The sequence below is a fragment of the Apodemus sylvaticus genome, chromosome 6 (genome assembly GCF_947179515.1).
Source record: "Apodemus sylvaticus chromosome 6, mApoSyl1.1, whole genome shotgun sequence".
In the NCBI taxonomy this organism is placed as follows: Eukaryota; Metazoa; Chordata; class Mammalia; order Rodentia; family Muridae; genus Apodemus; species Apodemus sylvaticus.
Window position 1 is genome coordinate 132696417 of NC_067477.1, and position 70368 is coordinate 132766784.

At 46.8% G+C, this 70368-nt stretch overlaps 3 protein-coding genes across 5 annotated transcripts in view; 1 reads left to right on the plus strand and 2 right to left on the minus strand.

The window, feature by feature from the left end:
- Positions 1 to 292: 292 nt before the first annotated feature.
- Abcg5 (ATP binding cassette subfamily G member 5) lies at positions 293 to 26208 on the minus strand. The gene is made up of 13 exons (XM_052184800.1): positions 26063 to 26208; positions 25410 to 25531; positions 17780 to 17916; positions 17602 to 17700; positions 15204 to 15336; positions 13697 to 13836; positions 12470 to 12599; positions 11569 to 11782; positions 11265 to 11470; positions 9425 to 9563; positions 6275 to 6460; positions 2008 to 2124; positions 293 to 544 (listed from the first exon to the last, which is right to left on the minus strand). Exons 1-13 carry the CDS (start codon positions 26206 to 26208, stop codon positions 355 to 357), a joined length of 1959 nt encoding a protein of 652 aa, XP_052040760.1. The 3' UTR covers positions 293 to 354.
- Positions 26209 to 26571: 363 nt separating this feature from the next.
- Positions 26572 to 43445, plus strand: Abcg8 (ATP binding cassette subfamily G member 8). Of its 3 annotated transcripts, none has more exons than XM_052184802.1 (13): positions 26572 to 26634; positions 30127 to 30231; positions 31135 to 31291; positions 34449 to 34687; positions 35121 to 35253; positions 35342 to 35611; positions 37586 to 37748; positions 37832 to 37912; positions 38862 to 39061; positions 39569 to 39645; positions 40178 to 40445; positions 41520 to 41647; positions 41735 to 43445. In XM_052184802.1, exons 1-13 carry the CDS (start codon positions 26572 to 26574, stop codon positions 41870 to 41872), a joined length of 2022 nt encoding a protein of 673 aa, XP_052040762.1. In that variant the 3' UTR covers positions 41873 to 43445. The 3 variants fall into 3 exon arrangements, with proteins under 3 accessions (XP_052040762.1, XP_052040761.1, XP_052040763.1); XM_052184801.1 differs by having other exon boundaries at positions 30130 to 30282; XM_052184803.1 differs by having other exon boundaries at positions 30130 to 30231.
- Positions 43446 to 48370: 4925 nt separating this feature from the next.
- Positions 48371 to 70368, minus strand: part of Lrpprc (leucine rich pentatricopeptide repeat containing) — an 83863-nt gene continuing 61865 nt past the window's right edge. Inside the window, exons 28-38 of the mRNA XM_052186495.1 lie at positions 68986 to 69128; positions 68762 to 68870; positions 65014 to 65140; positions 59848 to 59936; positions 55763 to 55964; positions 53598 to 53737; positions 53359 to 53474; positions 51131 to 51205; positions 50256 to 50340; positions 48970 to 49112; positions 48371 to 48551 (exon numbers count right to left, since the gene is read on the minus strand). Of these exons, the coding sequence (XP_052042455.1) occupies positions 48495 to 48551; positions 48970 to 49112; positions 50256 to 50340; positions 51131 to 51205; positions 53359 to 53474; positions 53598 to 53737; positions 55763 to 55964; positions 59848 to 59936; positions 65014 to 65140; positions 68762 to 68870; positions 68986 to 69128 (1286 nt within the window). The 3' untranslated portion in view covers positions 48371 to 48494. The remainder of the gene's footprint in view (positions 48552 to 48969; positions 49113 to 50255; positions 50341 to 51130; positions 51206 to 53358; positions 53475 to 53597; positions 53738 to 55762; positions 55965 to 59847; positions 59937 to 65013; positions 65141 to 68761; positions 68871 to 68985; positions 69129 to 70368) is intronic.

The window sequence follows — 70368 nt, forward strand, 5'->3', positions numbered from 1 at the left end:
ACCCTCTTCTGTAGGAGGCTTTCTCAGTCAAACCCAGAATTCCCCCCTCCCCGTATTGCTCAGTCAGTAATCATACGCATTTTTTATTTTTATCAAATTCTTTATCAAATGTAAACATAATTTTTAAACGAGTTTATTTTTCTGTGCCTAGAAAAAACACATAGTCAAGCTAATGTCCTGTAGGTTTATGAATTCTTATTATTTACATTATTAGACCAGTTCAGTCACAATGTCCAAGCACCGCATTGCCCCACCAGCTGGAATAGCAAAGGGCTGTGAGTTCTCATTGTCCTTGGGACTCTGGATAGCTACAAGGGTCACAGATGGAATCCTGATGATTAGAGGCCAGTCATACTATCTGCTAATCAGGTAGTCCCGGACTTTAAAAACCACTATCCCTAGGATGACCAGAGTTGGGATGAATGCGTATAAGATGAGGAAGTTTGCTGTGAATCTGGATGTGGCACCCGGACAGGTTTTGTCGATGAACTGGATCCCTTGGGTCATGGAGCACAATGGGTGATTTGGCATAGTGGTGTTGGATCTATCTGCCAAGGAAAAGACAGACAATGTCAGCTCTCGCACGTTTTGGGTTATTTTCCTGATGTTGAGAAAGTGTCCAGAACTCTTAAGTAGCCCTCTTCATGAAAGACACAATGTTTTGGAGAACCCAGAATTAATAGTGAAATGAAGGGAAAGTGAGCCTGGCAGGGAAGGGATCCTGGCTTGTTTGAAGACAGAAAAGTATTTGCTTGTACTCTGAGAACAGATTCATTATCCTATTCCTGATCTTCACCTACCACCAAATATCCTGAAGCTACTACCTGCGTTGTTAATTGAAGATTTTTTGTTTTTGTTTTTGTTTTTTAATTTCTGGTTTTTTCGAGACAGGGTTTCTCTGTATAGCCCTGGCTGTCCTGGAACTCACTCTGTAGACCAGGCTGGCCTCGAACTCAGAAATCCGCCTGCCTCTGCCTCCCAGAGTGCTGGGATTACAGGCGTGTGCCACCACCCCCCGGCTTAATTGAAGATTTTTAACCACTGAACTCTGCCAGGCACTGGGATTTCCAGTGGCCAAGGGACTTGTGTTCTCAGTGCCTGGTCATGGGATCGGAGGTTGACTTTTGTCATAAAAATGGTTTGCTCGTCTGTAAGCTATGCACTGTAAGCTATGCACATCTCGGGGGACAGAGGCCACGTTAGCTTGCTTCAGTGTGTTCAGCAGACAAGAACCGAGCCTGTCTAGAGCACACTAGCAATTACATAGGCCTGCCACTTTATAAGAATAGCAAAGTGCCCCTAAGCTACTGACTACTGACAGGAGACTAACTTGACCCTTGAATATTTTCCTTTGAAAATCAGAGAAAACGGGGCATGGCTGGAGAGATGGCTCTCAGTAATAACATTTGTCTGCTCTTCTAGAGGACATGGGTTTGCTTCCCGGAATCCACTCAGCGGCTTACAACTGTCTGGAGCTCCAGTTCCAAAGGATCTGACAGCCTCCCAGCCGCTGGGTACACACACAGCGTGCATACACACGGACACAGAGGCAAAGCATTCCCAGACAAAATAAACATCTTTTAAAATGCCTTAAATCAGAGAAATGATGGATTTTATTTCAAATCAAGGCTTAAAATACTTTTATTATGAAAATACAACATTTCAGGAGTTTGGGATGATATAGCTTAGAAGTTTGGTTTGCTCACATAAAACGCTGGGGACGGTGACCCGTGTAATCCCAGCACTGGGGAGTCAGACATTCCTGGCCCTTCGTGTCCAGCCCAGCCTAGTCAGAGAGCCCAGATCTCAGTAAGAGACTGTTTCAAACAATGAACTATGAAGGAAGAAAACCCAAGAAAATCCAAGGTTGTGTTCTGGACTACACACACACACACACACACACACACCACACACACACACACACACAGCATTTCTTCCAAAAATACATTTCCCTAGAAAATTGCTTAGTTAGAGTAGCATGCAAAAAAATATTGTAAAATAGAATACTTACCACAAGTGAAATTCAGGCCATAGAACTCATTGACTACAAGAATCTCGCAACAGTATTTTTGGAATGTAAAATAACCCAGGATTTTTAAAGGAAGGGGCATTTCTTCTATGTTTCTTAAGAAAAAGAAAAAAGAGAAAGAAAATTCAATAGGTTCTAGGAAATAGTCTTACTAAATGAGAAAAAGAAGTCTTTATGTTTTCTAATCTAAATATAATCTTCCATTTCTATTGTAAAATGATCCTTACTGTGAAATCTTCAAATATGGAAAACTGTAAGTAAATACTATTACCCAGAAACAACTGCTGACATTATGGTGCGTGGTATAACGTGTTTATGAAGCTCACACCATGGAGAACTAGACTGTTCACATTCTTGATGATCTTTACTCTCAAATGGGTCCTAGTCACCCCTCCATGCAGTACGTGTGCTGTCATTTTAATCTTAATAATTTTAATCCTGGCAGCCCATTTCAGTAGAGGCTTAAAAGCCTCTCATGGCTGTTGGCTGGGTCTCTGTCTCTCTGTCTCTCTGTCTCTGTCTGTCTCTCTGTCTCTCTTTCTCTGTCTCTGTCTCTCTCTCTCCATTACTTAAATAAACATGCAAGAAATCCTACACCTAGCACACACAGCATCAGGGGAGAGATTGTGATTAGAATATAAGGAGTCTGGCAGGCGTGGAGCACACCTTTAATCCCAGCACTCAAGAGGCAGAGACAGGTGGATCTCTGTGAGTTCAAGGTCAGCCTGGTCTACAGTGTTAAGTTCAGGATGGCCAGGCTACACACACACACACACACACTGTCTCAAAAAACAAAACAAACCACCACCACCAAAATACAAGGAGAAAGGCTGAGCCTGCAAGCAGAAGTTGTTGGGTTTGGGTTGGTGGCCCCACCCCACCCCTTGTTCCTTTCTTGTGAAACACTCTCCTTCCCAGTCTGTCTCAGGAGGGACTTCCTGCCAACCCATTCCCTCTTGCAGCACTATATGGTTTCATCAGTAACAATCTGTTATGGGACCGGCGAGGTGGCTCAATGGTTTGGAGCCAGTTTTGCTCTTATAGAGGACCTGGGTTCAAATCCTGCACCTACATGGTGGCCCACAGCCACCTGTAACTCCAGTTGCAGAGGGCACAACAGACTCTTCTGACTTCCTTATATCAGATACACATGTGGTACACAGACATTCACACAAGTAAAACATTCATAAGTCAAATATATATTAAATGATTTCTCTTTATGAGACTCTAATCCTAGGTGCTTAGGGATTGTTGTTGCTGTTGTTGTTATTGTTGTTGTTGTTGTTTTAGTTTTTGAGGGATGGTATCTCTGTGTAGCCCTGGATGTCCTGGAACTCACTCTGTAGACCAGTCTGGCCTCTAAGGCACTGAGATGGACCTGCCTCTGCCTCCCAAGTACTGGGGTTATAGGCGTGCTCCACTGCCCTGCACTTTGGGATATTTTTAAGTATCCTATCCCTAAAGAACTCACAATGCAGTTGGGTAGATGGACTGCACATCCTCAATGGCACAGTAAGATGCAAGAGCACACCAACAAGCAATGCCACGTGTCCATCACACCTTACAGCTCATGTGTGTTGGCTCTCGTGTACCCAGGTGACCCCAGCCCCACTGGGTGGCCCCAGCCCCACTTTGAGCTACTGGCAGTTTTCCAAGATGAGGAACTGTGGACTGGAAAGGGTAGTTGGGGAAGAAATTACAGAGGAGAAAGAACACTTAAGGAGGCAGATGGCCTAGGCACAGGCCTGCCAGCCCCATGGTGCCGCTGGACGCTGGACGCTGGACACTGGACGGAGGATGGGCAGTGGGGGCCCAGGGAGATGAGCGCAGAATTGACCTTGGATCCAGTAGGTGGGGCCTTGAAATGAGTTGACACCAAATAACCATGGAAGCAATAAGGTGTTTTAGGGAAGTGGATGCAGCACCAACAGGCAGAATGGAGGAGGGTGTGACTAAGACAGCAAAGAAGGGGCAACAGGCTGTGACAAAAGGCCAAGTATGAGATGACAAAGACCTGGACGGGGTGGTGGCCCCAGAGGGGAGACCCTGCTGTGTGCTGCTGCTTTGCTGTCAGAAATGTGCCCTCAGCTCTCCTCATGCACCGAGCTAAATACAAGACATGTGCAGCACCTCCACCCCGTGCACACACAAGACATGTGCATCCCCACCCTGTGCACACACAAGACATGTGCACCCCCACCCCGTGCACGTATACTTGATACCAGAAAGGAAACCCGCATGGCCAGTGCCTGACGCCTGTGTAGCAGCCCAAGGAAAGTCATTCATTTATCCGTTCAGTCTAACCAGTGACTTTTTGAAAACTTAATAGGCTCCAGGTCATGGGCTGGTCACTAAGGAAGACTGCACATACTGCTGCTCTCAAGACTGACAATCTTAAATATTAAAGAGAGGATGCAGTGTGAGATGGCCTTAATGGTGTGTGTGTGTGTGGGTGTTTATATTTGTGTGTGTTTGTATTTGTGTGTATGTTTGTATTTGTGTGTGTTTGTATGTGTGTATGTGTGTGTTTATATTTGTGTGTGTTTATATTTTTTATGTATTTGTGTATGTGTGTTTATATTTATGTGTGAGTGTTTATATTTGTAAGTGTATTTGTTTGTATATGTGTGATTGTATTTGTGTGTGTGTGCGTGTATGTTTGTATTTGTGTGTGTTTGTGAGTATGTGTGTATGTGTGTTTATATTTGTGTGTGTTTATATTTGTTATGTATTTGTGTATGTGTGTTTATATTTATGTGTGAGTGTTTATATTTGTATGTGTATTTGTTTGTATATGTGTGATTGTATTTGTGTGTGTGTATGCATGTATGTGTGTGCTCATGTGTGCATGTGCATGCTTCTGTGTGTGTGTGTGTTTGCTTGTGTGTGTGCATGCTCGTGTGTGTGTGTGTGTGTGTGTGTGTGTGTGTGTGTGTGTGTGTGTGTGTATGCGTGCATGTGCATGTTCATGTGTGCGTGTGCTCACACATGGGAAGCCAGAGGTGGATACCAAGTATTCTTCTGTCTGTCTGCATCCTAGTCCGGTGAGACAGGGTCTCCTACTGAACCTGAAGGTTGTGATTTGGGGGCCAGGCTGGTTCCAGCAATCCCCCTGTCTCCGCTGGGGCTACAGGATAGGTCTGAGTTTTGTGTGGGTGTAGGGAGCCCACGCCCGGGTCCTGGTGCTTGCAGAGAGGCTGTTTTCCCTCTGAGCTGCACCGGCCCTTTAAGCTAAGTAAACAAAGCCATCACACTCCCTCAGGGTTACCTACCGGATCCCACATGAAGCATTGCCTGGACAGATTTAACTCTTTATGCTGTTAGACCCTTTCTAACTGGAAAGCATACGTGCCTTGCATGTGTGTGTTCTTGGTTATAAAATGATATATGTATGATAGGAAAATTATAAAGTAAAATGTGATGAGAAATTAAATGTCATCCAGAGATTCTCCGTGTTGACAATTGGCACATGTCCACTAATCTTTCTCCTCTCTTGAATAGCACTTTATCCTCTTGCCTCCTTCCTTACCTTAGCTTGTTGGTTTTAATTCCATTGCACCCATGCTTACCTCCTTGCTGACTAGTGAGAGGAGGGGGATTAGCCGGGCAAACCACATGCCCCTCTACGGGGTCCTAAAGAGCCGGCTCAGCAGTATCTAAGCGCACTGGCTGCTCTTGCAAAGGTCCTGGGTTCAGTTCCTTCCACTCATATGGTAGCTATGACCATCTGTAACTCCAGTTTCAGGGGATCTTCTGCCTTCTTGCCGCCTTTATCGGCACAAACATATACATGGTGCACATGCATACATGCAGGCCCTCACACATACACAGGAAGTAAAAATAATATGTTTAAAATGGGAATTGAGAGCTGGAATTGAGCATCAACTGTACGAGTTAGATGTGAACTAAAGTGCACAGTCTGGCTGTAAATTGGGCTGCGAGTCTCCTAGAGAATCCAGATGGCTTCCTGTCACTTGTTTTACTAGCTGGTTACACGTGAGTCACATCAGTAATGTGCTTACATTGTTGTGTCCTGATTTCTACTGAGAAGACATCTTACTAACACACCGAACAGTTCAAAGTCTGAGGCAATAATGGTTGGCAGGCGGTAGAACCGTCCCAGACTAGAAAGTGATAAATCAAGCCAGTGCCACCCAGCTCTCTGCGTTTGCTCTATGACAGTCATTAGGTGATCCTTGACCACAAATCCTGCCAGACTAAGTCTTTCCAATCATTTCTTCTTACCTGATAAATCCAGATCCAATAAGCAGCCCAGAAATGCTCAGTAGAGCCACTATACTGTTGACAATATTGGGGTTTTGGACCATACCAAGCAGCACGAGTGTTAGAAATTCTCCAATTAAATGAGGGGCCAAAAGAGCGGCGGTGAAGTATCCAAATCTGGCAACTTCAGGATACAAGCCCAGAGTCCTAGAAAAACATGAGGTCTTTAGTTTTCTCCCCACACACTATCATTTAAGAAAAAGAGCACATTTGCCTCCCGTGACTAAGCCTTGCTGGCTGGTGGGAGGCGGAATGAGCAGGGAACCACAATCCCCTTTGCTTCCCTCGTAGGAACAAAGCCGACATTTTGCCTACTTATTACCACAGTTGTTTCTATTGCCTTCAGCTCAGCGTGTATCGCTCGTTACAACTCCTTTAGCTCTTGTGGTAAAATATTACATTGCTTAGACAACAGCCTCCCAGGTTGGCGTGTGCAGGGCTGTTGAACTCTCCTGGTCTCTTCATAAATAACCGTGGTCTTCCTGCTATTCCCACCCCAATGCCCAGCCGTGCTGCCCTGACCCCATCCCTGTTCTGTAGGATTATTACCAGCATGCAGTCACTCACCATCCACACATTACCCTCCCACTCCATCCCTCTAGTGTCATTTAGTCGAAGATCCTTGATTTGACCTTCCTGTCCTTGGAAACAAGCTAACCTGCATCTGTGGACTTTCCTGGTACATTTCCTCTTTCATCAACTCTTTCTCGACGCTGACAGCGTGCCTTTATATGGATTCTATCCAAGAAAGTTGAGCTTTCGGATTGTTGTGGCTGCCAATTTTTATGCTGTGTTGGGACTTGAACCCAAGGCTTTGTGCAGCTTTGGCAAATGCTCTACCCACTGAGCCACACCCCCAGCCCTGATCGTGTATCTTAAACTCTCATTAGACGCGGGGGCTCATCAGTCCATTTGTTGAGCAAAGGAAACAAAACAAAAAACAAAGCCATGTTTCATCTGCAATGTGCACCCTCCCTGCCCGCCTTCACGGTTCTCCTTCCCTTGCCCAAATCACTGTGGTGTTTGTTACGTTAGTTTTCTTCTCTGTCATAGTCCTGTGGCTTTTAAAATATTCTGTCGCCTTTGACATTTTTATAGCACGAGGGCAAGGCTCATTCTCTGCTCCAATCTGATCCCTCAAAGTCTTTTAACTTTCTTGACAAGCCACCCACAGAAGCGGTTCCCAGTCAGCTGCTCTCCACCGCCCAGCCTGTCACTCGCTGGATAACAACGCTCCACTTGGAATCTTCCACTTCCAAGCATTCAGCCCGAAGTTTTCAAGCGCGGCCTCTGCCCCTCGCCCAGGCCTCTCCGAGTCCATGTTCCCTCACCTCTGCACCACTGTTCTAGGAACCCCCACTCACTTCAGGGGTCAGAGGTGAGCGAGCATGGCATCGCCATGCCAACTGGATCTGCCCTTCCACGTTGCCACTTTGCCTTAGCTGGCTTTGGGATCCCCTAGGGTTTTCTCTTTACATCTTGGGGTCCAGTGGAAGATCATCAAGGTGCATAAACCTGTATTTTACGTTACTTTCTCTCTCAGTTTCCCAATTTCATTCTCTTCTCCATTCTCAGAAAGAGAACGTACCTTCTATTGTATGAATTTCTATCTATCATCTATCTCTCTATTGTCTATTATTTATCTATGTATCTATCATCTGTCATCTATTTATTCATGTATCTATCTATCTATCTATCTGTATCTCTCTCTCTCTGTGTGTGTGTGTGTGTGTGTGTGGTGTGGTGTGGTGTGGTGTGTGGTGTGTTTCCCTCCATCTTTGCTCAGTGTGACTGGATCTACTTGCATCCACGATGCCTCGCCGCTCTGACACCGCCATGTGTGTAACGGGGTGTAACTACTTTGGGCGGAATGTTCATCTCCTCACACTCTGTTTGCCTGCATGCTAATTTTGCAGCGCTAGAGACTCTACCTCAGGACTCTAGGAAAACCTTCCAAACCTGCCCCAAGTCCTCAGATGTTTTGGATGGCTTTCCTTACCATATTCTAAGACAACCACTCTAAGCCCAGTAGTCATGGGACCCACGCTGATTTCTTTCTCTGCTCTCCAAATGGACTGGTGGATGCTGCCCACGCCCCGACCCCAGCCTATTGAGAGTTTAAGACACACTGTCACTGTGAGAACAATTTGATGAAAAAAATATACAAGGAATGTATACGGATTAAGCAAATGTCCCGCTTCATCCAGCCAGAACCAGCTCATATCCTCCCTGCTGCCGTCAGCTCGCGCCCTGTCGCTCTGTAGCCAGACTGCGCCCGCTGCACTCCAGACTTCTGGACGGTCGGTGCCAATGAGCCGACGGCCTCCTCGTGTCATGCCCTCCCTCCTTCATCCTGTCCTGATACTGAACATGCTTGCAGCGCATGTGCCTCACCTCTGTCCTTCTCTGAGTAAAAGTGTCTTCTGAGAGCAGGCACCAAGCCCGGCAAGCCCTTCGCTCCTGAGCCCTTGGTTATCTTGCACTCGCATGTGTGTATCTTATACATGGCACGGCATGGGAATTGTGGAGGTTGCACTTGGGAGCATCTGCTGAGGACACCAGGCCGTGAAGAGGGACAGTGTCTCAGAGACCTGCCTCGAGTCCTCTCTACCTTGTCACTAATGGAGTCAGGACAAGCCAACTACGTCCTCCGTGGCTTCCTACAGCAGAGCCATATGGGGAAGAGACATGGCAGAGACGGATGGGGAGCCCTTCTAAAGAGCCATCGGTCAAAACCTGCAGAAGTGATGTGGTTCCCAGTGCCTTCTTCCCGTGGCCACCCACCAAAGTGTGATCAGCTACACTTCAGGCTGAGGAGCTGCTACGGCCTAGGGAGGCCAGCTGGCTCCTGACCCTGGGTCCCAGCTCCTCTTCTCTAGCCCAGACCCTCAGAGCATGAGACATTCTGTTCCCTGACACAGTCACACTGGCGGCTCTTGGGTCCCAGGCAGTCCTCGGCGGGGTTATCTGTGATAAAACATGTGCCCCGCAAGGCAGGTTACTGCACTAGACATGGCCGGAGTGGTTTGCCCTGTAGCTAGCTGCCTCACACGTGTTCTATCACCTCTGTGACCCTCGAGAGGAACTGAATGCCCCTGGACACCACCTTACCAGTAACACACGCTGCTGAAAATCACCGTGGCGATGACGCTGAAGGGGAGGGCATGCAGCACATAGGCGAGCAGCATCTGCCACTTCTGGTACAGGCCATCCTGACTCTCCTGGTCGCTAACGGCTCTCAGCATGGGAACTGGCATAGAAGGCATGTTCCAAAACTGTCAGTCACTGCACCACTGAGGGAGGAGAGGCTACCCAAGCTGAACTTCAGGTCAGCCAAGATGGCGGCCAGAATCGCAGAGGGACAATAAATGCTCCCACCTCAAAAATCTACACACCACCTGGGGACAGTGTGGTAGCAAAGACCCCACAGTTTGCTCTCTTCTCTCTAAAGTAATAAAGCACACAGAAAGGATGTGTGCGTGTGTGAGTGACCTGAGGCCACTTGTCCTCTCCTGAAGGACCCTGGTCCCCACAGCAACCAGAACATTGATTCCCAGAAGCTGGAAAAGACAGGTAAAGGCAGAGGCTTAACCACTGCCCTCCTCCCCATCTGGGGCCAACTTTCCAAAGCACCGGTCTTCCCTCCTCCCTGTACCAGTCTTCCCTCCTCCCTGCACCGGTCTTCCCTCCTCCCTGCACGGGTTCTTCCCTCCTCCCTGCACTGGTCTTCCCTCCTCCCTGCACCGGTCTTCCCTCCTCCCTGCACTGGTCTTCCCTCCTCCCTGCACAGGTCTTCCCTCCTCCCTGTACCAGTCTTCCCTCCTCCCTGCACTGGTCTTCCCTCCTCCCTGCACAGGTCTTCCCTCCTCCCTGCACAGGTCTTCCCTCCTCCCTGTACTGGTCTTCCTTCCTCCCTGCACTGGTCTTCCCTCCTCCCTGCACCGGTCTTCCCTCCTCCCTGCACTGGTCTTCCCTCCTCCCTGCACAGGTCTTCCCTCCTCCCTGTACCAGTCTTCCCTCCTCCCTGCACTGGTCTTCCCTCCTCCCTGCACAGGTCTTCCCTCTTCCCTGCACAGGTCTTCCCTCCTCCCTGTACCGGTCTTCCTTCCTCCCTGCACTGGTCTTCCCTCCTCCCTGCACTGGTCTTCCCTCTTCCCTGCACAGGTCTTCCCTCCTCCCTGTACCGGTCTTCCTTCCTCCCTGCACTGGTCTTCCCTCCTCCCTGCACAGGTCTTCCCTCTTCCCTGCACAGGTCTTCTCTCCTCCCTGTACCGGTCTTCCTCCTCCCTGCACTGGTCTTCCCTCCTCCCTGTACCGGTCTTCCCTCCTCCCTGCACTGGTCTTCCCTCCTCCCTGCACTGGTCTTCCCTCTTCCCTGCACAGGTCTTCCCCCCTCCCTGTACCGGTCTTCCCTCCTCCCTGCACAGGTCTTCCCTCCTCCCTGCACTGGTCTTCCCTCCTCCCTACACAGGTCTTCCCTCCTCCCTGCACAGGTCTTCCCTCCTCCCTGCACTTGGTGTTACATTTTGGAAGTTCCCCCAATGTCTATTCTTCTGAGACAAAAACTGTAGCGCCAGGCAGCACAGTGCAGCCTCTGATCCCCACTGGGTTTATAAATTAGGCGTCGGTTCTTCCAAAATAGGATCCTGCATGGTAACTGAGTCTGAAAGTCCTAGTCTTTCATGCGTGAAATGTTGAAAAACTCCTTTCAAATTCTGAGCCACCAGTGCCACAGCACCTGGCATTTTCTGGGTCCTTCAAGCCTCAGAGAAGCCCTCTTGGTGAACGCACACGTCAAGGGGGTCCTACAGTAAGTTACTTTCCTTGGAGAATTGGGGGCAGGGCAGGCTTATCTCAGAGAAATTCCTTTCAAATGGTGAGCCTTTGGAAGGCAACATCTGGAGCAGATAGCTTTGGGGGAGAGCTGCACCTGCCCCACACAGGCACTTACACAGAGTCACAGCATTGAGCATGCCCGTGTACGGGGTGGCGCCTACAAGCTGGTAGAGCAGCCCCACGCGGTCCTGGACAGCACCCTTTAGCATGTTGTTCTGGACCCGGAGAAGGTAGAAAATGAGGAACAGACCCATGATCAGATTCTGAACGAGACGCATAGTCACGGCCTGCTTATTCCTCAGTAAGTTCCTTGTTACTCTCCTGAAAACCAAATGAGACAGTTTGGGGTCCTTTCATCTCGTCACGGTGGGTGAGTGTGAGGAGTGAAGGCGCCCTGGCTGAATCTCCAACACTCTTACCTCAGGAGGACGCCGAGCTTGGTGAGTGTTCCAGGGGGGTCTTTTGTTTTGAAAGGAACCACGGGTAAGGTTTTCGGGTGTCTTGCTCTTTCAATATTCTCCAGAATTTTGTGGCAGATGTCAGATTCCTTGAAGGCAGATTCCAGCATCTGCACGCGCTTGTACGTCTCTATCTCTCGCTCTCTGCTTTGGGTGTCCACCGACGTCAAGTCCACTAAAAATTTTCCCCAAAAGATATGTGTTTCTAAATACACATGCACACACATGCACACACACAATGGATGATCATACATGATTCATCAACCACTCTTTACCCTATCTCGATGGAGAAGCCCCTAGCACTAATGACTGTCTGGTACACTAAAATGTCTAAAGCTACCCAGGAAGGCCATGAAAGTCCCAGAACAACTGCCTGGGAGGATTTCAAAACTCGGCTAGTTTTTCTCTGACAGTCTGAGAGAGAAGTCCCCCCAACCCCCATCTTATGCTCTGCTAAGCCAGTAGAGGCAGATTAACAGATCTGCCAAATTAACTCCTTGAAAAATAGGAGAACATCAAAACAGATGAAGGCATAAGCAAAACTTACTAAACCAAATGCCCAAAAGAGCCAGTGTCATCCATGCCAAATTCAAAGACAAGGAAGATTTAAGGCTGGCAAGATGGCTCAGAAGGTAAAGGAGCTTGCAACCAAGCTGACCTGACTGATCCCATGGTAAAAGGAGAGAAGCAACGTCTCCGGTTGGTTGTCTTCCCACCTCTATGTGGAGACTATAGCACGAATGTGCATGCAGGCATAGGGGTGCACACATGTACACACACACATTCACAGTAAAAAAAATTAAAATTAAAAAAGATTTCTGAACAGCCATGATGGTAAACATTTTTTTAAAAATGCACTCACTGTAGAAGTCAAAGGGGTTGGAATGTTCAGGACAAGGGTAGCCGCAGCTATTGAAGAAGCCAAGCATCTCCTCTGGCGTGCCACAGAACACCAGCTCTCCGTACGTCAGAATGGCAATCTTGTCAAAGTGCTGATTGAACAACAGATGGTGTTAGCGTGTGCTTCCCAGCCTGGGCTACCTCCGTGTGTGGGCGTTGCTGTGTGCCTCTGAGCTCTGGCATCACACTCGGCCACTGAGAGAGTGACCAAGAGCAGCCGGAGGTGCTCTGCGTGTTGCTTGGGTTTGAAATATTAACTCTTCATCTATCGACAAACAAACAGATACTGGCTAACTAAAAGGATGCCGTGGGTATCAAATCAAATGAAGTTTCTTTGGGATAAAATCTGTAATATTGTGATGAAATGGGGCTTTGGTGGCAAACAGATCAAGATGCCACCGACAGGTGCCTCTACTCCCCCCACCCATGTGTGTGTGTGTGTGTGTGTGTGTATGTGTGTGTATGTGTGTGTGTATGTGTGTGTATGTGTGTGTGTATGTGTGTATGTATGTGTGTGTGTATGTGTGTGTATGTGTGTGTATATGTGTGTGTATGTGTGTGTGTGTATGTGTGTGATGGGTGTGTGTATGTGTGTGTATGTGTGTGTATGTGTGTGTGTATGTGTGTATGTGTGTGTATGTGTGTGTATGTGTGTGTGCATGTGTGTATGTGTGTGTATGTGTGTGTGTATGTGTGTGTGTGTGTGTGTATGTGTGCACACACGCACCACCATCATGTGTCTTCCTTAATTATTCTTCACCTTGCTTTTGAGACAGTGTCCCTTACTGAACCCGGCACTTATGGATCCAGCTAGACAGGACAGCCAGCAGGCCCCAGAGATCTTCCTGCCTCTGCCTCCCAGCATGCACCTGTGTGCCAGCTTTTACAGGCACGGGGAGTCCAAACTCACAGCAAGCACCTTCCCAATGGATCCACCCCTCCAAGCTGCCACGGGTAGCGTCTTACCAACTGTGTGATTCCGGCTCCATTTTGAGTCATCTCTAACTTGTACCTTTTTCTCCTTTCAAGTGTGTATGTGGATGCTTTGTGCACTAGACGATTGTGTCTGGATGACGCTTGGCATGCCCTAGGTACTGGCGTGTGCTCTTTACCCTGCCCTGCCATGCCTGGCTCAAGACACCACGCTCTAACTGTTGAGTTCAGTGGGACCAGAGGCACATTCCCTTACTTGGAAGAGCTCAGAGCGAGGCTGGTGGATGGTGACGATCACGATGCGATCTCTGCGAGCCAGCTCAGCCAAGAGGAGGACAATCTGGTTTGCAGTCATGCAGTCCAGTCCTGTGGTTGGTTCATCAAGCATCATGACCTCTGCCGGCAAAGAAGGGTCAGAAGTCTGAACCTCTGTGCTTAAAACTCAGTATTTCTGACCAGTCCTTCATTGAGATGCCGCGCCCCATCCAAACTTCGTGGTGAGAGGCAGCCACATGGAAACTGGCTTTCAGCCTGAACCCAGGAGAAAGAACCTGATCTGGGAGGGCCCAGTTCCCAGCCCTGAAGCACACCTGGAGACAGGAGAGAGACCGTATCGGCCTCTTTGTACTCTGGACTACTTGGGCTCCATACCTGGGACTCTGTCAGAGACCAGGGCAAGCAGGCAGGCTTGGGGACGGTAAGAAAGTAGCTAACGTTTACCGAGACCAACCCTGTTTCATACCAGGGTGCTTTGCAGTATTAATGAGATCTGGTCTTTGCACAGCAGAAGGAGGAACCAAGGTCTGAAGCATCAGTGGACGAGAAGGCATTGGCTGGGATCCCTAGAGGCTTTAATTACATCCCATGTCTACCTAAAACGTGATAAGGGCTTTTGATCATCTCCTGACCAAATACCATTAAAAGAGGCAGACTTATTCTAGTACAGGGTACTAGAATCCAGGTTCAAAATGCCCTCTCAAAGGAGCACGTAAGTGGTAAGGTTTGTCAAGTTGGGAGAATGACCACACCAGGCAGGGGGAAGCAGAAGACTGACTACCTCACCTTGCTAACCTCTTCCCCATGGTATATGCACTCAGCCAACTCATAAACACATGGGTCATTCCAGAACCCGTTGGCCTTCCCTGTGGGGCACAACAGTCCTGTTCTCATAAGTCAGCATGGACAGGGTGGACCTCATATTCATGGAAGGCTCTGGTGGACCACAAATACACAAACAGGATACTCATAAGAGATGTTCAGTGCAAATGGCTTTTGTGACAGTAGCCCTAACCCTGACTAACCCTGTAACCGCACGGTTAAGGGAAAACATGGTATAAACTGAAGATGCATTTAATACACCCGACCTACTAAGCATCTTGGCTGGGTAACAGCACACTGTAGGGCCAGTTGTTTCCCCTCGAGGGCTCACTGCTACCCAGCATTGTGAGGGAATGTGTTACCATTTATCATTAGTCTGAGAAAGGATCAAAGTTCAAAATTCAGTTGAGCGCGTATCCCTTTCATATTATCATAAGGTTGAACTGTGATAAGTCGAGGGACTGTCTCCCAAATTACAGATCCTCACCAGGAAATGAACTACATAGCATTTCCTAAAACTGGGGTCTTGAATTTTTGAAACCTCAGGGATATCAATCCTACACAAGCCGTTTCTCACTGGGGACTGTGAGGAAAGGCCTCAAGCGCCCAAGGCCACATGAAGGATACCCTGCTCGCATCTGGTAACCTGTTCGTGTCCCACTTACTGGGGTCCTGAAGGAGTTGGGCTGCGATGGAGACTCGGCGCCGCTCGCCACTGGAAATCCCCCCAAAATTATAGTTGCCAATTATTTGGTCTGCCACGTGGTTCAGACTCAGCTCTGTCATGACTGCCTCTACCTGTAAGAGACACAACACCCGAGGGCTGCCGCCTGACTCCACGGCTGACACTTCAGTTTATGGGCTGATGATGACCTAGCAGAGATAACACCTCTCTGAGTACAAGGGCCACTTTTAGACTCACCATACCCTGGGGAGAAAAGTCCATTACAGTAAAATCCACCTTGATTTAATATATAATACACAGGCCAGATTTAAATAAAAGTTTTAAGTCCCTAGAAAGACAAAAATGCTTATTCTTGCAATGGAAAAAATGTCCCAAAGGCATAATTATAACATAGATTATGTTAAGTATTTGGGTTTTGAAATTTTAATATCATAAACACTTTCTGTGTTTATGATATTAAACACAGAAAAAAACCAATTTGGTTTGAAGTGGCCTCATATCCCCTTTGTAACTCAAGTAAGTCTTGGAGGCTCAAGTGGCCAATCACAATGCAGTTTTACATCAAAGGAATATAATCCAGCTTCCAAAAGTAATTAAAGGCCATTTTAATCTTTACTCAAATCTCTTCGAGAAACTTCAAAGAGTCCCCAACGTTAATCCACAGCTCTGAGCACGCACGCGCGCACGCACGCACGCACGCACGCACGCCCAGGCTCCTAATTCCCCAGCAATCCTCTCCATTCTCTTACCTTACGGCTCCCTGCAGTCTTCTTCAGGGCTGTCCACACCATAGCATTCCAAAACAATCCTTGCGGGCTTGCTAAGAAGGCTGCCCTTGCCCCCTCTCCCCTTACGGCTTACTGCAGACCCCAGAGACCTTTGGGAAATCTCTACTTCTCTCCTTCCTCCCTCCCCGAGTCTGCAGGAAGCCATGGGGGAAGCGGAGGCAGGACTTAAATAAGATAGCTGAGAATTTGTTCCCAGCTGCCTTTAATGAGGTTGTGTCCCTTTCAAAACGAAAAAGAGCCACAATATGACTGCAGTTAGCGAGAGGTAGCTTTTGGAGCAGAGTTCCCAAGAAGAGGAGTCAGAGTCACCAGCGTAAATGAAGCCCTGGCCTACTGGAGACGCACGCGGCAAGCTATCAGAAAGCCAGTAAGAGCTGATCTGGAAAAAAAGTCTCCAGATGGAAAGAGCCTAGAACCGAGCGTCTCTGAATCAAACCCTGCTTGCTCCTGTGAAGAAACAGCCAGTGCTCTTAACCACTTATCTACAGAGCCGTCTCTCCAGCTCCCTTCTAAAATAAATTTAAGTGGGATTTCTCATATCATTTTAGATGTAAAGAAATTATTAAAGCAGGCAGACAGACAGCTGCAGAGGGGCTCCATGGCTTGCCCCTTCCTCTGTTACTTGACTAAGCCCACCAAGCCATGTGAACATGTTTTCTACACAGCCATCTCCCAGGAGAGTATAGGTGTCCTCTCAAACTGTAGAGTTCCCAAGAAAGTATGGAGTTAGAGGGCATGGGTTTTTCCCCCACGATGGAGATGAAACTCCCCTCCCTGGCTACTATTAGATATTAGTGAGATAATATTAATATTAGTGAGATATTGTATTTGTACAAGCCTGCTGAATGCCAGCCACAGAGGACACCAGGGTGAGGACTCATATAATCCCCCCCCTCCCAAGCTTTCTGGGTAACCTTATGGCTGAGGAGGCTTCGCTCTGTGGGGGCTGGGCACCTACAGTTAACTCCCTCCCAGAGTTGTCCAGGATTCTCAAGTAAAAGCAGTCTGCTCACTTTCCCAAGATCACAGTAAGATGCCGTCCTGCTTCCTCGAAGCTGTTCCTGTCACAGGTGACAGCTCTGCCTTTTGCTATTTTTTCCCAGGAGGCTCCCAGGCCTTCACAGTCCAGACTGAACTAAGCACTGTTTCCGACTAAGGTCCAGGTGGATTTATTTACAGCTACTTGCAAAATGGGTGTGGTCAGCAAACAAACCTAGACAAAAATTGACTCCATCGTTTCTTCCTTAATGGAAGAACCTTAGTCTACTTTCCATGAAGCCCCAGGAAGACAGGACAGACAGATTGGTGGGTAAGGGGACCGGCCACCTGATTGGATCCCCTGAAGCCTTATGGTTCAGGAAGGATGCGGTCAGAGGCATCATACAAACGCGGCTTGGTTGGAGTGGTCACATTTCAGATGTTCAGACAGCTTATGGACCTGCCACTTAGGATGGCAGAACTGGGGGAGAATACAAGCGTGAAAGCAAAGATGAAAACGGGAGGACCAGGGGTGGCCGCAGGAGGAGCTGCTGAGGCACCTGGTCTTGTCCCTTGGGGAATTGGCCGTCACTCTGCTTTAACTTCAAGTACCTTCCTGTCATAGAAGTCCGCGGAGCTGCGGCGGAGGGCCAGCATCGCCGTGTATCGCAACGTCTCGCGCACAGTGAGGCTGCTCAGAAAGACGTCGCTCTGCAGGAAAGGGCACATCAGGGTCGTCGGAACCCCGGGGGTGGGGACCAGAGCCAGGGCGGGCCAGGGACACGCCCACCTGCAGGACGTAGGAGAAGCAGTCTTGGAACTGGTCCCTGCGCAGCCCGCAGCCGTTCACAAACACCTCCCCTTCCAGGGTCCCAGTGCGCCGCAGCCTCCCGGAGATGGCGTCCAACAACGTGGTTTTCCCTGAGCCTAGGGGCAACAAGAGAAGGCCCTGGAGGAGCCTCGGCAAGATGAGAATGGAGGCACTTCTCCAGATCCTTTATGTCTCAATGGAGCCCTGACTGCGCCTCTCCCATGGTCCCCGGGGTTAAAATCCCAGTGTCTAAATAAATCTTTCCAGTTTATCCTCTCAGTGAACTGGGACACACCTAGGAAGAGACCAAACACCACATGGAAGTGTCTTCTGGATTTGGTGACAAGAAAGAAATTCTCTTGCCCTTGGTAGTGAAAGAACTGGAATCCAGGTCTGAAGAATCTTTGTATTTACAAATATATAATTTACATAAATATATAATTTACAAATATTTAAGAGGGCTCAGATGGTAAGGGTGCTTGCAGCCAAGCCTTAGGACCCGAGTTTAGTCCCAGAGGTGAAAGGAGAGACTGAATTATCAAAAGTTGTCCTCTGACTTATCACATACATGCATGCGGTGGCATACATTCACCCATGCACATACACACATGCATAAATAAATGTAGTGGGGGAAATTCGGGTTGAGAAAAATGCAGGTTGCCAGGCAGTGGTGGCCCAGGCTCTGAATCCCAGCACTAGGGAGGCAGAGGCAGGCAGATCTCTGTGATTGTGAAGCCAGCCTGGTCTTCAGAGTGAGTTCCTGGATGGTCAGGGCTACACAGAGAAACTGTCTTAGAGAGAGAGAGAGAGAGAGAGAGAGAGAGAGAGAGAGAGAGAGAGAGAGAGAGAGAGAGAGAGAGTTCTGAATGGAAAAGCCAGGGAGGGCTGTGGGAAGCATTTGGCGCCTAGGACTTAAATTTCTTTTTGTGATCTCCTAGGCCTGTCCAGCTCTACCTGAATCTAGATGACCTTGCTAAAGCCTTCTGACTTGTCTGAGACCCTGAGATGGAGACTCACAGACCCATTCTGTGACTCTGATTTTTAACAAGTTCCCATTAATGTTAGAGTGTGAGAGACACCGGCTTAGTGGCCTTTGGGGAAAGCAATCTCAGCCTGCAGCAAGAGCCTTGGCTACAGCTAGCCAGTTACTACTCTAAACATTCCCACAGAGTTCTAGAGAAGCAACTGCCTGATACTTGACGCGACAGAGGAACATGTTTCTCTGTTTTGTTTTGTTTTCCCAAGGTCACATCAAACATAGATTAGCCTGGGTCCCAGAAGCCCTGGAGACAGGACACTTGTCCCAGTGATTCCTACTAGCTAAAGAGACTTACTAACAAGAACACAGGCAGGAGACTGAACCACCTGCGAGATCAAGGGGATTCTGCCACGCCGAGCAGCTCACACCGGAGCAGACAGAAGATCTCCTGTCCCAGCATTTTGTAGAAACTGCTTTTGCTATGAGGGGTCTAAAGACAAGTTTCTACAGCAACCACCATTGCTGTCTAAACCATGTCTGACCAAACTCCGGATTAGCACGCATGCTCAGGTGGTGTGGAACAGAAAGGAGAAGAGTATTCTTTAAAAGGAACGGGCTTCCAGATGTCATAGTTTGTGGTGTGCATCCTGTAAATGTTGATAACACGCTGTTTATTACACTATGCGTTCACGAGACTCACTCCGCGGCTTCTCTGCCCACGCGTATTGTGTAGGCTGTTTGCAATTGTTTTTTCGTGACATTAAAAGAACAGTTCATGTGGAGAAACTTGAGCAGTTGTCATCTTCCCATCTGTGTTTATGGGTGTTAGCTCTACTGCCTCACTGCAGAAAAGACTTATTATCACAGTCAGTGTATTTGTAAACTGCTGAAATGAATGTGTAGGCATAGAACCATTTTCTTGTAATAAGAGAAAAAATAAATCGTGGGCTGGGAGAATGGCTCAGTTGTAGAACACTTGGTTCAACGTCCTGTGACACACACACACACACACACACACACAGGAAGAGGTGCTGGGGGGGGGAGGACAAGAGGAAGAGGAATGAAGAAGGAAAGGAGGAGTGTGACCCTCAATGGGTTTTATGACCTGACTTCCCAGTCGTGAGCCCCACCCTTCCGGTGAGGTTTCTCTAGCCAGAGCCTCAACTCTACAAGGTGGCTCGGCATCAACCCCTTCTTGGCATTTGCTCTTGCCACCTGCCCTGTCTGTCTGTCTGTCTGTCCCTGCAGCTTCTCAGCCTCACACAGAGACCCTCTGGTTCCCCGTGGCCTCCTCTTCCCTCCAGTTCTCACTAAACAATGCCAAGGACTGACTAACTACCTAAGTGTGGCAGCTTGGGGGTGCCACTGTGGAGGTAGATTCTTAGTCACACACCAGCCTTCAGGTGACTGAAGCAGCATTAGGAAGTATGTCGGAAGCTGATAAGACATGGCCCTCACAACTGGAATTAGTGTATTCGGAGAAGAGGCTGAGGGCTAGGGAGATGGTTCATTTGGAAAACTGCTCACTGTACAAACACAAAGACTGTAGTGAAAGCCCAGAACCAGGTAAGCAAAGCCAGCATGGCGACACATGCTTGTGACCCTGGCAACAAAGGGGCAGAAACAAGAGGATCTCTGGGGCCTGGGGCTCCCACCAGCCTCGCCAAATCAGTAAGTTCCAAGTAAACTTAGAGACCTTGTCCCAGAAAACAAGACAGGGAGCCGTATGTCAGCACATGACTTCAAGCCCAGAAGGCTGGAGGCAGAAACAGGCACATCTCTGGGTTTGAGAGCAGATTGGTCTACATAGCCGGCAAAACAACAAACAAATAAACAAAAACCACACACAAACAAAAACAAATAAACAAAACACACACAAATGAATAAAAACCTACTCACAAACAAAATACAAGCACAAAAAAGAAGACACCTAGGTTGATTCCAGGGCTTCACAAACATGTGCACTTGTACATATGCACACAGAGTAATTTAATTAATTAACTACAAAAGTAAGAGGCTTGGGAGAAATCCCACAACCCTTCCATTATGTGAGATTACAGCCAGAAAATAACTGCTTCTAGAGAAGCCAGCTGTTATAACTTGAATATACAATGCCCCCCCCCCAGCCTCTTAGATCCCCAGTTGTTGGTGCTATTTGTAGAGATTCTGGAAACTTTAGGAGATGACAACTAGCTGGAAGAAGTAGATCACTGTAGTGCTTCCCAGGAGTGCTCCTCAAGGGTGCTCCTCAAGGGTGCTCCTCAAGGGTGTCTCTCCTTGGGTGTATCTTGTTCCGACCCTTCCTGACTCCTCTCTCTGCGTATTGTTCATCATGATATAAGCATTCTGCCACGCCTCTCACCGTGAGTGGGAAACCCCTCGGAAACCATGAGCCAAAACACATCTCTCCCATTTAAATCATTTATGCCGAGTGTTTTGCCCACAGAGACAAACAGCTGGTACCCAGCCTGCACCACAGCCCAGCCCTGTCAGGCCTTTGATCTTGTCTGTCAGTCTCTTGAAGTATGGTGATTACATGCTCTTGCTCATAAGTCACCTAGTATGTGATTATTTTCTTACAGTAACCCAATTAGGCTAAGGTAGTCAGTGAAGTAATTGTTTGTATTACTGTTGTTATTATTTCTTTTCATCTATTGTCATATATCTGTGTGTGGATGAATGCTCGTAGATCTGATTTGAGGCTAGAGATCTTAATCCATTTTGAATTGCTATAGGAAAACGCCTGAGACTAAGTAATCACAGAAGTATGTGTGTGTGCCTGTGTTTGACTCTCTGTGTGTATGTGTGTGTCTGTCAGTCTGTCTCTGTGTGTGTCTGTCAGTCTGTCTCTGTGTGTCTGTCTGTGTGTATATGTCTGTCAGTCTCTCTATCTGTGTGTCTCTGTGTGTCTGTCAGTCTGTGTCTCTGTGTTTCTGTCTATCTGTCTGTTTGTCTGTGTGTATGGTGTGTGTGTGCATGTGTGTGTGTGCATGTGTGTTGACCCACAATCTTGGAGACTTAGCATTCCAATGGGACAGTCTCATGCATTGGGCCTTCTGGCTGCAGAGCACCACAGATGGCAGCTTTGGGAGTCAGCAGGCACCAAAATGCAGCCCCATGATAGACAGGAGCCGGGGGTGGGGGTGGGGGTGGGGTCAGGTAGCAGGCCTTCTTTTATACCAACTTTGTCTGGTGAGAACCACTCTGGACACTGCATGAACTGCATTCATTCCTTCAGAGGGCTCCACCCATGGCCCTCCACCCTCCCTAGAGCACCAGGCCTCTCATGCCCACAGGAAGGACAAGCTGCTGTCAGAGAGCTTTAGGGCTCACTCTCAGCCTCATCCAAACAGTGCCACGCCTAGATTCCACCACAGACTTACACTGCCTGTTTCTAGGAAAGAGCAAGGCAAGGGAACAGATAAATGCTGACATTTACAGTGGGCTGCTCAATAAAGAGGGTTCTGTGAGCCTGATATGTCAGAATCCTTAAATAAATACAGTCAGGATAACCCAGTGTTAGGATTCTGTCTAAGCTCCACCCCACAGTTACCTGGCAACAGCCAGGTAGGCCTGGCCCACTATAAAAGGGGCTGCTTGCCCCTCCCCTCTCTCTTATTCTCTCACTCTCTTAGCTTCTCTCTTGCCCTCCTGGGCTTTCCTCTCCCCCCATTCCCTTCCCCCTCTCTCTCCACATGGTCATGGCCGGCCTCTACTTCTCTACTCTCTCCTTCTCTCTGCCTTTCTCTGCTTCTACTACCTCCTTAGCGCCCCTCCCTATGTCCTAAATAAACCCTATTCCATACTATACAGTTGTGTGTGTGTCCCTCAGGGGGAAGGGATGCCTTGGCATGGGCCCACTGAGGCACCCCCTTCCCCCCCCACACACCCATAGAACATATTCTTACACCACTTTCTCTGTTTATGATCACAATACCCAGTGTTGTGAACACTGAGGTATGTCACCCGGAGCCCCTCCCTCGCCAGCTGCTGCAAATAGGAGAATTTACAGCTATAGGCTTTGCAGGGACAGGGGAGGGCATCCCTCAGAGGATAACGACTGGGTAGTAGAAGAACACAAAATAAACATGGACATCATGTTCAAAGGTTAAAAATCCCTCCTGGAAAGAGTGAGTCATGGGCACTACACACAGGTGGTCTCAGTGCAGTGTACGTGATGCTTGATTCCTGAAGAGAGAGGCTCGGAGAAAGCATGGTGTGCTGGGAAGACTTGACAGTAACATGAGTTCTTTTTTAGTGTTCTCTGTTCTCAACTGTGAGTCTGATGCCCATCATAACAAAAAGACAAGTAGGGTCAGAAATAGAAGTTAGGTCCTGCCTGATGACACCTTGACAAGAACTTTGCAGATATGGAATATCAATTGAAAATACAGCTGGGTGGGACACTTCAAAGGGGTTAGAAGCTCCACAGGAAGACAGAGTCAACTAACTGGACCCTTAGGGTTCTCCGATTCTGAACCACCAACCAAAGAACATGCATGGGCTGGACCTATGCCTCCCTGCACATATGTAACAGATGTGTAGCTTGGTCTTCATGTGGGTCCCAAATAACTGGAGTAGAGGCCATCCCAAAAGCTGTTCCCTGCACGTCTTCTAGCTGGGCTGCCTTGTCTGATCTCAGTGGGAAAAGATGTGCCCAGCCCTGCAGAGACTCGATGTGCCAGGGTGGGGGGGACAACCAGGAGGGGTCCCCACACTCTCAAAGAAGAAGGGGAGGAGGGATGGGGAAAGAACTGCAGGAAGGGGTGACCAGGAGGAGGACAGTGAGCAGGATACAACGTGAATAACAAAGAAAGAAAGAAGAAAGAAAGAAAGAAAGAAAGAAAGGAAGGAAGGAAGGAAGGAAGGAAGAAAGAAAGAAAGAAAGAAAGAAAGAAAGAAAGAAAGAAAGAAAAAAGAAAGAAAGAAAAAAGAAAGAAAGAAAAAAAGAAAGAAAGAAAAAAGAAAGAAAGAAGAAAGGAAGGAAGGAAGGAAGGAAGGAAGAAAGAAAGAAAGAAAGAAGAGAGAGAGGAAGGAAGGAAGAAAGAAAGAAAGAAGGAAGGAAGGAAGGAAGGAAGAAAAAGAAAGACAGTAAGGAAGGAAGAAGAAAGAAAGAAAGGAAGGAAGAAAGGAAGGAAGGAAGAAAGAAAGAAGAAAGAAGAGAGAGAGGAAGAAAGAAAGAAAGAAAGAAGGAAGGAAGGAAGGAAGGAAGGAAGAAAAAGATAGAAAGACAGGAAGGAAGGAAGGAAGGAAAAGATAGAAAGACAGGAAGGAAGGAAGGAAGGAAGGAAGGAAGGAAGGAAGAAAAAGATAGAAAGACAGGAAGGAAGGAAGGAAGGAAGGAAGGAAGGAAGGAAGAAAGAAAGGAAGGAAGGAAGAAGAAAGAAAGAAGAGAAAGGAAGGAAGGAAGAAAAAAGGAAGGAAGGAAGAAGAAAGAAAGAAGAGAGAGGAAGGAAGAAGAAAGAAAGAAGAGAGAGGAAGGAAGGAAGGAAGAAAGAAATAGATAGAAAGACAGGAAGGAAGGAAGGAAGGAAGGAAGGAAGGAAGAAGAAAGAAAGAAGAGAGAGGAAGGAAGGAAGAAAGAAAGGAAGGAAGGAAGAAGAAAAAAAGAAGGAAAGGAAGGAAGGAAGGAAGAAAGAAAGAAGGAAGGAAGGAAGAAGAAAGAAAGAAGAGAGAGGAAGGAAGGAAGGAAGGAAGGAAGGAAGGAAGGAAGGAAGGAAGGAAGGAAGAAAAATATAGAAAGACAGGAAGGAAGGAAGGAAGGAAGGAAGGAAGGAAGGAAGGAAGGAAGGAAGGAAGGAGAAAGAAGAGAGAGGAAGGAAGGAAGAAAGAAGGAAGGAAGGAAGGAAGAAAGAAAGAAAAAGAAAGAAGGAAGGAAGGAAGGAAGGAAGGAAGGAAGGAAGGAAGAAAAGATAGAAAGACAGGAAGGAAGGAAGAAGAAGAAAGAAAGAAGAGAGAGAGGAAGGAAGTAAGGAAGGAAGAAAGAAAGAAAGAAAGAAGGAAGGAAAGAAGGAAGAAAGAAAGAAGGAAGGAAGGAAGGAAGGAAGGAAGAAAGAAAAAGATAGAAAGACAGGAAGGAAGGAAGGAAAAAAGAAAGAAAGAAAGAAAGAAGGAAGGAAGAAGAAAGAAAGAAAAAGAAAGAAAGACAGGAAGGAAGGAAGGAAGGAAGGAAGAAAGGAAGGAAGGAAGAAGAAAGAAAGAAGAGAGAGGAAGGAAGGAAGGAAGAAAGAAAGAAGGAAGGAAGGAAGGAAGGAAGGGAAGAAGGAAGGAAGGAAGGAAGGAAGGAAGGAAGGAAGGAAGGAAGGACGGACAGCTGGGGCTAGGGCTCTGTGGCGGAGGGCTAACTTAGTATGCCCAAGGCTCTGGGTTTGATCTCCAGCAGCACAGTCAATCAAACAAGCAAAGAAAGCACTTACGTGTTAGGCGGGACTTCCTACTCTTTCTAGGGATTTTTCTCAAGATTTCACTTTAGTACCAGGTTCTTTTCAGTCACTAGATTTTGTTCAAATGTTGAGTGCATGGCCTTCTCTCTACAACTTAAACTTATTTCTTAAACATTGCCCTTAGACCGAGCCAAAGCCTTCCGGAGCCTGCTTTAGGAGTACAGGAGCCCCTCCCCCAGGCGCTTACCTGAGCTGCCTAAGATGCACATGATCTGTCCACTCTCCATGTACAAAGAGACATCTTTGAGGATTTGCCTGTCCCACCTCTGCTGGTACGATTTGATGTTCCACCAGGGCCCGACACGGTTGCTTTAAAGGAAATCCCACAAGAGCAAAGGCAGAGTAGGGACCCGGAGCGGGTCAGACCTCTGCTCCCCGGCCCCACCCCAGCCCAGTTGCTCCTGGACAGGTTGACAGCTCTTTTTTCAGCCGTATGTCCCACTCTCTGGTCCCGGGAGGTATAATGACAAGTTGGCTGCCACCCAAGGAAGGTGCCTCCCATCAGGCACCCTGCACACTGTTTATTCTTGAGGTGAACCTGCATTCCTTCAGCATCGTTCAGCCCACCTTGTGTCCCCAGCGCCCCCACTTCCCAAGCCTCCTCCATCTACACAGGGCAGGTGGTGGACAAGCCAAGGAAGAGGTGTAGCAGAAATCGGTGAGAAGCTACAAGCTTCAGGCAGGGCGGGGGGAGGAGCTACACTCACTGTTGCTACAGACGGTCCAGTTCCACCCCGATCTGCTAGACAGGCAGCCCAAAGCCCACAGGCCCACCCACCCGTTTGGAAAAGGCACCAGTGAGGTTGGGAAGCCCATCTTTTTGCTGTGGGGTCCTCTTACCTGACGCTGAAGGACACATGCAGGACTCCTAAGCTGTGCCGAGCCTCCGCGCCTGTGACTGAACCTTCCTCCAGGGAGCTCTGAGACCCTCTGTTGATGTGGGGCCCTCTGGCCCCCTCTGGACTCAGAAAGGGCAGCTCACTCATGGCCAGCAGGAAGCAAATGCAAGGGAATTTTCTAGTGGCCTGTCTCACTCCAGAGCAGCTTTAACTGAGGGGCCAATGGGAGTGCCCCATCTGATCCTACCCAGCCCTGGAGTCCTCATGAGACAACAGTTCACCAATTTGGCCAGCGATGCCATTATCTGATGAACCTTTAGCCTGAATGTCCTTATCTCGACAATAGGCAGAACACACAGTGTGTTTATAGGAGGGCTTGCCAGGGAGGAATGCTGGGAGAAAGGCTGGCACAGAGGAGGGCCCAGGTGCCCCAGCTCTAGGGAGCAAAGACAGAGTCCAGCAGCAGCAGAGGCCTCGGGAGCCACACAAAGGGCACAAACACCACAGATCATGGCTGAGAAGACCAAAGAGGAGAGCCAGCTGTGGCCCGGGACTACATTTCAGGATGCTTCGGTGAGTGAGCTCAGTCGAGGGGTGGAGGCGGGGTGAAACTGACCTCTTTGGTCTTTCCTACCTCAGGAGTAGTCTTAATTTACCACCTGGACTTCAAGTAGCCTGGAAACGGGGCAGTGGGGCCTTGTCTCCTCAGTGTTGGCGGGCTGGGGGGAACAGGTTCAGGAGCCAGAGGCCTCTGAGGTCACTTCCCACCGGTGACATGCTCCTGAAGGGAGATGATGGTCTTGTGAATGACTGGGATTGATGTCTTCCAAACGACATTCCATCACAGAGCATGGGCCCATGTGACCATCAGACCAAGAATCTCAGGGGTAGTCAAGAGGCAGCGGTGAGGTAACAACAGATCGCTTGTTTGGGAGCGTCAGAATTATATACTTGGAATCTTATGATCTGGGAGAGAGATGGAGTGAACAGAGAGATGGCAGCCCAGAGGCCAGGAAGCCGAGCTCCTGGACTTCCTTCCTCAAATAAACAAAGGAATGTTGGCTTAATAAGTGGCCTTTGACTGGAGTTGTGGGCAGGCTTTGAAGCAGAAGGCAATGTGGGAAGACAGCAAAGAAGATCTCCATCCCCAGCTTCTACACCCCGCCCACTTTTCTGGAGAGAAAACCCAGAACAGGATGGCCACACCCAACAGGGCAACCACAGTCCCCTGTTCTGGGTAAGACAGGGATTGCCTGGGATTGACCAATCCTACTTCCACAGCAACAGCCTACTCTGCTGTCAGAATGCCCCACGAGGCAGACATCTTTGGGGAAATAACTCCTCCTATGGCTTTGAAGCTCCATTCCTGGATAGGATATAAAGTCAGTGGCGGCTTTGGGAACTTTCGCCCTTCAGATTACCACCACAGCTAAAAAGGCAATGCGCTCAGAATTCTATATCCAAAAGTGTGCCTAGGTCCTGCCCTGTACAAGTTCCTCCTGTGAGGTCCCACTGCAGTAGACACCCTGCGATGTCGGCCACTGACAACTGCGGGGCATGGGAAAAAAGCCAATGACAATCACATGCCCTGTGCCTCCATTCTTAAAAGCTGTCAGTCGAGCTAAAAACTGTCCAATGGTTTCCAGCCTCTCATCTCTGTATGCAAATTCAGAAAACTGATCATTTCTCCAGGAACTGGCTTCTTCTAGGCCAAGTCGTGGCCGTCCATCTCCGTCTCTGCCCACCCAGCATCTCACTCTACAAAGAATGCATACAATGGTCACACATTCTTCCTACTCATATTCTAGTCAGGCCTTCTACAGAGATTGGCACTACCCGTACTCAGAAAGATGGCCTGGGCAGAGGGAGGAAATCAGGGCTAGCTACAAGGGGAATTCTGGCATTGAGTTCCAGGGCGGCAGGGCCCACGGTCCACGGCCTCCTCACGCTACGGACAGAAACAGGGACAGGGACAGGAAAGCCTGGACTCTTTACAGAGGCAGATGAGATCATGTCTGCAGGGGTCAACAGAGGGCCAGGCTCGTGCCTCGGGCCTGAGACTTGCCATTTTTGTCCCCATCAGCCAACGTTTTCTGCACATTTCTCCCTTTTTGTGCCCTCTGGATTTTGCCACATGTCTGCACTTCTGACTCAGGAATTTAACCAGAAGTTAATACAAGGGGAGATATTACACTGTGGCCCAGCAGGAGCCCTGCTGGTTACCTACAAATAAACCCACTTTCACTTTTTTAGGGTGTCACCTGTCACAGATTCAAATGATGTTCTGACAGTCGTGCTGATTAAAGTGTCAGCCGAATAGATATTTAAGGGTTTGAAAAATAGAGAGAATTTGTCAAAACCTCAGGAAGAGTCTAACAAATCCTTCCTGGGTGCCAAGGAAAATATTTTAAAATGGAACAGAAGCCATCCACAAGCCAGACGGGATCTTTTTTTTCTCCTTCCGGAAGCTGAGGTGTTTGTGAGACTCCTGGAAACCCCAACTCTCCGTGTGGGCGGGGTCGGTGGGCTTGGGTGAGTTAGAGTGGCTTCTGGGCACTGCATCTCTGTCTTCCCCTTTGTCCTCTCTGTCCGCCTAGACCCCCAGGTCTTCACACCTTTCTTGACACAATAGAGCAGGAAGCAGAGAGCTCTTCTCCCCCAGTAGCCCCTCCCACCCCTGCTGAAGCCAATGGAAACTTTGTATCAGTACCAGTATCTAGGAACAAATTCCTGGCCCACACAAGTAACTACGATCTCTCCAAAAGATAACACACACACACACACACACACCAAAAGGTATCTCCAATATATTCCTACTTCAGAGAGATAAATTATATTACAGGGGAGGTAGTCACATCATTCTGGGCATCAAACTGAGATAGGACACATAAATTCTAGTGTTCTGGAGCACAGTGGGGTGACCATAGTTTATACCATTGCTATTATTATTATTTTTTTTAAAGATTTATTTATTATTATATGTACGTACACTGTAGCTGTCTTTTTAGAAACACCAGAAGAGGGCATCAGATCTCATTACGGATGGTTGTGAGCCACCATATGGTTGCTGGGATTTGAACTCAGGACCTTTGGAAGAGCAGTCAGTGCTCTTAACCGCTGAGCCATCTCTCCAGCCCTATTATTTTTTTAATAAAGATCAGAAAATGAAGCTGGAGAGATACTCAAACATTAAGAGCACCTGAGAACACGTGGGCTCCAGTCCCATCACACACAGATGTCTCATGACCTCCCATAACTCCAGGTCCAGAGGACCCAGTGACCTCTTTTGACCTGAAGGTACCAGGTATGTGTGTGGTGCACACACATGCATGTAGGCAAACAGTCAGACACACAAAATAAAAAAATGAAAATTTGACTTTCAAAATGAAAGACCAGAAGAGAAGAATTTGACGACGTCCAATACAAAGAAACGAGAAATGGGGAGGGTGCTCGCTGCATTTGGCCGTCACACGTTGACTGCATGTATCGAATGGTCACACTGGAAACACACATGTGCCACCACCTCAACAATGACAGCACTGTAGTCATTTGAGGATGATGGTAGTGACGATGACAATGACAATGGTGATGGCGGGGCGTCCTCCAACATGTCCCTGAAGGATTTTTCAAGGGCTTTGGGGCACAAAGTTCCTATCAACATAAGTGAAAACTTCCCTGGAGGAGACATCTTCACAGATGCCCAACTTGCTCATGCCTGTCTCTCTCACGCTGTGTCCCTTTGACATTAGATGGCATTCGGCCAGATGCAGAAAGCAAAAATCACTTATCAAGGGCTTCGTGGCTCCCCGCTCAGATCACCCCACTGCAATCCAGAAGGTCACCATCTTAGGCATCTCAGACTCAGGCCTCTGAGGCTGGAGCTGTCCTGGAGAAGCCCAGGGCCGCCACCCCCATCAACAGTCATGCTTTTCTCAGAGCGCTGGTGTAGACGCGCATGATCCCACTTCCTGCCAGTGTGGGGTCGACCACAATGCCAGCAGCTGCCGGTGCCTGTCCAGTACCCTCCTGTCTGCCTCTGCGCCCCTCACCTGTCACGTGTCCCAGCAGGGTCTCCAGGACAGCTTGTTCTCCTCTGAAAGTGACAACAGTCTGTACTTCACCTACAGTGGCCAGTCCAACACTCTGGAGGTCAGAGATCTCACCTACCAGGTAGGGGCACCTGCCTGGGTTCAGGGGAGAAGTGTGAGCATCGAACAGAACGTTCAGGGGAAGCAAGAAATGACAGTTGATTGAGATTTCATCCACTTAGATCTGTCATCATCTATCAATCATCTATCTAACATCTATACCTCCATCATCTATCTGTCATTTATCTATATCATCTATCCATCCATCATTTGTCATTTATCTATATCTATCATCTATCTATCCATCCATCATCTATCCATGCATCCATTATCATCTGTCTGTCTGTCTGTCTGTCTATGTACCTACCTATGGTCTATTTTTATAAAATATGTTGTCTTATTGTCGATAAAACATCCAGAATGCAAAGGCAACCATGGAGGGTCTCCGGAATGCCTTTGTCAGAATTCAATGGTCCCCCCCGCCCCTGTTTCCCCAGGGGTAGACCACATGCTACCCAAGTGGGTTGGTGAACTTCAGAGTCCCAAGCTAGCCTTCCTGTGCTTGTGAGTCTAAACAAAGGAACGAGGCACTTTGTAACCTCTCTCTGCTCTGCCCTGTACTGTAAACTGAATGATTTGAGTAAATTCCTTAATTGCTTTGAACTGTTCAGTAAAACAGACAACAGTACCCACGCCATATGTTTGCAATGGAAAGTAGACGGGATAATGATATAAAGTGATTATTGTAATGACTTGCAGCTGGTAAACACTTGCTGTTTTTCTAATACTTCACAAGTTTTCTGGTCACCCGCCCCCACAGCCCTAGACTTGAACAGGATGGTGGGGTCTCACTGCCATGTTTGGTAGGACTGGGGTGTGGAATGCCTCAAGATCTCTTATGTATCAGTCTCCTGTGAGAACAGCAGAAGCTGCTGACACCCTCTGAATGGTTGCTTCCCAAGGACTCGCTAACCTCTCCCCACAGGTGGACATTGCCTCTCAGGTTCCTTGGTTTGAGCAACTGGCTCAGTTCAAGATACCTTGGAGGTCTCACAGCAGCCAAGACTCCTGTGAGCTGGGAATCCGAAATCTAAGCTTCAAAGTGAGGAGCGGACAGATGCTGGCCATCATAGGAAGCTCAGGTAGCACCGGAGGCTGTCCGGGGACGGTAGCACCGGAGGCTGTGAGGGGACAGTGGCTCTTCTCCCCTATGACACAGAGCAGCCTTCAGTCATGAGCATGCAGAACTCTGGACTAACAAAGTAATCTGGTAAAGTGGCTGTGAACACAGGTTCGGAATCAGACAGACCTGGGCTCAAATGTCCCCTCCCTGCCCCACCACCTCCTGGATCTTGTAGCTGGTGTGCTCCTGAATGAGACTCTAGGCCACCTCCTGCTTTGGCCTTAGTGTCTGCCCGCAGTCCACACTGGACTAAGACAATACACAAGCAGCTTTAGAACATGATGTTCTCTTCAGAGACTCCCCCAACCACAGGTTCCTGCACAGCCAGAGTCAGGTCATGGTCAGACGATGACTCGGCAGGGCCGAGCTCCCGCTGTCCCCTCCACAGTCCTAGCATAACCTTCAACCACCTGCAAAGAGCCAAAGCCAAAGTCTTGAAGGGTATCAGGCCGTCACTTTCACCTCAGATCTGAAATACAGAGCCTTGCCGATGAGAGGGCCTTGGAGAATGGTTTGTTTTCCATATTGTATTCTGCCTCATACCCTTCCTGTCTGGAAGCATTTTAGGAAGAAGGTTTTTAAATCATCTAGTCTTCCACATTTCTAGAATGTTCTTTGTGAAATCATGTGCACACACACACGGACGTTCACACACACACACACACACACATTTGACAGGTGAGAACACTAACTCCAAAAAATTTGAGTGAGACTCCCAGAGGCAGGAATTTAGCGCCATATCTTACACTTACATTTGATTCTTCCTGGGATTCCTTTACACGGGATTAGAGAGCGTACTTTATACCTTTTAATTAATCATTTCCAGAAGGAAATATTGCTCAACACTTTGAACATCTGTTCCAAACTTTTACACTCTTCTGATAGTGTTGTTTACTGTCTAACCAAAGATCAAATAACCTACACTTTGTAAACGCACTTTGTAACTGAGACAACATGCATACTCATTCAGCCCCTGGCCCTGGCCCTGACCCTGTGGCGCTGACCTAAACAAGCAAAGGGTATTTGGACTTACAATGTCTGATAGCTTTTCTTGTTGGATCTGTCTTTTGGGGGCCACCTGGGAGACAGAGGAGACATTACTCAGCCATGATGCTGAATATTGTTGAATACGGATTTATACGGCCCTCTGGCCAGCAGCATCCCTGATTTTTAATTAGGAAAGTGAGGTTCCAAGAAGCTGAGAGGATTTACACTGACTAAAGCCAGGTTCGGGTTCAGCTTTCCTTGCCTTTAGGATTACTTGACTGAAATTGTCGAAGCTTTCTTAGAAAGATCGAGTTGTTTATACGTCCCCGATGTTAATTAAATACCATCACGCAGGGAGAATATGAATGTGCAGGCTGGCCATTATAATTTAAAACATTATTCTAAAACACCAGCTCCCAGCACTTAGCCTGCTCTGTAGAATCAGCCGTACAAAAGGATTTCAAAGTCAACGAGGTTCCTGGTGAGGAGATCTCAGCCACATCACAAGGCTCGTGAGCGCCATGGCCCTTCAGAGAGCATTTGCCAGGATGCACCAGGCACTCTTTGCTAGAAAGTCTGCCTCTGTCTTTTGCCACAGTTTTGTCTAGGAAATGTGATCTTCCTGCCCTCTGACTGGGTCCCTGGTGCCTGTGAATGCTGGCACAATCTCCTGCACTTGCAGTCAGTGAAGTTCGAAGAGGCTGAACAGGGGGCAGGGCCGAGGTCTCTCTGTCTCTCTCTCCTGAATGGGGCAGGCCTAGCAGGCAGCCAACAGCCTAGACAGTGAGGAAGCCTCAGGACAGTAAGCAAGGGGGTTATATATGTCATATAATCCATATATATATATGTGTGTGTGTGTATATATATGTATATATATATATATATACACACATATATGTTATATATATTATATAATCCCCTTTAAGTAAGGGGATTATATATGAAGGTCCTTGGTTTTGTGGATATGGCAGGCAGCATGTGGCAAGGAGGATTTGTCGATGCTGTCCATAGGCATTTGCCTTGTTTACAAAAGGGGGTAAAAAAGCTATTAATTCCACAAACCCTACACAGTGGGGAAACCACCACCTTGCCTGGGAGACCCAAACAGACTGTCTCCAGCTTGGACCACAGGAGGGCGCTCTCCAAGCTTGGGGCAGGCAGGGTCACAGCCACAGTTAAAATAGTTACAGCAGAGCCAGGTATGGTGGTGCACATCTTTAATCCCAGCACTTGGGAGGCAGGGGCAGGGGCAGGGGCAGGGGCCAGGGCGATCTCAGTTGCATTTGAGCCAGCCTGGTCTATGTAGTGAGTTTCAGGACAACCAGGACTGCATAGTGAGAACCTGCCACAAAACAACAAAGTTAGACACAGGAGTGGAAGCCCTGTATCGCTTGTCGATTATTTTTCTCAAAATAGGTTGTAAGTTTTTTTGTTTGGTTGGTTTGGTTTTGGGTTTGGGGTTTGGGTGGTGTTTATTTATTTTTTTATTGGTTGGGTTTTTTGAGATAGGGTTTCTCTGTGTAGCCCTGGCCATCCTGGAACTCACTCTGTAGTCCAGGCTGGCCTCAAACTCAAAGGTTCCCCCTGCCTCTGCCTCCTGAATGCTGGGATTAAAGGCGTGCGCCACCACCAAATAGTTAGGTTGTAGTTTTGAATTCTTCAAAGACAGGTTATAAATGCTCCAAATTAGTCATTCCCAAAAAGCCACCTCAGAGCCAAATGATGAATGAGATGTTGCCAAGGTTTTTTCAGCCAAAAAAAAAAGAAAAATAGCTACACTTTGTACTGTAATTAGCCCCAACTTGAAAGCTAATTACAGTTGGGTTAGTGGTGGAAGAAGGACCGTGTGCCAGGTACAGCAGCAGTCAGTCAGTAGCAGTCAGGACTCCAGTCCTCTCCTATCTGAGACCTCTTTATCAGCGTGTCCCCACCCACTCAGGTTGGATGTAGGAGAAAAGCCTGACCGAGCACCTGCTGGGCTGCCCCACCCAAACCTAAGAAACAGTGTTGGCTTTCCCGGTGGCGCTTGGTTACTTCTGAGGAGCAGCTCTGGGGCTGGGGGCTGGGGAAGTAGTTGGCGGGCATGCCCTGCAGAAATTCTGCCCTCAAGAACATCTCTGGATTTGCAGGCTGCGGAAGAGCCTCCCTCCTCGATGTGATCACAGGCAGAGACCACGGTGGCAAGATGAAATCAGGACAAATCTGGATAAATGGGCAGCCCAGCACGCCTCAGCTGATGCAGAAGTGTGTGGCGCATGTGCGCCAGCATGACCAACTGCTCCCCAACCTGACCGTCAGAGAGACCCTGACTTTCATCGCCCAGATGCGCCTGCCCAGGGCCTTCTCTCAGGCCCAGCGTGACAAAAGGGTAACCAGTTGGCTGTTTGGTGTCCCTGGTGTCTGCGAGTGCCCTAACTTGCCAGAAGACACAGTCCAGTTGGATAGTTTAACCGATCCACCCTACACGCCAATGTACTTAGCCCTACGGGTTTCCCTTCCCGACCTTGTCAAGTGTTTGATAAGCGTGTGTGTTTATTTGTGTAAGGTTTTTCCGGTGCTTCATGTGAATGGAGAGCCAATTATCTGGTCTGATTCCCAGTTCACAATGTGTGCTCTGCAGGGTGAATCTGCTCAGAACCTGGGGACACGGGGGTGGGGGGTGGGGGGTGGGGGGGAGGTTGGGGGAGTCAGAGGGGCCCCCGAACAATGCTGCTGGGAAATACAGTGCAGCAGCCTCCTTTGCATTAAGTGAAGGACTTTGTGCAGCCCCTGGATGCTCATGACACTTGGTCTATCCTCAGGTGGAAGACGTGATTGCCGAGCTGCGGCTGCGGCAGTGCGCCAACACCCGCGTGGGCAATACATATGTACGTGGAGTGTCCGGGGGTGAACGCCGACGAGTGAGCATTGGGGTGCAGCTCCTGTGGAACCCCGGTGAGGCCTGGGGACTTGAGGGGCAAGGGCCTGAGCCTACAGCCTGCCCAGCGCTGTGGTCACTGGGGTCCCTGTGCCAAATCCCCAGGAATCCTCATTCTGGATGAACCCACCTCCGGCCTCGACAGCTTCACAGCCCACAACCTGGTGAGAACCTTGTCCCGCCTGGCCAAGGGCAACAGGCTGGTGCTCATCTCCCTCCACCAGCCTCGCTCTGACATCTTCAGACTGTTTGACCTGGTCCTTCTGATGACGTCTGGCACCCCTGTCTACCTGGGCGCGGCCCAGCACATGGTGCAGTACTTCACGTCAATCGGCCACCCTTGTCCTCGGTATAGCAATCCTGCCGACTTCTACGGTGAGTGGTAAAGACAGTGACCTGAAACCTGGTGCACAGTCATTTGCTGACACCCCCTCCAAACAAAAGAAAACAAGCACAAAATACTTACTGGAAAGATCTAGGGGACACACTGTTGTGCATGCCCCAGATGAGGGGGAGCCAGGACGGAGTGGCAGCATGCAAAGTGAGATACTGGTCAGTTTGCCTTGGTCAAATGCAAGGTATGTGTACTGCAGTCTTCTGACAAATTGCCCCTCTGCACAGGACAGGAAGGGGGAGAAGTTTGCAGATGGGCAGAATGGGTACATAATCCAAGGGGTCTTGGAGCCATCTGTGGTCTTTATACAGACTGTAGAAAACTGTGTGTGTGTGTGTGTGTATGTGTGTGTGTGTGTGTGTGTGCCTTTGTGCTCCACAGAGGCAGGTGGCATAGGGAGAGGGGCCCAGGACCTGTCCAACGAGTCTCTGAATATAGACTGCTTGAGAGGTCACTGCCTTGGCTTTCTTGGGGTCCCAGGTACTCCATGTTTCATGAAGAACACCGTGAACCACTTCATTCATGGGGAACGGTGGCCTTTTCAGGACACGGGCATATAAAACACCTCTTAAGAGTGCTGAGGAATGGCCCAGATGCTGAACACATGGCCAGTTTTACCAGAGCCTTGGAAAGCAGAAGCAGTGGCCAGACCTCTAGGTGACCAGGACCCCCCAGGAGCTTCCCAGGATGGCACAGTGCTAACTTCCTGGTGTCTCCTGTCAACCCAAGGTCAGCTCCCTCCCGCTTAGCAGAGGAGCTGAGGAAGTTCGCCCCTGCCCTACTGTGCTCGAGCACAACTGTGGGAGCAGACCCGGGGCTCCACGTAGTGTGCCACAGTGGTGTCCTGGCCCTCGGCCTGGACTCAGGCCGTTCCACCCACACTGTCACCCCAGCATCCTTGGGAAAGGATCCAGGAGGAAAGGCTCCTGGCTCGATTCCCTGACCCGTGAGTTCATACGCTCAGTGAACTCACATACAAGTCACCTTTTATGCTTAGGTTGCCGTCCTGACTTCCATGTGTCACGCTCTGGCCAGTGTCCTCAGATAAGGGGGCAGAGGACAGTTGCCAACCTGGACACCAGGGGAAGTCTGAATGAGCCTGGGAGGACTGCCCAGAACCAAGTAACCATGGCAGACACAAAACCTTTTTTTTTTCTTTTCTGTTTTTGTCTGGAGGGAGTAGGGACAGTGTCCTTGTGTATTAGCCCCAAGGCAGGTGGCTGTCACTGACAAGGAGTTGCTTGCATGGGACACAGCGTGGCCAGTGTATGTAACATTTGAGCTATAGCCATGCACAGTCCCAGAGTCTCCAGAAGATAGCACCGCCCTGGCTGCGACTGGTGGGCCTGGTGCTTTCTGTCATTGTGGGGGCATTGGAGGGAGGGTAGGGCCCATTCTCAGCTGCAGGATGGGACTGCCACATGCAGGGTGGCATCTTCTCAGATTCCCCCAGTGACCTGGCTCCCCAGCTAGGTGGGCTGTCCTAGCCTCCCTTGGGACAAAGCTTAGCATGGGCAGTGAATACGGCGTACTGCTGGTCCCCAGCACCTGGCCACTTGGGAGACCAAATTACCAATTCACAATAACAGGCAAATATAATATAATATAATATAATATAATATAATATAATATAATATAATAAATATAATATACAGTTGAAATTAGAGCCAATGTCTACCTGTAATGACATATCTGGCTCTAAAGGCACGTGCCCGCCTTAGGAATATCTCTGTAATGATGGGGGTGGGGTGGGTGGGGCAGGGCTGGGGCCTCTGCTATTGGCCACTCCCTGACCTGTGGCTCTCCCAAGGCATCTGCATATGTGGTCAGATCAGGCAGAGCCAGGGACCAGGTCTCTACCTTTCTGCTCTAACCACTGCATCACAGTCCCTTCTCGGAGGGTGGGGATGCTCTGGGGACCAGGTTGCCTATGGCTTTGCGTCTTCTGCTCCTAGTGGACTTGACCAGCATCGACAGGCGCAGCAAAGAACAGGAGGTGGCCACCATGGAGAAGGCTCAGTCTCTTGCCGCCTTGTTCATAGAGAAAGTGCAAGGCTTTGATGACTTTGTGTGGAGAGCCGAGTCAAAGGAGCTCGACCCAGGCGCCTACACAGTCAGGTACAGAGGGAAGCACGAACACAGACGGAGCTCCGGTTGTGCCCACCCAGCCTGACCACACACTCACACACTGTTCCCAACAGCCGGACCCTCACACAGGACACCAACTGTGGAACTGCTGCTGAGTTGCCTGGGATGATACAACAGTTTTCCACCCTGATCCGGTAAGTCTCCCTCTCCCTCTCCCTCTCCCTCTCCCTCTCCCTCTCCCTCTCCCTCTCCCTCTCCCTCTCCCTCTCCCTCTCCCTCTCCCTCTCCCTCTCCCTCTCCCTCTCCCTCTCCCTCTCCCTCTCCCTCTTCATCTCCCTCTCTCTCACATCCCTGCCCCCTATGCCTCTGGATATCAAGGCAAAGCATTATTGGAGGGGAATCTAAGCGAAGGGGCAAGCGGTGAATTGTTTGAAAGCCAGCATCTACAGCATCCCTGGGACCAACCTAGCCCCCTCCCCCCCCGTGCTCGTATTCTCTAATCAAGAATAAAATCGCATCAATGGCGACGATCATGGGAAAAGTCACATAAGACACTCGGACCCAGGAATGGCATGTGCTCAATGAAGGCTAGTGCGCCTGCGCACTCGGGCTTCCTGGGGGTCTACGCATACAGAGACCTGGGACCCGGTGTGTGGTTGAGTGACCAGCTATTTCCACTAAGCGTCATGCCCCTGCCTCCTCTCTGATCGGAGTGCTCTGGCTTGGCCATGCTTCATTTGGTCTAGTCTAATTGGATGGCCACCTCACTTGGAGGCCCTCACTGGTCAGGGACACACCGTGGCCGACGTCTTTATTGCGGACTTGGCTTTCCTCTGTAAGTAAAGCCATTACTGATGGTAAAAGTCATCACGCGCGGTGTGTGCTGCTGCTGGGGAGGAGATGAAACGAGAGGATAAAGTCCAGTGTGAGCTACGTGGCTATAGACCCAACCCGAAGCAAAGCAAGAAAGACACCCGAGCCATGGCCGTGTAGTCAGTCAGCACTCAGCGAGCTGTCATTCCGTGGTGGGAATTACTGTCCGCGCTGTACTCGGGAGGGGATACGGCTTCTGGTGATAAGAGTTTTGTATGTTGTTCCTTTGACATTTCTTTTTCTCTTTCTCCCCCTCCCTCCCCCCCTCAGTCGTCAGATTTCCAATGACTTCCGGGACCTGCCCACCCTGCTCATCCACGGAGCGGAGGCCTGCCTGATGTCCCTCATCATCGGGTTCCTTTACTATGGCCATGGGAGCAAACAGCTCTCCTTCGTGGACATGTCAGCCCTCCTGTTCATGATAGGAGCTCTTGTCCCTTTCAATGTCATCCTGGATGTCGTCTCCAAATGTGAGTGTCACCTGCTTTCCTCACCAGACTGTGGGGCATGGGACCACCGTGCCTCAGAGCTCCGTGCTTGCCCCTGCACCTTAGGACAATGGCTCTATGGAACCGTTTCATCATGATAGTATAGAGTGCAGCTATTGTTTTAAAAGTTTGCTGGCTAATATTAGCACGGGACGCTTATATCAGCATGCAGACCGCGGGGCCTTAGCACTTCCCGACAACACAGGGTTGTACTTGTCAGTGGCTAGCTGAAGTACCTGGGGTACTGTGGTGTCACTGTGCCTGTCTGTGGTTTGCACAGCATATGAACAATTTCAGAAAGTAGAGCCACTTTCTCCGGCAGTGCCGGGGATTGAACCCATAGCTTTGTGAAGGCTGGGCAAGTGACTGCCACTGAGTAAGACTCTCAGCTTCATATCCCTGCTTTCAATGGCATTAGAAGGGATGCAGCTTCAGTCCCACCATAGAGGACCTCCACTCATGCATTCCCTTCTCCTCCTCCGCCTCTAGGTCACTCGGAGAGGTCGATGCTGTACTATGAGCTGGAAGACGGGCTGTACACTGCCGGTCCATATTTCTTTGCAAAGGTCAGGGCTGGGAGCACGTGCTGGAGGGTACTGCACACAAGGCAGGGAAGAGTGTTACAGAAACGCTCAACCGCGCAGTCTCTGGAAGAGTTTCAGAGACTTGCTAGTCATTAAACTGTCCCCAGAAAGGCCAGGGCTGTGTGGCAGAAATGGTACATTCCTGGGCAGCCAGAACAAAGAGAGGAGGAGGAGGAGGCAACACCGAGCAGTACTTGCTTCCCTAAGCAAGCCAGGCCAGTGTTTCCAGGACGAGGCCAGGAGGTTCTACGACGCTTCTAACGCCACACAGTCACTAGGTCTGGGCAGGCAAGGTGGGCGTATACCAGCTGCTTCCACCAAGCACAGCTCTGCAATGCGCCTGCAGTGGCTGCTTGGTGAGAGGTCAGGGGCAGAGGTCTTCCCTGCCACTCCTGACCGGGAAGGAACATTGGCATCCTCGGGGTTGCTACTCTTTCAAACATCTTCAGATAATAGCGAGCGAGCGAGTGAGCGGCGGTGCGGCTCGGCATCCCAGTGACGCTGTGCTTTGCAGATCCTAGGCGAGCTGCCGGAGCACTGTGCCTACGTCATCATCTATGCGATGCCCATCTACTGGCTGACCAACCTGCGGCCCGTGCCTGAGCTCTTCCTGCTGCACTTCGTGCTGGTGTGGCTGGTGGTCTTCTGCTGCAGGACCATGGCCCTGGCTGCCTCTGCCATGCTGCCCACCTTCCACATGTCCTCCTTCTTCTGCAACGCCCTCTACAACTCCTTTTACCTTACCGCCGGCTTCATGATCAACTTGGACAACCTGTGGATTGGTGAGGCCTGCGCCCTCTTTGCTTAGCCAAGCGTCTGTGGGCCTCTGTGGCTGCTTAAGTTAGGTCTCTCCAGGCCTTTGCCAGATGTGCAGCAGACTATGGGACAGGACGCACACCCAGAGGTCACCTGACTCCCCTACCACATTCACCAGTGAGCCAGGCTTGAGTGCTCCCTCAGTTTCATCCCGACCCCCCTACACCGTTGAACCCAGGGCTACCATCATCGTCCCGCCTCTCGGTGGCCCTTGCAGTGATCACCTATGCAGAGCGAGCTTTCTGGGGCACAAGTTCCCATCCCCTCTTGTTCAAAGCCTTTCAGAGCTGCTAGTTCCCAATGCCCCCCACTCTCCAACTCTTGTAAGCCTCCAGCACCTTCTCGCTGTGGATCCCATGAGTCTGTTTTCTGTCTACATCATTTTCCAGTTTTGATCCTCTCTTTAGCCAGCCTTTGCTGACATCTGAGCGGGGCTTGCAGCTTTCTCCTCTCCCATCAGAGTGGTCCCCGGGGTCAGTGTCCTCCTCTCCCATCAGAGTGGTCTCCAGGGTCAGGGTACTCCTCTCCCAGCAGAGTGCTCCCCCAGGGTCAAGGTCCTCTTCTTCCAGAAGAGTACTCCTCAGGGTCAGGGTGCTCCTCAGGGTCAGGGTGCTCCTCTCCCAGCAGAGTGCTCCCCCAGGGTCAGGGTCCTCTTCTCTAGCAGAGTGCTCCCCAGGGTCAAGGTGCTCCTCTCCCAGCAGAGTGCTCCCCAGGGTCAGGATGCTCCTTTTCCAGCAGAGTGCTCCCCAGGGTCAGGGTCTCTGGTGTGGTGTTGTCTGAGTACCTGTGAAGCTGAGCACATGCCGCATGTAATGAAATGGCTGTCCAGAATGAGTAGCAATGCAACACGTGGGTCACTGTCCTTGGTCCTCTCAGCATAGTGTCCCCAGCCACAGCCGTTACTCCTTGTCTCCTTTGGTCCTGGGTCCTTGGAGGACTCTTCTGGCCACAGTCAGCATGATTCCTCTCTCTAGGAGCAGCCCGCAGCTTGCTCAGGGCAGCAGAGATCATGTGACTAACGTAGCTCTTGCTGTCTTCAGTGCCCGCGTGGATCTCCAAGCTGTCGTTCCTCCGGTGGTGCTTCTCGGGGCTGATGCAGATTCAGTTCAATGGACACATTTACACCACGCAGATCGGCAACCTCACCTTCTCCGTCCCCGGAGACACGGTACGTAGCGAAGGCTGGGAGTTCTAAATTCAAGTGCTGCTGAGGGGACAGCAGACCTGGGCGCTCACCAAATGTCTGTGTCTGCAGATGGTCAGTATCATGGACCTGAACTCACATCCACTCTATGCCGTCTACCTCATCGTCATTGGTATCAGCTGTGGCTACCTGTGCCTGTACTATCTGTCCTTGAAGTTTATCAAACAGAAGTCAATTCAAGACTGGTGATGCTCAGCCTTGCTCCCACTGGTGGGACCCTTCTCCCCGGGCTGGCTGCCCTCTGAGGACCCTGACTGGGGACAAGGCTCACACAGATCTCAAGCAGCCTCCACGTCTTAGTGCTGCAGTTGCACAGGACAGCCACAGGATGGCAGTAGAATAAAGACAGTTGAGAGGTGTCTCTGCTCCCAGGCCTGGGCTTGCGATGGGGGAGAGAAACAGGTACTCAGTGGACCTGCGACGTTGCTCGTTCATTTTATGTCTTTATATAAACAACGCAGAATGGAGTGGAAACCAATTATATATGCATTGAGTAGCTAGGCTATGCATAAATTTCTGGAATCCTAAGAGGATAGTGGTTTATAGCTTTCTCTTCTACCATTTTCACACTGTTAAGCCAGTCTCAATATAGAGGGTGACCTAAAACAGACTAGCAAAATGTCTTCTCTTTTCTCTGTGTGGATCCACAGACTCCAACCCCCAAAGTTGGACAGCTGAGAGTTAACTGAGCATCTACACAGTGTGTATGGTACAAAGCGCGGTGTGTGGCCTCTTGTTGTTTATTCTCAGAACAACTCACTGATGTGAGCAGCACCCTGTCATGGGTAAAGACACCGTGGCAAAGACAAATCCAGTTGTCTCAGCTTATAAACTGTTTTGTGGTGGAATCAAAACGACCCTGAGGCCTTTGGGAGTTACAGAGCAAAAGACCAGGCCTGAGCTGCCTCTAGAAACAGTTTGCAGGGTTTGTGTGAGTTCTGTCAGGCCTCAGCATTGCATCCCCTAGGTGAGGCTCAGGGTCAGCTTTGAACCTTTCCCAGTGGCCAGAGGATGGACTGCCACACATCCAAGTTGGATGCTTTGTGCCTGTGTTGAGGACCACCCAACCCAAAGCACGGAGCAGGCTTGCTCCCAGAGGAAAACAAGTCTGGACTGAAAGAGACAGCAGGGAGGGTGTTGGAGGCTGAGGCCGGGAGAGATGGTCCCCCAGATCCTGACTGCGTCCATCGGGCGTGGTTCCTGGCCAGATTCATGATGTCACTGGATGCTGATGAGGTAGGCAGAATCCCAGGTCTGCCCAGACCCGTGGACTCAGCATTGTGTGTCCAGATAGCGCCACTGACTTGAGTGCAGACCCCAGTGTGAGCCGCGGCAGCTCCACAGTGTGCTAGCTCTCCTTTCCCAGCGCCCATCGGCCTCAGGAGGTCCACAGCCCTGCTGCTACCATCCATTGCATACATGTCACTCGAGCCACAGGGTCCTCATCCAGAGCAGAGTCAAAAGCACCCCCCCACCCCCAGATTGTTTCTTTCAGTTTGGAATAGCTAGCTCCTTAGTGCCCCCTGACTTTCTAGGGTAGCTTTCAGTTTGGATGTATCTGGTGCATTTCTCAATTAAATCCAGGCCGAGCACCTTTGGTCAGAATACCCAGAAGTGAAATTGGTTTTTCCCTAGTGTGTCCCGTCAAGTGGCACATGGTTCCCACTTGCTGCATGCTGCTGACTTTGCCTGACAGAAGACACTCTGCTGGACCCTTCCATGGTCCTCTGTTATCTCTTTTTATAATTAATAAAGCTTTTGATGCCTGGAGACCACGACTTGTTCATTCTCCATCCAGCTTCCCACAGTTTCTGAGTTAGTGCTATAAATTATATACTTGTGGAATCCCATTTTAATTTAGCAGGTTGTCATCCATTGCCATCATTAGTTTGGGTGCTTGGATTGTTCCTGACTTAGCCAGTGAGCTACTCATGCTGGCTCTATATCTTCTTGATCACATTCCTGTCATTCACTGGGAATTCCGACAAAACAAAGTATTTGGGGATCATCTCGAATTTTCCCAGCTCATCCCCGGGATTGGATGCTTCTCTGTCGAAGCCTGACCTTTTAGTGGGAAAAGGCAGAGGCTCAGATGTGAAAACTGAGTCTGTTCTGCAATGGTGCTTCACTACTTCGGGACTCTCAGTGGGCAGCGAGTGAACACGTGCGTGTATATGCATGTGTGTACTCAGTCCTAACTGCATATATGGTCATGTTTGTATTCTGTAGTTCATGCAGCACTCACTCTAACAGTTCTGTCTACCTCAGTGTCTGTGTGGGAGACTCCTGGCTTCTGTGTCTATTCCTCTTCTGATGAACCCTGCTTGTACTCTCTGGTTCATTCGTCTCGAGTGACTGTCCCTGGATCTGCGGAGCCTCCAGTCCATTCTGCACTGCCCCCCACCCCAGACCCCAGCTCCGCTGTGGTAACCCACTGTCTTTAGGCCTGGATGGAGAAGTGTGGAAAAAGAGTTAAGCTGTCAGTCCCCTGGCTTTGTAAGCTTGTCACTCGGTGTGCTGTGCTACCCAGAACTCAGGGCACCAAAGCTGCTGAAACTCAGGCAGTTGCTGGTTCTTCAGAGCTTGTCCCCAGAGCAGGAGTCCTGCATCCTGTCCGGGTGCACCATAGCTGGTGGTGATGCACCCTAGATCCTAACTCCATGGGTTTGTTTGGTTGAAACTGTTCTCCAGGGCACACAAGGCCTGGGAGAGAAAGGCCAGAGCACTAGGAACACCCAGTGCTGTCCAGTGTCCCTTACCCTTCATTGCCAAGAGGCAGAATTTTCTTGTGGGTTGTAAATTTTTGCTGTTAAGAATAAGTATTTTAGGCTTTGCTAGTCATATAGCCTGTCAGTACGCTGTGCTGGTGTGAAAACTGCCCACCCACAGTAGAACATGGAGGATGTGGGTATATTCCAGTAAGACAGCTTACAGAAGCACACAGCTCCTGGACTTGGCCTGAAACTACAGCTTGTAGACTCTTGATCCAAAGATGAAGGTTCTAAAACATACAATTAAACTGAACATGATCACCTATGTTGACTCCGATATTTCTTGTAATTTTTTTTAAAACTGCTTTTGCTCTTATAGATACTTAAAACATAATCTTTCCCTGGGTTGAGCCTGTCTACAGGGGTAGATATCCTGCTTACATTTTTTTTTTTTTACTCATTCTTAAAAATCTTGTCTTGATCTTAGATTAAGATCACACAGAGAGAACATACTAACAATTATGTCAAATCCGAGTGGTAGCAGACCTGTGCCCAAGGGTCCTTCCAACACTCAAATTAGTTCCTTAGCACAGAGGACCAGCATCCACAGGGCAGACCTGCTACGAGGCCAGGGAGGGAACCAGCTGCAAAGAAAGCCAGCCCTGGGCCATCTTGCTGCTGACATAGGTGCATTGGACAACATAGTCAGGATGTATGCCTAAAAAATGTCCTTACTGCAAACAGTCGGCTCCAATCTCTCCTCTGATGTCCCTTGTGTTTGATAATTGGTCTTTCATCTAGGATGGTCTGGGTGAACAGCTTGGGTGAAGAGCCTGGTGACAGAGAAGTCTAATTACGTCAGAAGGCTCAAGCTCCAACACTCAAACCTAAAACAAAAATTCCCAGCCCTGCTCCAGTGCCGCCTTCCGTGTCCACGTTAGGGAGGGCAGGCTGGTAGAGAGAGGAGCAGCGTGTGGGTGTGTCTAGCTCGGAATTGACCAGAAGCATTCGGGGAGTGAGTTAGGCTTTTTCAGCATGCTAGCTGCCCACTGGCTAGGTGACCTGCTTGTTTATTGTGTATGACAGTCTTGTCTGTTTGTAGAATTGAAGTGTTTCTCCAAACTGAAAAATAGCTCTGCTGCTCCTTGCTGCTAAAAATAAATAAGTAAGTAAGTAAATAAATAAATAAGGAAGCCCTTTTTTTTCCTGTTAACTCCATTTCTGTAGCATAGAATCTCTACTGTTAGGTCTGAACACAGTTGAATGGTTGCCAACAGTAATAAGTATCTGAGGTCATCAACTTACAGATTTCAAATCCTGATTAGTTGGCCTCACTTATCAGTGAGCCTTTTGTTTCGGAGGACTCCTTGGGCCGCAGATCCACTCTCCCAACTGAGCCACACTTCAGGGAGCAGAGCCTTGCACATGGGTGGGAACTGTCCAGTGTGTACAAACCAGGCATGTCCTAAACAGAGCTTGCAAGGTAACATGGCCTTAAATCCATGGGACTCGTTCCATGAGGCCTACTGTGAACCCACCGGTTAGGTCTGCAGAATATCAGAACCCAGAGGCTTGGAAAGAATAAACAGGCCAAGAATGGTTTCCAGTGGCTGCCCAGGCAGGGTTAGTGAAGATGTTACGGATGGATTTCAGCTCCAGCTACTGGCCAAAGCAGCTTGCAAGAGCAGCAGTCTGGAGTCTTGTCCGTCTCACCTGGCACTGATGCTCCTATTCTCTATGCAAAAGAGAAGTGCCTGCTTTGGATTTGCTAATGCAGCCATTTTCTTTATTTGTACTAAGGCTGCATAATGTGGGCTTTGTAAAAGTCTGCTGGCCTGAAAGCAGGATACATTTCTAATGGAAACACTCCCACGCATGATTGTACACCAGCAATGCGATAAATTACCGTGATTTTGGACCTCCTGTGGTTATCAGTTCCACTGCACTTGAGGAAATGTTGCTTTTGCTTAGAAACTCTACAAATATTTTTTTTCAGAAAGGCAAATATTAAATGAAAATTGTGCTGAAAGCCATGAGGGAAAGTGTGCAGAATGTATACACTGCAGATGAGAGGCTCGAATTATACCAGAAAGTGATTTGCAACATAAAGCTTTGTTATAATTCGCTGAGACTCATAAACTTGATTATACTGAGCATTGGCTATTGGATTAAATGGAAGAAAAAAAATGTTTTTCAGTGTAAGATCTCCAGAAACTGGGAACACTGTATTAGTGTGAAGGGTGTTTTGTTGTTTCAAGTCCATTCTGTCTTTTAGTTGGACTGCCTTATTTTTGTATTCTCATGGTTACTTTTTTGAGAAATGGTCTGTATGGCAATGGCTGGCCTTGAATTCAACACCTACCTGCCTGTTTCTCAAATGCTGAGATTAAATGCATCCACAACTATGCCCAGTGGGAACGACTTTGAAAAACACATTTTTGTTTTACATTTGTTTTGCCAGCATTTAAATGCACCACATGTGCATGCAGTGTCCAAAGAGACCAGAAGGGGGTGCTGGACACTCTGGAAGTAGAGTCATACACAGGAGGCTGTGTGGGGGTGGGGGTGGGGTGGGTGGGGGGACGGGACGGGACGGAACACGGACAGACTGAACCCAGGTCCTTTGCCAGAGCAACAAGTTCTTTTAACCACTGAGCCATCTCTCCAACCCAAGAAAAAGACTTTTTTGAAAGCCCTAGCCATCTGACTTACTGCTGCGAACCTATGCAAACTGACTTAGGTTATCCCGATAATGCCTGCCTGGTATGGTAGTTGGTGCTTAGGAGCCATGGAACTCAATACAGATGATTCAACTTAATGTGATCCTGCAGAACTAAGGGATGGACTATGGGACCAAGAGCCAGAGCTCACCATCTATCTGTCCAGACGGTAATGAGAGATGGCCAGGCAATACTGGCTGCAGAGAGAATGCTTCTAGGAAGAGCAGAGGTATCACAAGCTGATGGAGCACAGATTCTACGACCATCTCTGCAGGGCTCGGAAGATGCTCCTCCCCTCGGAGTCTCGATACACACCTGAACTCAACTGTTTTTGCCTGAGGCAAGAGTTTCTTTAGCCTCGGGTATCCTAGAACTAAATATGTAAATCAGGTTGGCTTTGAACTCAGAGATCTTCTGCCTCGGCCTCCAGTGCTGGGATTGAAAGTCTGCACCACCACACCTAGATCTATTTCTCAATTCTTGGCAACTTCGCTCCTCAGAGACACAGCTTAGCACAGGAAACAACTAACTCACTCACTGATTCTCCATAACAAGCAAGCAAAATATCTGACGAGGGAATTCTTCCTAGGATGGAGGTCTCCACACTTCTACTAAAAACTCAAGACTAGTCCTTTGAGATGGCTTCAAGCGATCATATAAATATTTGATAGGATTTTAAAAAATGGCAGTTCACAAGTACTGAAGTATACTTTATTCAGAAAAATTCCCATTTAAATTATATTGGCTTTTGGTACATGAACACACATTTACATACACACGTTTAGAATGATGGTTACACTTTAGAATTAATTCTAATCTTCGCTTGTTTACTCTGAGGGTAATTCCCAACAAAACATTTCTGACATTTTGTTGGTGACGTCAGCGTTTTAGTTCTGCTTCAAAGTCTTACATGTGGGCTCTAAGGAGTGTTAGGATAGAGCAGGAGTACTGTCTGCCCTTAAATTTGACTACCAACCAGTATTTAGCCTATTCCCTTATGAATCCCGGTAGCTTATACAAAAAAATCCTGAAACCAAAGGAAGCCGTGGAAGATTCCATGGGAAGCGCAGGCACTTCAGCCCCTGTGTTTCAGTAAGGGAGGGCCCTTGGATCAGAGACCTTAAGGAAAATGTCATCAATATGTTTAGAAAAGGTAAACAAAACCCCCAAAAGGCCCAGTGATCAAGTATATGTTCTTATTGGCAATACGGTGGTGAATGTTGTATTTTACACATAAAAAAAAAAAGCATAAACACTTAAATTTTCATTTATTTATTTTTTCTCTCAAGTACATTTTAGAAATAACATTTAGACACAGGCACGTGGGCACAGACACACACACACACACAGACACACACAGACAGAGCTGTTTTGCTTCTTTCATGAAGGGTTTTCCCTTGCTTCCTTTAGTTGCTTTATATAAAATCCAAAGCTTTCCTGTTAAGGAGAAAGAAGAGAGAAATGACAGCTATGAGCGCAGAACCAGACCAGAGTTTACAGCCAGCAGCCAGTGGGCCAGGAGCCAGTGCCGCTTGGCTGCAGCTGAACACCTGCTTTAGGCCTGGGCATTCCTCTGTGGTTTGCAAAATGCCAAGTTCCAAAGCCTCAAGTTCTGAGTTAACCTGACTGCCAGGGCTAAGTCATACATTATGTAGACTCTGCCTAAGAAAGTTTGATAAAACCTAGCAGAAGGTCTGTAACACCTTGCATTTGTCCCAGGCCACTCCACCCCAGCCCAAGGCCACTGCTTATGCCCTTAGCTCTCCCATGGATCCTCAGACACCTAATTCTGGGAAACTAAGCACTCAGCCTGTTTTCTCCGCACACTCTCAGTCCTAGAGTCAGCCATACTCACAGGGGGCTCCGTGAAGGGGACTGGCTCGCCAACATCCTTGAGCAGAGATGCGTAGCGCTTCAGAAACAGGTCATCCAGCTTCAAGTTCTTCGCCGTCAGATGCTCATACAGGGCTTTAGCAGAGGCCACATCTTTGTCTGAGACTGAAGGAGTCAGAGGAGAGAGGACTCGCAGTGAAGAGACCTCACCTTCTTTCCCTCGCACCCTTTGCTACCCAGGCACTCCAGGATCTGAGACAAGGGACTGAAGCTCCCGTAGGGGGCCGCTCAGCACCCACAGCTTGTCCACCCCTCCACAGCCTGCCTCCACGGTGCACTGTGAGGGGCAGGGGCAGGCAGAGAAAGGCTGCGGAACACCACTGATGACACCGGGTGCACCTGGCTGAGGAACCACGGTGTAAACGGAGAGATCAAGTTGCCAACCATAAAGCATAAGGCTGTGAGGCACAGGGGTTAGCCCAGCCGCTCTCAGGGGGCGGGGCGGGAAGAGGCGGGAGCTCTGGCAGTCAGTCAGCTTCCCTGTGCATGTGGCTCTGCTGCTGCCACTTTACCCACCCTGCCCTAATCCGTGTGACCCCGCCCCCTTTCTACTTCACCGCAGTTGATACTATTTGTTACTTACATAAGGATTTCAGCTGTTTTTAAATACTGCAAGATCCACGTGGGAACAAAGAATCCATTTACTAGTTCTGACTAGTTCCACTCTAACTGAGTGTAAGGCGCAGGTCTGAGGGTGGGCCGAGGACACATCAGCATATTATCTGCCCAGTGACAAACCTCCGCTGGCTCCTTTCTCATGGACCATCTGACTGTGGACATCAGTGGCCAAGAAACTGCACTCCAGCTGGGGCACGAGATAAACTTGCCCTCAGTGGGGCTCAGAGGCAGTGTCTGCCCTGCAGGGCAGGCCTCGGGAGGGAGAAGGAGCCCCCCCCCCCACATACACACACACACACACATACACACACACAGAGAGAGAGAGAGAGAGAGAGAGAGAGAGAGAGAGAGAGACAGAGAGACAGAGAGAGAGAGACAGAGAGACAGAGACAAAGACAGAGAGAGACAGAGAGCTGCCAGGGACACTCTGAAGGTGCTCTGCAATGTTTTTCAGGATTAAAGCTCTAGGAATAATTTCATGCTTTTCTATAGTTTAAAAACATATTTTGGAGCTAAGTGAATGAGTAATTATCTGAAATTTAGGATTATTCCTTTGAGCTGAACTCACAGTTGACTATACTTAGAAATATTTACATCACTTGAATAATGTAGTAAGATTAAATTTATTACCAAAGCTTTTCATGCTGCAAGAATATACTTTCTCATTTTCACGTAACTCAGGAATCAGTTCTAACAAGGTCTTCAGAACTGGTGCCTAGGAAGGTAAACAAAGGTACCATTCAAAAGCAGCCTGAGGAGGGCTAACAGCTAACATGACACACACACACACACACACACACACACACACACACACACACACACAATGTAACAAAAATTAACACGACACACAATGTAACAAACTACTACAGTTCCAGCACAACCAACCACTCGACTTAATGGATCCTCTGACTTCTGTGTATCACAGCATTTGATGTTAATTTGGTAAATCATTAATTTGATAAAAATCAACATTTTTAATAATTAAAGACATTTTATTTACATATCTGATTGCTTTCAAAAATAAATATAAAAATTCAAAGGACTGAACAGTTCTTTTATCAACTGTTAACTTATCACAATGTTGTAAGATCAAGTTTACAGAAATAAGTTGTTTTTTTTTTTTTTTTTTTGTATTTTTAATGTAGAAAAAAAAAATCCAGGATAAACTATGGATAAAAGCTCTGCAGCGCCCTCTGTTGGGTACACTGAGTGCATCTTTAGGGTTTCACCAGAGAGTGACTTCATTGCCTAGAAGGCTACCACAGAAGCAAGCATGCCCTGTTTCCTGCAGAGATGATGTGTTCCACTGAGTAAAATCAGCAGTGACCGTCACATATTTCTTACCCAAGTCTTACACAACACACACACACACACACACACACACACAAAATTTTAAAACGTAGCCAAATATGACAGGCCATGTCTTCCATTTCTGGAGTTGAGTAAGGTCTGAGCCAACACTGATCAGGACCGTCTGACAGGACGGCTAGGACAAAGCACCGTACCTTTTTCGGTTTCCGAGCAGTCCTGAGACAGAACACCGACAGAATTGAGCTCTGCTCAGCAATGGCACCGCATCTCTGAAGGATAGGACAGGGTTAGTGGGGGTTTAAATAAACCAGTCAAGGCGAATCTTCCCAATTAAGGAAGTTTGCAGGGCACAGCAACGCATCATGCCCACCAGAAGCCCAGCAGCCAGCCAGGTTCACTTAGGTACGAAAGGGGCAACGGGGCGGGCCGTGCCAACCCTGCTGAGTGTGGCTCTGCATCAAGGATGAAGTTTGTTTAAAGAGAAAAGGGAAAAATTAAACTAATGCTTCAACAAGCACAGAACAAGGCTCAGGACTGCAGAGAAAGAGGGAGGAAGGACCAGCGCTCCTCCCCAATTACTCTGCCAAGCATTCACAAGCGAGCTAGGGATCATAAGGTTAATTATACATTTAATAAGGTGTCAGGGAGATAACTGCTCGTTTCTTTATAAAAATTAAAATGTACAAAGCAAGTTCTCTTTAAAGTATAATTACCTACACTTATGCATACAAAAGGACTGATTTCAATCTCTGAGTTATAAAAGGCTTTCACTGCAATAGACAGCCAGTGCTTGAGAAAGAGACAAAAGTTAAACTAAAAAAAGTTTCTGTGACAGACCAGATAAATCAAGTGTCTATCCAGCCCTAGATGCTTTAGTGAAATGAAATATGGCAAGACAATATTTTAGTTTACACTCATCGCAGATGTCATCCTCCAAGTTTCTAACAGCACAGTGCTTGTTCAAAGCTTTAAAACACTGTCAATGCTAAAATGAATAGCATAAAAAACTTCTGGGACGCGCAGAACACTGACATTATAAGCTTGTGTGCTTGCCACCCGGGAACCAAGCGCTCCTCACTAGGAGAAAGCACAGCTCTTTACTGTGTGGCGGCACCAATGGAGCCGCTGTCAGAGCTGCACTCAGCCCCACCAAGAGCTCCCAGGTGTGGCAGCTCTGCTGCAGACAGCGCTGAGCACAAATACTGCTTCTCTGGAGGGCATGACACTGGCGGCTCACAACGAGCTGGCAGAGCCATCACAGGCCTCCTCTGGAGACCCCTCAGAAGAGTGTGCTCATGGCGAATGAACACTGGTCACGGGTGTGTTATCTGTGCTTACACACCAGTGTAAGTTAGCTGCACACCCAGGGAGATAAAGTCTAATAGGCCGCTCAGCAGAGAACAATAAAGATTCCCATAAAAGTACTGCAAATTTCCTACAAAAGTAAAGGCACCAACCCAAACAGCAATCACTAGGGAAAGTAGAAGCAACTGCATTTTTAAGTAACCATTAAAGCAGAGGCACATGACCAGACCAGACCCGCCTCTGTAGGTGGTGTGGCTCGTGCTGTCAAGCTACACAAACTTGTCCCAAACCTGGAGCTCAAGCCAGTGGCTAGAGCGGCCACCCCGTCCACATCTCCTCCTTCCTCCTCCCAGCTGGTAGGAAGGTAGGTGAACATAACAGTATTTACAATCAGGAATTGGTCCCGGGCCTCAATCTGACACAGGGAGTCTACACAAACACAGCCGGCGGCTGGCGGATCACCGTGACTGTTTGACTGCCACCTGCTGGGAAGGGGCTCCCGCGGTGCCTGTTTGTACACTGCCAGTAGCAGCTCGATCACCCACCGCTGCAGCTTGGCACAGCTTTATATTTAGAGCTGTTAAAATGGCATGAATGCAGTCGTCTCCTTCCCTCCAGATTGCTGATTTAACTGAGTGTGGGCCACAGAGAGCCACATTTGTCATTTAATGTGTCTGTGACACATTAGTGAATAGAAAGCAAATTCAACTCTTAATAAACCTTGAATAAGGCACTGAGAATGTTTGAGCAGTCAAGTGAGAAGCTGTACATGAAAAGCAAACATTTCCTACTTCTTGTTTGCAAACTGTGTTGCTATGGTGATGCACACTATTTAGAGCATTAAAGAAATTAGGAAACCAAAGGATTTGATGCTTTGCATTACCCATCTATGCAGAAACACTCGTCTCAAATTCCAACCTGACGCCTGTCTTAATTACTAGGATTTCCAGTTCTGACATCTTTAAAACTGGCAAACTACAGCCCACAGGGTCGCCATGCAATCCAGATTCACTGAACTTCAGGTTCTAGCAGGAGTGTCTCCGGTCCACCCCGCATACTCCTGTCTGGTCTTTCTCAGTACACTTCTGAGGAGACACAAGCCCCGAGCTGTCATTACCTCTAAGAGAGCTCTGGCCTCGTCCACCTTGCCGGAATCCACGAGCTGCAGGAAGAGGTCAGTGACCGGCTTGTAAAGTGCAAACTGATTGGCCAGCCTCTCAGACATGATGCTTACTACAAGAAAAACAGGCAAGGAAAAGATTTCACTGAAATGGGTACAGCTTACTCGCCAAAGAGATCTGGGCCAATTTCACCAAAGAAAGACGAGCTTCTACCTCTGCACAGAACGACACTCACACTTGTCTAACGCTGTCTCCATCTGCTCTTCTATTACTTTTCTGAATAAATACGACAAGCCAAAGTACTGATGTTCTACGGGTTGATTCTCTGAAGCAAGCATGTGCTCAATATTTTCTATGGCAGCATCAGTTTTATTACTGTAAAAGAAAACCAAATCATCATAAAAGATTTACTTGTATAAAATTGCAATTGTAATTCTGTTTTAATTCATGTGGATAGTCATGCAAATACTTCAGAAAAAAGGGACTATATTTAGAAGCAACCAGATTAATAACAATAATATTTTTCATAGCATACCGTCTAACATAACCTAGCTATATAGATATAAAATGCTCTAATTTTGGCTTTATAAATCACCAGTATACGAAGCACAGACAATACATGACATGTGGAGATAAAAACATAACAAGAGCGTACAGCCAGAGATTGTATTTCATAGCTAACAGTCAGAGATCTCTTTTCATCGGGCACCATTCATTAGGAAAATACTCAATACTAGAATCCTCAGAAAAGGGTATCTTGGGGGGGGGGGGAGAAGTTCTTGGCCTTTCCGAACAAAGCAGGACACACATCGTTACCACTGTCATTTGATAAAGTAATCTGTAACTGATCTGTGCAGTTATAATGTGCTGCCATAAATCAATTTCATGTTGAAATTAGTAAGAATACGAATTCTAATTAAAAACAAGCATCTTATGGGCTTAGATAGAAGAATTATTAAGTGAGTAAAAACATGTTTTCCACAGTATAAAAAATAATTGTAGCTTTAAAACATTCAGCTAGCTCTTACAGAAATCTAATTTTAAAAATCACATTTTCTTATTAAAAATGAAGTTTGAAACTCTATTTTGGGAAACAGTTTAAATCTGTGTATGGCTGTATCAGAGAGCGTGTCAGAGCCTGCATGGTAGGGAGCTGTCATGACCTGACCCTGGGTCCTCTGAAGACTTAGGGTGGCTCAGAAGGAGACGAGCCATTTCTCCAGCCCTCAGGACAGTTTAAAGTCAAAAACAAAACGTTTTCTCCTAAGAAGGAATAAACGAACAAAAATACCCCTTGCAAAACGGTATTTTAATACCATATCTATACATCCAGGCTTTCCCTCAAAAGTGTGAGGAATTCCTTCCTTCCTTCCTTCCTTCCTTCCTTCCTTCCTTCCTTCCTTCCTTCCTTCCTTCCTTCCTGAGACGGGTTTTACACCTTTCTCAGGTCGGACTGTCATCAAACTCATGAGACCCCTGCCGTAGCCTCCTGAGCTCTGGGGTTACGGGCCTAATCATCCTGTTCACTCTCACGACAGCTTGGTGTGTAAGGCATCAGTGACATCACAGAAAACCATCTGCCTATCCCTGTACAATGATGAACCAAGTGATGAACCAAGCCTGAACACTTCTTCTCTTCCTGTGGACGTGTGGACTGCCAGGGAGAAATGCTGCACCACATTTTAACTGCTTGGAGCAGAGCCCAGGGTCTGACTGCCACCACCACAAAGCCCCTGCGGCCACGGTGATGTGTGCTTGGCGGCTTCCTGAGTCCCACACCACTACTTTACAGTGTGTTAAGACTCGAAAGAACTGCTGCTTAGGAAAATTAATCACTTCAATTTTTCCCCCTTTGGTTTTTTCAAGACACGGTTTCTCTGTGTAGCCCTGGCTATCCTAGAATTCACTCTGTAGACCAGGTTGGCCTCGAACTCAGAAATCCGCCTGCCTCTGCCTCCAAGTGCTGGGGTTACAGGCGTGCGCCAACATTGCCCAGCCACTTTAATTTTTGTAAAAGAAGTGTTTTAATAATGAGGCACATGTGTTCATATTTTATGCACACACATAAGTGTAGATGAACACACATACATATAACCTATACATAACATACATACATGAGTTAGGAACTATGGAGTATATTTCATGAATTACAAATATTTAGTCTAAGACTAAAGATAAAATACATTTTAAGATAATTAGCTTTAATAGTAAACAATTTAGTCTAAGGCTAAAGATAAAAATTTTTTAACATAATTAGTTTTAATAGTAAACAATTAACATATTAGGATTGAACATTTCCTATGACTGACATGTTTTCCAAAAGGTGCAAAGAATGACAAAACCCTTTTAAAGGTGGTTATCTGAAATAGTCTTCAGTCAAGAAAGCCTGAAAATACTTACTTCTTCATCTGGGCCAAAGCGATGTTATTGATAAAAACCATTTTTGAGAGTCCAATTGTGTCGAGTCCATTCACCATCTTCTGAATGGCCTCTATGCTGTCCACGTCTCCCTTCAAGGCAAACGCCTGGATGAGGCGGGTCACGGCCAGCTCGGAGGGGACCTGCTCCAGAGCCAAGGCTGCTTCCAGAGTCGCTAGAGCCTCTGAGGAGAAAGCAGAAGGCTGACTACCTTAAAAATGACACCACTGACGTTAACACAGACGGAAAGCCTCCTTTTAAATAAGCACATCAAGGGCTAAACTGAAGATACATAAATAATTCATTTCAGATTACAGAAAAGATCATATTTTATGGACAGTCTTGACTATGAGTGTGAGGAAGGAGGCAGTTGTCTGTGACTGACAATGATCCAGGACCCGAGCATGTGCCAGCTCACGACAAAGTATGAGAAAGGAAGAACGTAAAAATGTGTGTTGGTGCTTTGTCTGCATATGTGTCTGTGTGATCATGACAGACCCCCTAGAACTGGGGTTACAAACTCCAGTGAGTGTCCTGTGGGTGCTGGGAATTGAACCCGGGTCCCCTGGAAGAGCAGCTAGTGCTCTCAGCCACTAAGCCAGCTCTCCAGCCCTGAAAGGAAGAACTTGTTTTTTTAAAAAAGAATAAACCAAAACCCAAACCAAAAACAAAAAAAAGCAAATAAATAACTTCTATCTACATGAACAATTCCCTATGTTTTACTAACTCAAAGCCTATATAATTATCAAAAAATTTTAACATCTCATTTTTATTCTTGAAAATGTTCCAAACAGGACCAAATCACATCAAACCAGCTGCGCCGCGCCAGAGTGTCAGAGAACCACACATTCCCAATTTATCCCACACAAGCAGGCTCCTTGCGGATACTTGCTGCATTCAGTTTTAAAGAAAACAAAGCTTATTGACTCTTAGGGCTACAGTCAAGGGGCTTGCCTGCATAAATGCTCATAATTACAAACACTTGATTATAGATAAACATGGAATGCCTTTCTACTTCACAGCCTCCCTCGCAGCAAGTGTGGTGAAATGTTGGTATTGAGGTTGTGGATGGGAGGAGCTGCAGTAATACTTAGCATAACAATCACCTTTACCACTGAAGAAGCTTCCCAGCTTTGCAGCAATTAAAGCACAGTACTATAGACAAAGCTGAGGCTCTCCAGGCGGCTTCCAGAAGGAGAGCAGCTTAACTTCACTTGGGAAGGGAAAGGGTAGTAATTAAACAGTCTATTAAAAACAATGAAGTAAAAGGCATGATCAATTTAAGTCTTCTTTACTGAATAAACTATCATAATTTAAAATTTACACATGATCCAGACTATTGTCTGTCAAATACAGAAATGGGAAAACAGTTTAAAAAAAGTGGTAGATGTTACAGATATATATGCACACACCAGAAACAAAAATGCCTATATACTACTTTAAAATATGATTCACAGAAGATCATCTTGATAGTATCTTGTTAAAGGGTAGACATATACAGGCAATTATGCTCAATATCCTTGGTATCTAAGCACACTGTCAGGGAAGAGCATTCTGCTAGTGGATAAAAGTTAAAAAAAAAAGACTGAGGAAGGCTCCGACTGATTAAGCATTTACTACAATGCAGGCGTGGGCTTAGAAGCCATGCTCAAAGAACCCTCCTGAACTTAGAGCCATGGAAGCTTGGAAGTTCAGTATTTCCCCTAGGTTAAAAGGCCAAACTAAGACCCTGCCCCATTCAGTTTGTGCCTATCCAAGGGGAATACAAGAGCTTCTTATATAAACCAGACCACAGAATGTGCCATCTGTGCCGTGAATGACCTAAGGCACATCAGGGCGATCCCTACTCACACACCTCGTCTGTGTCCAAGCCGTCTCTGACTCAGTTCCAACAGTTCTTGCAATTACTCTCTAGTGAGACTGAGCACACTGCTTCACAGCAGCTACTGACAATGTGCAAAAGTATCAGTCTATAAATTACTTGAAGATGTAATTGGTGCTTACTGCCATAGACAAAAACTTGATTAAAATAAAGTTGAAAGAGACAGCAAATCTGAACACGAAGAAAATCAGGAAGTCTCTCTGACTCCAGAGCAAATGTGGACATGGGAACAGGGCAGCCCATTCCTGCCTTGTTGATGAGCGCCGTGCCTTCACAGATATCAGCACAGTGAGCCTGGGCACCGAGGGCAGAAGAAGTAGAAGGAGGGTTGGTGGGCTCGTGGACCCTGTGTGTGTGTGTGTGTGTGTGTGTGCTTGTGTGCACCTGACAGCAGATACCAGACCAAGGCACTGAGGAAAGGGTGGGAGTCAGGAGTCAGGAAAGTGAGGGCCTTGGGGCATATTTAGCTCTAAACTGAATTCTTAAAAGTTAAAATAAGTCTTGTTCTTTGTGCCCACAGAAACATTAGCTATTTAAAATTTAAAGCAGACCTAAATCCTCTTTGTTTCTGAGACAGCCTCACTCTGCAGTCCAGTGTCTTGGCAGTCTAGGCTGGCTCAAATATGAAATCTTCCCGTCCACTGCCCCTGCGCTAGAACTGCAGTGTGCACCACCACGCCCAGTTAAAAGTTTCAATGTTTTAAAATCTACATGAAAAATGAATCTCACAAAATCATTTCTACTGAAAATAAAAACCTTCACATTGTAAAAACAAGCTTTATCTGGGTGGTGGTGGCGCACGCATATAGTCCCAGCACTCTGGGAGGCAGAGGCAGGCAAATTTCTGAGTTTGAGGCCAGCCTGGTCTACAGAGTGAGCTCTAGGACAGCCGGGGCTATACAGAGAAACCCTGTCTCCAGAAAACCAAATCCAAAAAAAACCAAAAAACCAAAAAACAAAAAAACAACAACAAAAAAAACAAAAACAAACCAACCAAACAAACAAAAACAACCCAACAACAAAAAAACCCAAACCAAACAAAACACAACAAAACAAACAAACAAAAAAAATTCCCCAAAACAAAACAAAACAACAACAAAAAAAACCCAAGCTTTACACCATCTCCCAATTACAACTGAAAACTGTCCAAAAGACTGCTGGTATGCAGTGCCTGGGGAACAGTCACTAACTCTGCAAAGAGAAATAATCACCATCAGGTAGAAGACAGCTGGAGACCGACAACTAAGGTACTACTTACTGTAAGCAACACTAAGGCTGAACAATCCCTCAGCCAGCTTCCTCCCAGGAGATGGGAACTATCTGATAAATTGCAAAGCCTTATTATCACAGCCTGGGGAAGAGTCCAGCACAGAGGCTGAGCGCTAAAGAGTGGAGCTTCTAACTTGAGTCTCCTAAGGGCATTTGTTGTAGGCGTGTTGCTATACTGACTAAAATTCAGCCCTGAAAGTTAACAGAAAAGCTGCTTCTCTAGCCTTTAAAGTCACTGCCCGCCCAGAGAGCTAATCTACCCCACTGTAAACCCATGAACAGGCTCCGTGAAACCATCAGCACTCATGTGTCACCTCTGTGTCCTCAAGCGTTACCCTGGCGACACGCAACCCCAAACTGCATTTCACTGTTCTTGGAGTTATGAACTATTTAAAAAGTATCAGATTAGGTTTGTTAAAAAAAAAATCAATATTACAATCATTTGGTGCACAATCTCACATACTTAACTCTCAATTTAACTCATTTGCTATCTCATATACAACCAACACAACATGCAAGAAATAACTGCTGGGAATTGTTTCAGACCTCCAAAGGATGTTAATTTCCAAAGCAAAATGACTTGTGCTGTGAATTTTAACGCACTTGAAAGCCTGTACTTTCCCTCGTTCTGGAACACGAATTTTGCATGTCTGAAGAGCTGTGATTCATCTTAAGAAAGCCCATCTTGTGTTAAATGGGATGGAAACTGGACTAAGTGGTCAGATGACAGCACATTCATATTCAAGCCGTATTATAAATGCATGTACAGTAATTTACGTCTCTCAGCTACCACAAAAGGCTCTTGATAAGCAGGTAATTTGCTAAATGGACTCCTTTATCCAAGTATTCGAAGGGCGTTACAAGAAAAATCTGCAGAGGCATTAATGTGACGTAAAGGTCAAGCATTCTGACATACCTTTCAAATAATCCCGCCTAACTTGCGTTATGATGAGGAGGCTGCTGGCAGCATCGTTCAGTGTGAAGCCCTTGATGTGGGTCTCAGCGCTAAAAGAAGCAGACATTTAGAAAGGAATTACTGACATGCTTCTGATACGATAATAAATGGTTGAGCACCAAGGTGAAATTATAAAAACTACTGTTCGTATGTTAAAAATATTGCTGCAAAATATCGACCTGGAGACAGCTTTTGTGTTCTCCTGTCAATGGTTATAGAAGGATAATTTTTTTTTGCATTCTGACAGATGACAAAGTTGGAAATGAGCAACAAAAGAAACAAAGTACAAGATTTTTTTTAAACAATCGGTTCAGATTCTTGAGTCCTGACATATTAGGTGACTAAAATAACCGCATGCCCTGCATTGTTCGCTATATCCTAGGCTGCTGGATACTTTTCCTTCCCCCTCCCTCCCTTCCTCCCTCCCTCCCTCCCTCCCTCCCTCCCTCCCTCCCTCCCTCCCTCCCTCCCTCCCTCCCTCCTTCCCTCCCTCCCTCCCCCTCTCCATTTACCATAATTATAAAATGTAAAACTATTATTCCAGCAACAAAAATGAACTACTTTCAGTCCTGTATACTTTACATATAAACTAATGCATATTGCCAACACCATATCATTTGGTTGATTAATTTTCAAATTTCTGTCATCTAGATACAGCTTTTAAAGGTTTTAAACAGAGCACAGAACCAAAACCATTGTTACACTAAAATTTAAAATTTCATATGACTGTAGACTTAAAAACAAACTTCTTAACTAAAGCTCAAGAGCAAAAAATAGCTTTACTTAGCACCACATCGTATAGGAGTAATTAAAACCAGGTGAGACAGACAGACAAAACCCTCAAGTCTAACCACAAGTACTCTGCTTGCTACACTGTCAGTCAATGTCTGTGATGAAATGTTAGCATCGCTAACACCCCAGAGCTGACTTCCGATTAGGAAACACTAAGAGGTCACGAGGAGCAAGAACTGCCTTATCAGCTCAGCATGACCTTACTGTCAATCCTCCATGGCTGCCAGCACAAGGTGAACAGCCCAGAGCAGAGTACAAGACCAGGGACAACTATTCTTATCACCCAAGAACATTGGGCAGACACCATGCAGCGTCCACCCTCTCAGCCTCTCTTCAGGCGCGGCTTCTCCTGACCAATCCCTAGAGCTGCTAAGTTTGACTTTCCCTTTGTTCCATTTGCCAAAGCTTCTAAGTCAATAACTTCTATGTTACAGCAACTGCTTAAAGAACCAGCTTCCCAGCCTGTAGCATGAATAAATAAAAATCAGGCGCTGTTAGTTACAATCTCACTTCTCACACCATTACTAAAATATGTAGTATACCATGTTAATTTAAGAATATTGCTTAGGCTGGGTGGCAGTGGATCATGTCATCCCAACATTCAGGAGGCAGAAGCAGGCAGATCTCTGAGTTCGAGGTCAGCCTGGTCTACAGAGGTGGACAGCCAGGGCTATAGAGAGACACTGTCTCAAACAAACAAAAATATGTGGTAGGGGGAGAATCTGAATATAGACACATACATATTCTTACAGTCTATAACTAGCCTTAACCCTGGTCTGTAGAGAGAATATCTGATAAGCCAGCAATGGGAACACAGTGAGACAAAGTGTTCAAACCAAACCTCAAAAACACCAACTACAGAAGCCACCTGAGACCGTGAGATAGTAATGCTTGCCTTTTACCTGACAAGAACAACACGAGCTTTACGAAAACCGCAGAATACCATTTGAATACTCCTCAAAGAGCTCCCTGTATTCATTTCATGAAAGCACAGGTTAATATCAGAAGGAAGAAAATTCCCCTATCAATTCAATAGTAGAAAATGTATTCTCCTCTGACAAAAGTACGAAGTTACTCAGAGAAGCTTTTGGGGTCATTTAAACAACAATGAGAAATTTAATTTTGATTCCTAATTTTTAGTTTTATTTTTTAGTTACCAAAATTAACTTTCTCTGATAAAGGGAATATCCTTTTTCTGCTGTTCAATGGGGTTAGCCACTAGCCATGGGAAATATGTAATTTAATTATATTTTATTTTACACAATTTAAAGTTACACTTAGTTTGGTAGCTACTAAAGTGGGCACCATACAATTTCAGACTTTCATTTTTGGAACTGTTAAAATAAAGAAGCCAGGCAGTGGTGGTGCACGCCTTTAATCCCAGCACTTGGGAGGCAGAGGCAGGCGGATTTCTGAGTTCAAGGTCAGCCTGGTCTACAGAGTGAGTTCCAGGACAGCCAGGGCTATGCAGAGAAACCCTTTCTGGGGGGGTGAGGGGGGGAGAAAAAATTGTTTATGGAGAAAAAAGTGTTTAGATCTTACAGTTTACTTTAGCTGCATATATTAATCTTTTTAAACTAAGAAAGACAGTGTTTCAAGGAAACTTCTATTATTTTCAGAGCAATGAATGGTCTATGGCTTGTGCTTCCATAAGACACATGTAAAACATCTGTCAATGCTTCTAATTTATGTCACCTTGAATAAAACAAAATGGTCAGCACAGGCAAAGCAGTCAGGGACAGACTTAGCAGCATTTCTAGGCAGAAAGACACAGGAGGCAGTGAGGGCTGCTGTCTAGTCTTCCTAAGAAAGTTACTTACTGCTTGTTCCAGACACTCAGAATTGCTGATGTTAGCATCCTGGCTGGCGAGCAGGAGTCCCAGGGCAACAGGCCATGGAGCTCACATAAAAAAGCAAGTAGCCTGTACACACCAAAATTATTTTTGAAAAATGATTTTCATACGTGTGTGTGTGTGTGTGTGTGTGTGTGCGCAGTCAAAGGACAACTTGCTGGAGTCAGTTCTCTTCAGTAAGGGGGGGGTCTTAGGGAACCAAATTCAGGTTTTCAGCCTTGGCAACTAGTGCCTTTACCCACAGAATGAACCAACTTGCTAACACAATCACCAAGTATTTTCCACTCTGATACTGAGATAGAACTGGGAGGGGGAGAGACAGCCAGGACTGAATCCAAAGACATTAAACATGACATACTGTCAATAACACAGTTAGTTGGATAATTCAAATAGTCCTAGTCCAAGAATTGTCCTGGAACTTGCTCTGTAGACCAAGCTGGCTTGAACTCATAGTAATCTGCCATGTAACCAATCCCATTGATTCTCTGGGGTCCACATAGCTACACAGGGAGAGCAGCTATAGAATAATTCTTGTAGGATATCACAGCTAGAATATAAGCACTGTGAAGTGTTCAGGGAATCTTATCTATCTGTGGAGCCTAAAAACCCAACTGAGAAGCAGAGAGCAGATGGAAGTGGCCAGGGAAGAGAGGAGTTGTGTAGATGATGACTACGGAATACCGTCGAGGCAGGCAAGCTCTAGAGTCCTAGCCAGCAGTGCACACAGTTGATAATAGTGCTAAGAGGACACATCATCAGTACAATTACACACTCAGAAAACCCAACAATGACAGCAACCATGAGGATAAAGAAGGTGGGAGGAAACTCTGGATGGTGATGGATGTTTACGGCCTTGATGCTGGTGCTTCTTTCACTGGTATACACTTATCCCAAAAGTTAATGAGATGTGTACATTAAATATGTATCTTTTAATATGTCAATCATATTGTAGAAAGGCCTCATAAAACCATGAGAGGAAAGCAAGAATATGAGCCTGTATCTTACAGGTTGTGATGACAGGAGAATAAAAGAGCTATGCTTCTAACCACTCAGGTCAGCTCTTTCTCAGATCAAGACCCACGGCAGAACTCCAGAAACTCTTACAGTAGTGATGCTTGAGCAAACCCATAGACAAACACACTCGATAGAAATCAATATTCCATGATCTTTAACTACTTGAAGTGCTTTGGTATTTTCTAGGCTATTTCATTTGAAAAATAGTTCATTCTGCACCACTAAATAGTGGCACCTACAGTCTGAAACTATGCTAGGCCTTCTTTTTGAAGTATGCATGCACTGAACACCCTAGGAAGCAGGGTGTCATGAAACACACAAGATATACAGTACAAGTGGCCATGAGGGAATGCTATCAAAGAGTTTGAGACTTATCTGTCATCTGGGATCTTTGTAAAACACACAACCCTGAGTCATCCTGAGTCAGAACCTTAGCAATGGGCTCTGGGAAGATGGCTCAGTCAATGCAGGGCTCAGTATGTACAAGCCCAATCAAGGAGTTTTTGTGTGTTATGTGGCATACATATGCATAGTATCTGCATATGATATGTGTATCTGCATATGCATACAGATATGAATGTGTGTGTGCATTCGTGTGTAAAACCGATATCTGGAGTCTTCCCCAACCACTCTCTTTCCACCTCACTTACTGAAACTTAAAGTCCACCAATTACAGCTCATCTACCTAGCCAGCTTGCCCAGTCTCAGTGTGGGTTCTAGAGATCTGAACTCTTGTCTTCATGCTTGCACAGCAAGGACTTGGCCCGCTGTGTCACCTCCATAGCCCTAAGATGAAGACCATTATGCTTTACTTTGGGGAAATCTTTAGAGGATTTATGACAAACTAACTCTCAGGATTAAATGGTCTTGTCTTTTTACATTTTCTTTTTAACAGTTTAAGTTTCCTAGTTGTATTCCTCAACATGGAATTCTCTTCTGTTTTCTGCCTCCTTGTCTTTCCAAATTACTCATGTCAGAACCTCTTTGGTTATATATAATAAGATAGAATTCCACAATGATTTTCTGAAAAAGTAAATTAATCCACACCCTACATACAGCACAGAGGTTAGATTAGAACTGACAGAACAGCATTTTAAAAATTGTTTTAAGGCATTAATTGAGGTGTAAATAAGGTCTAGGAGTAGATTATTCCATTCACAACTGAAAAAAAATATGCACAAGTCAGAGTACATTAAATAGATCAGGGTCCATATGTGACTATTGGTGTTAAAACATGCACATGAACCAGGCATGGTTGCAAACATGCCTGTTATCCCAGCACTCAATAGGTAGAGGATGGCTACAAGTTTGAGGCCCGCCTGGAAAAACTGTTTAAAGCAGTAAGACCTGCTTTAAACAAATAACTCATAAAATTAAGCAACTTTTAATGTTGCTTTTCTGGGCAGCTGAGACACCTCAGCTAGTATTCCTTTGAAGTGAGGGTTTTCACAGATGGACAGATACTCACACATCTTTCACGTGCATTGCTTGTGTGACGTTGTCTTTGCTCAGCAGCAAGCCTATCAAGGTGCTGTAAGTCTCACTGCTAAATACAATGTTTTGCTTTTCAGCTTTAAGGAAAATAGTATATGCATCTGTAAGAGAGAAAAAGATAAAAAAAAAGGGGGGAGACATTATTCTTCTGAATTAGCAGAATAAAAAGTTCCAAAATATATACCTGTCCACTGCTCCCAACCCTTGGAGATGGGTACTGACCACACACACCAGCACTGGCCAAACTCCCACGACAAACCATTGAAAAGAAAAGGGTTTCTTTTCCAAATTATTTTTTTATTCTTGCTTTGGGTCAATAAATTATGTTCTTCCTAATAAAAAATGAAAATCAGCTCTTCTGAATTCAAAAGATTGCAAAATAAATCGCAAAATATGTGTTAAAGTCCAAATAAGCCAGGGGTATAATTTAGATTGAGGGGCGCAAAAGATTCACTTTCAAGCTATCTTTAATCTATAAGTGGGTGGTTACAATGGTTAACATTTCAACACAATAGCATTAAAGTGAATATAGCCTATAATTCTAAAATTAGAAGATCAAATTATTTGGCTACGACAGGACTTATACAAAAACATACAATTTTCAAATATACAGATACCTAACAAGTAAACTAGGCAACATTTGTTTGACTGATTAACAGTTTTATTTCGCTCGTTCACAATAACTGTCAGTGAATGAAAGGATGTTACCAAAAGAGAAGTACCTACACTTTTCAGTCACTTACTTTTCTGAAATAAAACTGCTTGCGTATAAAGAGCAAACTGGAACTACAATCCACTCGTGTGTGTAAACATATCACAACAGAGATAAGTAAAAGCGATCTACCACAGACAGCCCTCTATGAATATAACTCAGCCAGAAAGAAAGGCAGGTATTAAATAGGTACACATATAATATTAACGACCACAAGGAATACTCTAGAAATGTCTGAACAGGCAGAAATAGTTGTGATTATGTGTATAACTTATTGAAGTTTGTATTATCTCCTCAATAACACTCAAGTGGCAACATCCAAATTGCATTTAAAACTGGAACGTAAAATGGGATGAAAAAGAGATAAGGTAAGAGAATATTTATATTAGTTGTACCTTAGTTGAGATTAGGTTTGTGTGAATGAATTTAATAGTCATGCAAGTTAATCAGTTGTTAAAAAAGCTTTCTAAAGCACAATCCCTTTTAGTGATCACATGGCTAACAGCCTTGTATCAGATTTTTGTTAATACCTACATGAACCAGTCACAAAAAAAAAGGTAGAAAAACGGGCTGGAGAGATGGCTCAGTGGTTAAGAGCACGAGTGCTCTTTCAGAGGTCCTGAGTTCAATCCCAGCAACCACATGGTGTAATGAGATCTGGTGTGTCTGAAGAGAGTGACCTTGTACTCACATACATAAAATAAATATAAGTCTCTTAAAAAAACACTCAAGAAAGAGTTAGATTAGTTAATGGCTGTGCCAACAGATACCAAAAGCGCCCCCCCCTTCTCTTTCATATATAATGTACTTGAATCATCCCTCTCCTAGTCTCAGCTCAACAGGCCTCCTCCTGCTTTCATGACATCACCAGCCTTGGGTGTGACCCTCTGCACTAACTTCATGACCAAGTTTCTACTTGCACGAAGGGACAGTAAGAGCAACCTTCCTGCGAGGACACAGCTGAGGAATGACTCCCCCAGGATCTACTACCCACCTATGCCCTCTGGGATGGAGACAAGGATCTCAGCAGTACGTTCTCCTGGTCAGTCATCCCCTGAATGGCAGTGTCATTCCATCATAAACTTAAAAAAAGCTTAACAAAATACAATCATATTTACTAAATCATGACACAGAGAAGACACAGAAGGACCTGGCACTCAGCACGTGGTGCACAAGCTTGCTTTTCTATGGGGTTACAAAGTTAGAATGCGATGCACTTGTTGTCCCTTTAGGTCACATAGTTAGTTTGCTGTTGAATGACGGCTCAGCACCATTCGAATATTGGAAATTAATAAAACAAAAGTAGGAAATATTACTGGTTATTTTCTGATACCACAGAGTCTGCATTCACTACTATTTATTAACCTTTATGAGTACTTCTATGTTACAAATCCATTAACCACAACTATCTAACAGATTCTACTATATGCACTGAATTTTCAAAGTATTTATAGTTTGCTAAGTGCTTGAATCTTGAGACATACAAAAATCAATACTTAACAAGCTAAAAAAATTAGCTGAATGACTGTATAACATTTAATCAGTTAGTTAAATGTTTTCATTTAATTAAAAACAACTTTAAAAAAAAAAGATTTATTTATTTATTATATGTAAGTACACTGTAGCTGTTTTCTGACACACCAGAAGAGGGCATCAGATCTCATTACAGATGGTTGTGAGCCACCATGTGGTTGCTGGGATTTGAACTCAGGAACTCCGGAAGAACAATCAGTGCTCTTAACTGCTGAGCCATCTCTCCAGCCCTAAAAACAACTTTTAAAAAGGTAGTATATATACTAGGCATAATGGTGCACACCTGTCATCCTGGGACTTGCCCTAAGATGGGGGAGGGGAGGTGGAATGGGAGAGTGGTTGAATCTGAGGCCAGCCTGGGCTACATAGTAAGACCCTACTTAATAAAGAGATAACAATCAATCAACCAAACGCATTATCATACTCTCAAATGCACAACTGTACCTAACAATTACTGTTAGTATGTGCAGTATGTCTGCCTAGCAGCTGGGGTACCCAGCAGTGCCACGGCATGACCCAGGAGAGGTAGAACACAGTCCTGTATAGGGAGTGCCCAGTCCGTGTTCTCCCAAGTGGGAAACAGTGGGGTCTGGGACGACAGCTGTGGTCCCCAGTGTCCTGTGTGCCCAGGCAGTGGTGGGAGTTGGGAACGGAGGTCCCAGGTCTGCACTTCCCCTCTGAGCTTCCCCTCCAGGCACCCGAGCACCAGGATCTTGTGGCAAGATCTGCCTCTCTAAGAACTATGTGGTAGCTTTAAGAGTCTCCCTGATAGACTTACCACCTAAAAACCTTCAGCTCAGACTCCTCCTAAGTGAACATGGCCAGAGACATTGGGAATTGGCAGCATTCACAGCCCAACTCAGAACATTTATAGCCAGGAAGGGGGAGGGTGTGGGGTGTGGGATGTGGGGCAGTACTCAGGACCTAGCTACATATCTCATTAGCATAAAAAACTCCAGGTTTTTATGTTACCTGACTGATTACCAAGGTCCATATGTGTTCCAGAGCAGTAGAGGCAGGCAGGAGTGGCCCCACTCCTTCTGTTCTCGATTCCGAGACTGGCCGCGTTTGGGCTCACTCAGTCTTGGCAGGCCAGTTCTCCTGCGGCACAGCCCGCTTGTCCCAAGAGAGTTTTGTTTTTGCTTGTTATGTTATTTGTGAAGCCCTGGCTCTCACTCTGTAGACCAGGCTGGCCTTGAACTACTTGCCTCTGCCTCCCTTGTGCTAGGATTCAAGGTGTGTGCCACCACAGCCCGGCTTCTAACAATTATTCTTGACATCTCCTAACACATGGTATTCCTTTGCTCTTGTTTCCATCCTTAAACACTGAAAGACATCTCAAAATTTAAGGGTACTAGCTTATACATTATAACATTATAATCATAACTAACAAATTACTTAGTATCACCTATATTATTTGATAAAAAGTATAAACGTGCATGTGCTGCCCTCTCCCCGTGGCCCTGTGGACACGCACCTTTACTCTTCCTCAGTCTGCAGTTAGACAACAGCATCTTCTCAGTAGCAGAGCCTTCTGCTGAGGGTGAGGATGAGCTCAGGGACGGTCTGTCATCTCCAAACCACAACTGTAAAACAGAATTACTCAATTCAACAAAACGGTTAAACCCAGCCACCTTTGCAGTATAAAACTGAGCTAAGCTAGGTTCTGGAAAGTCTGTTAGGCTCACGCTAACAAGTTACCTCGGGAAGGTCGAAAGGAACTTGCTGGTTGCTGGTTTTCAGGATCTCAGCTAATAGCCGAAGTGTCCGCTCTCGAGGGATAATGTTCTCTTCTTGCATTTTGTTCCACACAGCATCTGCTCTTTGCCAGTCATTGCTTATTTCTACAGAATGTGATTAATCAAAAATCAATGACTCTGCCAGGCAGAGACGGCAAAGGTTTAGATATTCTTACTTTACGTTTAAATATGCATTATTCCAAATGCTGCTGTTAGGGAGAGGAGACATTAGTGATTGTACCCCAGAGGTACATAAACTTCTCTGTGTATCTTTCTAGTTATGAGTCACACAAACTAAAAAAAAGCAAAAACGGTAACAAACCACCCCCAAGCTTTTATCCAAAGCTTTGAAAACCATGTTGATAAAAAGGTTGTTTTTAAAGTAATTGAAAAATTGCCCAATGTGAAAATCAAAATCAGAAACAAGTAATACCCAGTCTTTGCTGTCTATCTGCAGGGATGATAAATACCGTGCATTGCCTTGTGAACACCGATGGTCTGAATGACTGGGAAAGCTCTGACCCATGCTTTTTCTTACACTGATACATTTCCAGCTACTTTGACTCAAGGAGAGTCTGTACCTCACCTGCTGCCTCCCAGAGATCCCCACTTCTGGTGGCAACAGATAACACTGTTGATGAAGTCTCTTGTAAAGGGAACAGGTGGATTTTTGTACCAATAACCTAATTACTTCTCTGTGGAAATACTCAGTGTCCCAAATGGTAAATTCTACTTCAAAAGTCCTTCTGTTTTAATTTGCAAACATGTATGCAAGGGCTATTTAGGGAGATGAGCAATCTTCCAGAGAGCATGAATTTTTCTATTTCTTAACATTGAGAGGGAACATGTCACTACTAACATTAGTGGGATTTCCCCAGACTCTGTCTCTCCAACAAGAAAAACTAAGTTTTCTGACAACTATTAACTACTAGAAGTACAAATTTTAAAGAACAAAAAGTGAAGCACAGTCAAACTGAATTAGAAATCAGCAATAAGGACTAAAGGTAAAGAAGAGGAGGATGATTCCCTAGGCCACACACAGTGGCAACCCCCACTGGAAGAGTGATTTTATAAATACTTGATAATAAAGTCAATCTAACTAACATAAACCTTACACTTATAGTTAGCTTCTAAAACAATATTCCTTTTGAGGGTGGGGTCAAGACAGAGTTTTTCTGTGTAACAGCCCTGGCTGTCCTGGAACTCACTCTGTAGGCTGGCCTTGAATTCATAGAGATCTGCCTGCTTCTGCCTCCCAAGTGCTGAGATTGAAGGTGAGCGCCATCATGCCTGACCCAAAAGCAAGATTCTTGTAAGTTATTGTAAAGGTAAGGTAAGTTAACTA

Coding starts and splice junctions, on each gene's coding strand:
- Abcg5 (XM_052184800.1), bottom strand. CDS start 26,208: ATGAGTGAGCTGCCCTTTCTGAGTCCAGAGGGGGCCAGAGGGCCCCAC. Junction 15,337..17,601: donor CGGACTTCTATGACAGGAAG/GTACTTGAAGTT, acceptor TGTCTCTTACAG/GTAGAGGCAGTCATGACAGA. Junction 11,471..11,568: donor AAGCTCGGCGTCCTCCTGAG/GTAAGAGTGTTG, acceptor TTTGGTTTTCAG/GAGAGTAACAAGGAACTTAC.
- Abcg8 (XM_052184801.1), top strand. CDS start 26,572: ATGGCTGAGAAGACCAAAGAGGAGAGCCAGCTGTGGCCCGGGACTACA. Junction 35,612..37,585: donor CAATCCTGCCGACTTCTACG/GTGAGTGGTAAA, acceptor TTCTGCTCCTAG/TGGACTTGACCAGCATCGAC. Junction 39,062..39,568: donor CCTGGATGTCGTCTCCAAAT/GTGAGTGTCACC, acceptor CTCCGCCTCTAG/GTCACTCGGAGAGGTCGATG.